We start from the raw sequence: 72,089 nt of genomic DNA, 5'->3' as shown, positions 1-72,089 counted from the left end.
ATATATAGCTAGGCCTATAGTTATATAATAGTACATGAGCTCTAAGATATCCTTCCATGACATGATGCTTGATAATTGATGTCCTCAACTTGCCAAAGGAGTAGGGGATTGTTAAGTCACCTAACTTATGGTGCCTGAGACCCTCTCATTGTTTTGCACTAGTAAATACTAAATAGGGTAACCTACCATGAGATTTGGGCTAATTAATCAAGTCTAAGACATTTCAAAACAGACCAACTTGGTCTTTGAAGAAAACATGGTCCTTAAAAGGACCAAATGCCATTACTGATACTCTCTCTCTCTCTCATCGAACCCTGGTCATTGATACACCCTAGAAAAACCTCCAAGAAAACCTAGTATAAAACCTCAAAGAATCCCAAAGTACTAGAAAAACCAACACAGCCCGAAAATACCGAACTCTCTCTAAATCCATAAAAACAGTACCAAAATCCCACTAAAGGCCCCCCTGAAAATACTACCAAAAAAAAAAATCACTAAAAAATCTCTCTTTCAAAAATTAGAAATCCCTTTGTAAACCCCAATCGAAATCTCTTGAAAAATATAATAGAAATCCCCAAAAATAGCAAAAATCCCAGTCAAACAAGACACAAAAAATCAACACAAAAAGCCCTCGAGATCCCATTGTAAACCTCATAAGAGAAACCAAGAAAAAAAAAACACGCCACAAGATTGACATCATCATCACTGCCCAAATCCAAAATGTAATGCCCATGCTGCAATCCACAACATTGCCGCAAAGAAAACGAGAGAGAGATCTAGATCAAAGCACCACCACCATGTGGGTTCCAATGAGAGAGAGAGAGAGAGTCCTTTGACGGCGCTAATGACATCAAATTTGTGATGTGAATCGGGGAGGCCCTTGCATGGTGGTGTTGTTGATGTTGATTTGAACACATGACAAAAATCAAACATGTGTCCAAATTGTTTCAACTCTAGTGCACTATACCACTAGAGCTAAGCTAAGTCCCTTACTTTCACTTTCTTGGTAATTTATTATTGTTTTAGAAGAAACTTTCTTGATACTCAGCATTTTGGCCTGTTTTCATCATCATCTCCCTAATTTCAATTTATTCAATTTCATCATTAATTTTCATTTCATGTTCAAAAGAAAAACTAAAAAATATATTTTTTAAATAATTTCTACAAAATAAAAAATATTTTTTATTATTGAAAAATCAAATTATTTCAAGCAATACAATCACTACCATGTCAAGAACCTATCTGCCAAAACTTCACCAAGAATCGGATCACGCAAAGCTTATTAACAGTAAATTTATTAAAGGTTTATTTTTGTGAGCATGTCAAGAACCTATATGCCAAAGATTCACCAAGAATAGGATCATGTAAAAATAAGCTACTTTCGATTTTTTCATTATTATTTTAACAAAAAATTCATTCAATATTGTGTGAGCATGTTAAGAACTTTATCTGTCAAAAACTCAACAAAAATCATCACTTTTTTTTTTTTTTTAAAGAATCAAAATCATATCACTTAAAGCAGAACTACTTTAGCATCTTTAGCGTTTCAATCTTATGAATACTAAATTCATTAATTTTTGCAAATTTCCAATCTCTATGTTCTTATAAAAAGGTATGTGTGCGAGTTCATGCATGCCTAGTGTTAATTGTAACCGCATATTCAAATAATTTATACAATACCCAATTTCTATGAAACAAACATTAACTCCAAACCAATAGAGAAGAATTTCCTCCAACCTACTACATGACAGTTTATAAAACTATCTATATGGATTATTTAAACAAATCTTCTAACTCAATAGTAATAAAAAGTCAAGTCAAATAAATCTATCTAGCTATATGGATTATTTAAACAAATCTCATAACTCAATAATAATAAAAAGTCAAGTAACTAAAGTGGCATAAATAATTTGTTATCACTTAAATAATATTTAGCTAGCATTTTATATAATATATATTTTTTTAAATCCATTCTTTTTAATTTTTAATATGATTTTTTTTTTTAGAAAATGCTAAAGTTATAACAAATTTTACTACAAATTGGTGCTGTAATGAATGTGATCAATGACATGAGGCTTGCAAAAATACTAGAAATATTATAAAATTTACAACATGAGAATTACAATGATATATCACCAATCACAAATATTCATTCAAAAATGCATTTTATAGTTTGTTGAAATTTACCTATCATATTCATTGTCATATCAAATTATAAAAGTTATGAAGACCATCACGCACCCTTGGTGCAATGATCACTCCACAAGTATAAGTTATTGTGGGGTGTGGGAGGCAATGACCGAGATTAAGTCTCTAGAAGAGAATTTCACACACATATACACTTAGATTAGATTAGAGTAAAATTTTTGTCTTGTATAAAAATAATTAAATAAATAAAAGTTATGTAGTGAAATTTATAGTATTTTTAATATTTTTCAATTTGAATTACTTGTGATTAGTAACACATTTATTTGTAAGACCTATTTACTTAAATTTGTCTTATCTCTATCTCTAACATTACTTAATTTTTTAAGCCTTCTTAATAGTGAAAAAAAATTGTAAACTAAAATGTTTTAATATCTCTCAAAAATATTTATATATAGAAAATAAATAAATAAATTTGCCCCCATTAACCGCATATTCAAATAATTTATACAATACCCAATTTCTATGAAACAAACATTAACTCCAAACCAATAGAGAAGAATTTCCTCCAACCTACTACATGACAGTTTATAAAACTATCTATATGGATTATTTAAACAAATCTTCTAACTCAATAGTAATAAAAAGTCAAGTCAAATAAATCTATCTAGCTATATGGATTATTTAAACAAATCTCATAACTCAATAATAATAAAAAGTCAAGTAACTAAAGTGGCATAAATAATTTGTTATCACTTAAATAATATTTAGCTAGCATTTTATATAATATATATTTTTTTAAATCCATTCTTTTTAATTTTTAATATGATTTTTTTTTTTAGAAAATGCTAAAGTTATAACAAATTTTACTACAAATTGGTGCTGTAATGAATGTGATCAATGACATGAGGCTTGCAAAAATACTAGAAATATTATAAAATTTACAACATGAGAATTACAATGATATATCACCAATCACAAATATTCATTCAAAAATGCATTTTATAGTTTGTTGAAATCTACCTATCATATTCATTGTCATATCAAATTATAAAAGTTATGAAGACCATCATGCACCCTTGGTGCAATGATCACTCTACAAGTATAAGTTATTGTGGGGTGTGGGAGGCAATGACCGAGATTAAGTCTCTAGAAGAGAATTTCACACACATATACACTTAGATTAGACTAGAGTAAAATTTTTGTCTTGTATAAAAATAATTAAATAAATAAAAGTTATGTAGTGAAATTTATAGTATTTTTAATATTTTTCAATTTGAATTACTTGTGATTAGTAACACATTTATTTGTAAGACCTATTTACTTAAATTTGTCTTATCTCTATCTCTAACATTACTTAATTTTTTAAGCCTTCTTAATAGTGAAAAAAAATTGTAAACTAAAATGTTTTAATATCTCTCAAAAATATTTATATATAGAAAATAAATAAATAAATTTGCCCCCAAATTTGGGGCCTTCTCTAGTATGGGGGCCCTAGGCAATGGCCCAATTGGCCTAAGCCTAGGGCCGGCCCTGTGAGTGATCCCTTCAATCATCACCTAATGAGTTGCAAGAAGACAACTCCAAGATAATTTGAGACTAAACCTTTTTCATTGCTATTCTCGTGCATCTCATAAAAAGCTAAAAACCTAATTTTGGGCCAAATAAAATCCACATGAGAGTAATACTCATAGTGGGCTCATGTCCAACCGACTGCAAAGAGTTGTTTTGCTTATGTGTCTATGGGGTCAAAGAATTTGGCAAACTGCGGCCCATTTTATACTAGGCTCAAGGCCCACGCCGATGAGGAAGAAATGTCCGAGGACGATCGAAGAAAGTCTCAAGTGCCAAGAAACATCACCGAGAACGATCCTATCCTCAGCCAACAGAGATCACAGAAGGGAAGAGTGGCATGCCATCAAAGGCAACCTCCCATATCATCCCAAGGAAAGGGACAAGTACTATGGGTCAGCTATGAAAACATGGTGGAGGAGCAATTCAAGGAGAAATTGTCACCTCCACATTAAATGCCCACAACTAACGTCCTGACTGTATTAATGAGAAAATAACCAATGAACAGTATTGTCTTGGTTGCTATAACTCACAAGAGGTTTGGAAAGGTGGCTGAAGGGACAAACACTCGAGTAGTGACCTGCATGATCAACAAATGGAGGGCCAGGATCAACTAGAAGGGGTTATATAATGAAAGAAATCCTCCAGAAAATGGGGGGGGGGGGGGACAGAAAAACAGAGAATACGTGAGCAATTTGTATCATCTTTGAAACTTTAAGAACCAAGCACTGAAAAAATAATGAGATCAACCAACTCCTCAGATGAGGGTCAAGGATAAAATTCCATATTTAGTTCGTGTCCTTGTTATTCAACCCATTCATGGCCATGTCTAGTTGTTGTAACCCTCACTAAGGCCTAATTCTTAAACCCATTCTCTATAAATTTATTGTATTGGGCTAGTTGGGCCTGAGTCCACTCATCCAATAGTAGAAGTGCTCAAACCTAGACCCTACACTATTGTTTCTCTTTTCAAGTTTTCAATTTTCATCATCAAATGATAAATCATAAATTTAAAAAAATAAAAATAAAATAACGGTTCATGGGTTTTGTGATTTTTTAAAAGTGTTTCTTAAAACAAAACACCACCCAAAATTCTTGTCTTCATTTCTTTCTTTCTTTCTTTCTTTGCTTGCAGTGTTTTTTTGAAATGGCAGAATAGTTGGTTCATTCACGTACACTTTGGGTGGGAGTGTTGTACAAGTAGTAAGAGAGCTTATTAGATGATCCGTTTATTACTTGCCTAAAATAATGTTGAAATTTTACTTATAAATAATGTTGTTGGTTAAGTGACAATGTCTTTCATAAAGTAATGGTGATTAAAAGTATCACCACGCACCCTTAATGTAGTGGTCACTTTACAAGTATAAGTGCTTGTGATGTGTGGGGAGCAAATGCCGGGATTCAAGTCTCCAAAAAAGAACTTCACAAACATATACACTTAGATTAGGTTAAAATAGAAATTATATCTTATATAATAAACAAAAAATGGTGATTAAAAGTGAATGATTTTTTTTCTTTGATAACACGATTAAAAGTGAATGATTAATATATTAGCATGTGAAATCGTGAATGGCAATGTTCCAACATATTGCAATATCGTGCTTTCAAAATAGACTACTTGAAGTATCCTTGATGTTAAACAGCTCTCGCAAATTTAAGTCCGACCAAGAACATCTGTGGGGGCAAAGAAGTTGGAAGTATGGTCATATAAACATACCATTGTATGTGGGAGTTAGGTTTTAAGAGGACAAATCAAGCACGGGAAGCAAAGTTTAGACAATACCACCGCATTTAATTGCCATTATAGATTGAATAGTGTGTGTGAGGGAGTGGTGCACAGATTAAAATGAAGAAAGAAGACTAACTTTTCGTGAAAAAACCCTTATAGAAGACTTGAGCAAAAGTACTGATTTTACTAAATCTTGATGAAACTGTACAATTAGATGTCATCTCTTCCTTTTACAAAGCTTTAAGAAAGAAGATGAACTCAAAAGAATAATGCCTTCAAACGTATTTTCTTGGTTTATGGACACATGCATAGCTATGATTGTATCCATACACCTCAACTCTTCATATCGCGAGCAGTAAGCACATTCATGTTATCCAAAGCAAAAAGAAAATTGATCTGGGGATTAGGAGGGGCATAATGATAATGAATAGCGAATGTATCAACTTGATGACTCCCCATCTTGGCAAGGACATCAGCTACTCTATTGCCTTCCCTGTAGTTATGTTGTACTATATACTCTTCAAAATGTTGAAGAAGATTCTTGCACTCCATCACAATGCTCTTCATCGATTTCTTTGACTTAGACATGTTGGTGATTAGGTTCACTGCTACTTTTGCGTCTAGTTCAACAACTATCTTCGCAACCCCAATATTCTTTGCCATAACTAATCCATGCCGTAAGGCTGATAACTCTGCCATGATACTGCTGGTAAAATCAAAGCCGCTAGAAAACCCAATAACCCAATTTCCAAAAGCATCTCGGATAATTCCTCCTCCTCCCGCAAGTCCTCGGTGTTGAATAGATGACCCATCAGTATTAAGTTTAAACCACCCCAATGGTGGTTTAAACCACTTCACCAAAACCATTTTTCTCACCTCTTCATGTTCTTCAGTTGATGGCTCAAACATTCCTTCAGAAACCATAACTTTGTAGAGAGAAGAAAATATTAGAGCTATGAAATAGAGGATACAAACTTTCCCCCTTTTGTTGAGAATGATAGGATATGAAGTTGTATGTTTGTTTTTATAAAATTTCCCTATTGCTTTCGGATTTCGAACCGACCTTAGTTTCCAAAACCGAGTCTTAGTAGGATTCCTGAAGAAAGTTTCCTAAACAATATTGTTTTAGTTTCGGAAATTTACGGAGTCGGTAGTTTTACTTTTATTTCATTTTTATTTTATGGGTCTTAAAATTATGGGAGAGCGGGCTTGGGTTATACTTTAACCTGAGGCCCATAAAACCCAGCGGAAAGACCCTAAATTCCAAAGAAATCAGATGGATTTCACATTCATCTAACGGTTCGAATTCGACAAAGAAATCGGACCGTTGGGGGAGGGACGGAACGGGCCCAGAGGGGCCGGGCCCCTCCTGATCCTAAGAAAAAAAAAAACAAATATAGGTATATTTTCGGGAAAATTCTGCTGCACACTATTGTGCACAACTTGTGCAAACTCGCCACGTTGGCGAGTTGTGCACAAAGTTGTGCAAAAATGTGTGGCACCAGAACCACTCATATTTTCGGCCCAAAAATAATATGTGTATGTTTGGGCCCTCTCTTTTCCAAGATCATCAATCCAGCCTAGCCCAAACCCAAACATATCAATTCTCAGCATAAAAAGTAAAAAAACTTAACTAATTTTTTTTTTTAAACAAAACAAAAAATTTAACAAAATGAAAATCAATCTTTGAAAGGGGAGGAGGAGGAGGACTTAGAAGAAGAATAGAAAGAAAAGAAACAGTCGAGGTCTTTGTACGTAAATCTTTAAAAAAAATTAACTCACCACTAGTAGTAGTTTCATCGCAGATCGACCAAGCCACCGCCTTTTTTCAATTCTCAGTTTTCCACCACATGTCTAATCATATCAGCTCCTCACCAATCAAAAAAAAAATTTTTTCACCTTTTGTTTTCCCTCTATTTTTCTTGTTTTTAATCTACCGTAAATCTCTATGCAAAATTTTAAGGTGAAAAGTATCTTTTAGTCTTTACATTTCAGGCGATTCCTATTTTAGTATCTACATTTTATTTTTATCACTTTTAGTCCCTATCTTAAAAAACGATTTCCATTTTGGTCCCTACCATTACATTAGAAACGAAGAAAGTTGACGTGACAAACGGCAGAAATAAATAATACTAAATTAATGTCCACGTGGCATAAATTAATAATAAAAAATGTTTTTTGGCAATAAAAAATTCCACATCAGCATTTAAATTAAAAAAAAAATTAATTTATTAATTTTAATTAAATAAAAAAATTAAAAACTAAAAATCATATGAATTGAGATCTAAGTGTGTCTTGAACAAGAACAACAAGAACACAAATCTAAATCTAAGAACACAAGTCCAGAAATTATATATATATATATATATATAAAAACTTACAGCAAATATCTGAGGAGAGATGGCTAGAGGAGAAGACGGAGGGAACTCCGAAGAGAATTCAGTGCCTGTTTCAACGTCGGAATCACCGACCTCCGCCGGATTCAATACCAATTAGATCCCTCGCATTTCCGAGAACTTCACAGACGATGACGACATCAACATCGGCGACAAGGCCATCGTGGATCCCGAAATCATCCGAGACAAGTTGGAAGAGGACGACAGAGAGGACCTTTTCCATGCCACTTTCTTGGAGTAAGTACTCTCTCGACTCACAATCCAATCTCGATATTTGCTTCCTTCGTTTTTTGAAAATTGTTGAAAAATGTGGGACTTGGTGAAATGAAATACAGTGATTATCGAAGAATGGATGAGCAGGACCAGTACGAGTTGGTGGGATTGGATGACTCGCTTGAGGACGAGAGAGATTTGGATCAGATCATGCAGGACCATAGGGCTACCGAGTTAGAGCTCAACGCTCGCGAGGTTTGCGTCACTGGACGCAAGCTTCCTGAGCTTCTCTAGAAATTAATTTATTAATTTTTTTTTAATTTCTGGGCTTGTGTTCTTAGATCTAGATTTGTGTTCTTGTTCAAAACACACTTAAATCTCAATTCATATGATTTTTAGTTTTTAATTATATTTTTAATTTTTTTATTTAGTTTAAATTAATAATTTTTTTTTTTTTAATTTAGATGCTAATGTGGCATTTTTTAATGCCAAAAAACATTTTTTATTATTAATTTATGCTACGTGGACATTAATTTAGTATTATTTATTTCTGCTGTTTGCGACGTCAACTTTCTCCGTTTCTAATATAACGGCAGAGACCAAAACAGGAATCGTTTTTCAAGATAGGGACTAAAAGCAGATAAATAAAATGTAGGGATTAAAATAGGAATTACCTGAAAATATAGTGACTAAAATGTGTTTTTCACCGAATTTTAAATAAGTGGAGTGGGTCTGGGTGATGTGTTGTGAAAAGGACTAATTTTTACTTCACTTTTCACCCCTCCACAAGTCACAAGCCACGTGGCTTGTGTTGTGTTTTTCTTTATATTTTCTTTAACTAGGTGCAAATTACAATATTAGTACCATTCATCTTTTTTTTTTTTTTTTGGCTGAGCGTATAATTCATCTTTTAACTCTTAAAAAAAAAGTACAACAATATATATGAAGTAAATTATACTATATATATCAGTACAATAGTAAAGCACCTAAAAAAAATGTATTATTATTATTATTATTAAATAATTAGTGGTAATTCCAAAATAATATAGTGGTATTAATTTGTATCAAAACATTTTCATTAATTTTCTTGACCAAATCGAAATGACTACTGATATGACATTGGCTCTCTTGATAATAATGCATTACGAAATAATAATTTTGTGTCTTTAACTTTGTTAATACTGAATAGATGTTTATTTAAATTTTCTTGATTTTTTTTTTCTTATACTTCCACCCTTTTACTTGAAATCCTAAATCCGTCCCTGCATTTGGGCATAGCCTTGGATCATATATAAGTACTCCTCAAAATTCAAAACCCTTACTAAAGAAACACATTCTCACATAGAGCAAATAAATAAATAAATAAATAAATAAATTTTAAAAAAACAAAAGTTTTATAGAAATTGAAAAAAGAGATAAACTTTCAATGAGAAGGGTTTATCTTACCTCTAGTATTTTTTCAACTGGATATCTCATTTTGTTTTAAATATACAATAGCAAGTGATAGTAGGTTTTACCTCTACCTTTTATTTAGTTAGTGGGTAATGTGGCGGTTTCTCTTTCAAATAAAAGGAGATTTCAGTTAAAAAAGTACAGGAGGTAAGTCAATCCCCAATGAGAAATAGAGAGAGAGAATTGTGGTAGAACAAGGTGGCAACCCCAAACGATGAAGGTCGAGAGACATCAAAATGCAATTGTCATCTCCAAGTGTTTATTTTGTCACTGCTGTCGAACTTCAGAGGAGTTTTTCATGAGCCACTAGAGACGGACCCACTAAGGGGCTAGGGTGCCATCTCCCCCACCCCCCACCCCCCCCAATTTTTTTGAAAAATTTAAATAGTATATAGGATGACTCATATTTTAGAGTTTGACTATGAAATTGTTATAGTTGACCCCCCTCAAATTTTTGGATTGATCCAAATAGTCCAAAAGAAACTAATCACCTAAGCTTTTCTTTAGGCCCATGGTCCTTCCATAATCCAAATAGAGCACAACAAAAAATCCCCAAATCACCAATATCATAATTCAATAATTCATAACCAAAAATATCTCATAGAAAAAAAATAATTCCCTTACAGGGGTACAACAATCTATATGACTTTTTTAATTGTTTATAAATTATGAGAAAGTGAATTACAATATTTAACCTTTTTTCAAAAGATAAAATGCGAAATTCTTTTAGAAGCCAATATTGATGATGTAACATTGCCAACTTTTAATATTAATATCCTAATTTTTTTAAATCCTCAAACAGTTTTGAAAAACTTCGTTAGTGTGATTTTCAGTTGCATCCAAAAGTATGAGATTATCGTATTGGTGAGTTGGTCAACAAGATAAAATCAACATATTAATTCCAATTACCCAAATTCTGGAAATCCGAAGTCCTCTTCTTCGAAAAATGTTAGAATATCATGTTGTAACTTTCAACTTTTTTTATTCATATTATTTCCTTCTTGACTTAAATATTTAGATAATAAAGTGCAATTTTTTGTCTACCATGATTTTTCTTTTTAATAAACCATGTCATTTGAAATTTTTTTGATTTATGCTTTGACCTCCTTAGGTTCAAATCCTGGTTCCATCCCGTGAGCCATGAGAAGTAGAGAGTTGCAGCTCTCTGACATTATCTGCTGAATCTAAGTGGGGGGATATAGATATTAGTTGGAGTTGGAGTGTGAGAGAGTGAGATTTTCAGATTTATTATGGAGGGACTGAACTTGGGAAACTGGTTTTGAATAAGGAAGGATATATATGTGTGTGCATGAGTGTGAATGAATGCGATGGACTCGTTTCGACTCTGAATTTTGCTAGCTGCTTTCAGGTTTGGACTTAGACTGGTGTTTACGTTAAGAAATGTTTTCTAATTCTAATATTTTAAAAATAAATAAAGAAATCACGAATGGTGGCTTACAAAAATAGTATAATGAAACAGAGGAAAAGACACTATTGGATTGGCTGGTTCGTTAGATTCGTCTTGTGATTCTTATAGATATTATCATACCTTATTCTTCTCTTTACGTTTATAAACTTTTTGTAAATGTAGAAACGTTTCTTTATTTTTATTCTTTTTAATAGTATTGCTCTCACAAATAAAATGATTGCACACACGTAACAACATTCTTCATAGCCAAATTTATTAGAAAAAAAAAATTTCCTCCAATTCAAATTAAAATAATTTCTCTCTCGTTCATTATGTAATAAATCTTCAAAAAAAAAAAAAATTTCAGAACATAAATTTTCATAATATGAAAATTTAAATCATTCAAACATATTAGTACTATGACTAAATGTACACATTAAAGTTTATTTATTTTAATTGTTAGCCAATGAGCTGGGCACTCTCTTCAGGCTCTTTAAAAGTACTATGATCTTCCACCGGGCTGATATAAGCTGAATACTGATGCTTCCATCATCAATGGCCATGCTGGTGCTGGTGGTCAACTCCGTGACTCGAATGGGACTTGGGTCCAAGGTTTCTCTAAACCATTAGGCACTGCCATGGTCCTAATGGCGGAACTTTGGGCTTTGAGGGAAGGGCTTCGCATGGCAAGACAACTTAATATATATTATCTTATAGGACAAAAGGGGCTTCTGCCCTTTTTGGGCAAATTAAATAGGAAAATGCCCTCATTCCCAAACTAAATAGGGAAATGCTCCTCTTTTGAAAATCGAGTTTCTAAAAATCGATTTAAGCCCTATAGCGGCGTTTTTAGGAAGCCTATAGTGACGTTTTAAAGATCTATAGTGACGTTTTTTAACTCGACTTCAATAAAATGGAGTTATAGGCAATGAAATTAACCTATAGTGGCTTTTTTACCTATAACTCGATTTCTTTAAAGTCGAGTTAAAAAAATGTCACTATAGGTCCTTAAAACGTCACTATAAGCTCTTTAAAAACGCCGCTATAGAACTTTAGAAAAAAAAAAATTTCTAACTCGATTTTTAGAAACTCGATTTTCAAAAGATGGGCATTTCCTTATTTAGTTTGGAAATGAGGGAATTTTCCTATTTAATTTGCCCAAAAAGGGCAGAAGCCCCTTTTGTCCTTATCTTATAGTTAATGTGGATTCCTCTGATGTTGTCAAGCTCTTTTCCTCCTTATCTTCCACTAATAGGCTAACCCAGCCATTGGTGGCTGAATGCAAGGACATTCTCCAAGCTTTCCATTAGGTCCAGCTCAGCCATTTCTTTAGGGAGGCCAACCATGCTGCTGACTTGCTTGCTAAAATAGGAAGTTCTCAACGGGAGGATTTTGTTTATTATGTTACTCATCCCTTTTCTTTGTTGGATGTATTAGCTTTTGAATGCGTTAGTGACAACACACCTAATGTATCTATATATACTGAAGCTACTGTATCTTTTGATACCCATTTACTTGCGGGTTAGTTTGCAATAGACTCTTGGTTTAATAAAAAAAAAAGTACTATGATTTTTTTGAAAGCAAAAGTACTTTGATTAAAAGTAGCATTTCAACAAAAAGTCTCATGCATCAGCCTCGGTACCTTACTTATAAAAATTAAGAAATGAACTTCATCAAAAAAAAAAAGAAAAAGGTCTCATAAATCAGCCTCAATACCTTACTTACAAAAATTAACAAATGAACTTCATCAACAAAAACAAAAACAATGAACAATAACTTAGTACCTCTATTGAGTTACTGTTCATCAACAAAACTAAAGGTCTGTTTTGTTAGTTGTTTTGGAAAATTAATAAAAACTTTTTTAATACCCAAAAATCTATTTTGTAAACACAACTCCCTAGAGATTTTTTACAAACGAGCATTTTAAACTCAAAATACAATTTTTCAATGGTTTATACAAACGCACCCTAAATAAATTCATTTTCAATTGTTTGAAAAAGTATTTTTAAATGAGCAATGGACCACCACCGACAAAACCAACAACATTTAGGCTTTTAGTGTCAGCTATTGTATCCACCACCTTAGGACTCGCTATTACAGGACCTTTGGTTTTTTAACAACCATTCAAGATCATTGTTGTTACTCCAATTTCTCAAGATCTAGGTTTTTGTTAGTTGGGTTGGGTTTGATGTTTGGTGTTGGATTTGGTTGGTTTGTGATGATGCCGAAAAATCGTTAGTAAGCCACATGGTCCTCACGTGCTCCTGACAAGAACCTGCACAATACAAAAGCTGAAGACCTTAAGAGGAGTACCAGTGTGGTATCAGCCAAATACCCTCCGACGGTCAAGTTAGAGAAATCTCTTGTTCACAACTCTAGTGTGCCAGAGCTGGGGTGAATTATGCGTACCTTGGTTTGTGAAGGTATTGGGGCTTTTATAGTAGTAGAGGGTTAACATCTCTTCCTTGGATTAGAAGTCTTTTCCTTATAGGAATCCTTATAAGCGTATATTACGGAATCCTTTCCTTGTAGGAGACTAACACTAAGCGTGGAGTACAAGACATTTCCTTATTTATTCATATGTGTCAATCAAGTTAGGATTATGTCAGACCCGTCGGCTTTTAGTGGTGTCAGCTTTCCATCCTCCCTTCTTTGACCTCGTCAGCTTAAAGCTGTAGACTTCCTACTACTTGATGGACATAAGCAAAGCCGACTAGTTCGTTTGGAACGTCATTCTATGCCTTCGTCTTAATGAGTATATATATTTACAATTTTATCCTTATCAAGTGCCCCCACTCCATATCCTCGTCAGCTAAAACTGACAGGTTATGGAGTTTTACTTTTATTGCTAATTTTCTGTTTGGCCAAGAGAGAGGGAAAATCATTTATGGGCGATTCCTCGAGTAGCCATCATTAAATGCTCGGACATGTGGTGTCCTGGTTGGCTCCGCTTCTGGACGAGGGTGTCACTTCATCTTCTGTGCATTTTCCCCTTTATATATACGCCACCTCTCCTCCTCATTTCTCCTATTTCATCCTTGCTGATTTCTTGAGAGAAGACTCGTCTCCTTGACTCCGTCAACTTACTCACTTCGTCGCTTGTGTTGTTACCATTCCTTTAGAAACCGTCACTCGTTCAAAAGACTTGTAAGTTTTCTCTCCTTTTCCTTATTCGTATGCATTTTATCTTAATTGACTAACTCCATAGCGAAGTCATCATCCTAGGTTCTTAGAATGACTCCGTCACATGTAGGTAGTAAGATGACAAGTGAGGCGTCAAGTGATCAGTCATCAGTCCGCGATGGAGTGGGTTACGACGAGGTATTCGGTTCAGGTCATGAGTCCGAGGGCTCTTCCTAGTCGTCAAAGAGGGAAATGTCAGCCCAATCTCCTGACGAGGAAGTTGGCAATTATAGAAAGGGAGGTGAGGAAGGAGTATTAAGTGAGAAGGGTGAAGAGGAAAGGGATAGTGACGGATAAGGAAATGAAGGTGACGAGGAATCTTGTGAGGAAGCTTCAGGAAGCCCTGGAGTTAACTGTCCCTTCATTCTTCCCAAGGAATGGGCCGTCAATAAATTTGTACCCAAGATGAGCGAAAGGGTTTTTAAGGAATTACGTACCCATTACCAAATCCCTGACCACATCCCCATCTGCCTCCCTAGAAAAAATGAAAAGTGCTATACAAGGAGGATGGCTGTCGTCGGTAAGTACAACGCTATGTTTGCTGCGGGGCTTAGACTACCACTGAAGGCTTTGCATCGTCAATTGGCTAATTTCCTGGGATTATCCGTCAGCCAGATCGCTCTGAATGCTTAAAGGATCTTTATAGGTGTTGAAATTCTATGGGGTCGTCTGAGCGGGGGGAACTGTCAGCTTTCTTTGGATAAGTTCTTTTATTGCTACAGATACTTTTTTGTTGAAGGGACAGATTGGGTGTGCCGTCAAGGGGAATGGGAGACAATGCCCCATGGTTATTTTGACAACACTTGGGCTTTGGTCAAGGATTCAGGTTGATCCTATCTGCTTTCTTTTTATATATTCTTTCTAAGCTCTTAACACCGTCTACTTTTCTTATTTTCAGCTAGCATTCGTCCTCATATTACAGAAAAGCAAAAAGAGTTTATTTGTCGGGTAACAGAAATCCTATTGGGCGAACGGAAGTGCTGGGATCTTATTACACTCGACATTATGTACGCTTATTGTGGGGGCCCTGAGCCAACATTAGAAGCTCGTAGAATAGACGAATACTCTCGCTAACGTAAGCATATTTTCTACCATCCCCGTCACTTTTGCCTTTTCCGTCGGCTTTTCTAATGCACATTTGTTGTCTTTGCAGAAATGAGGTAGCTAGGCAAAGGGTGAGGGTTGCTACTGCCCGTCAGAAGGAAGAAAAGAAGGCTAAGGGAGAGCTAATGTCTTTGTCAGCCTCCAAAGCCGTCACTAAGGGTTTATCCAAGAGGAAAGCTGATAGGAAGGATGACCGTTCTCTTAAAAAGGTGGCCATCACTCTTGGAGATGAACCCCCAAGTCACCCCCCAAATCAAGCTGCGGGGCAGGGAAAGGGGTGATGACTTCTTCTAGTCCCGTCATTCAAGGACTCCGTTGCCTGCTGACCCACAAAGACTATGCTGTCGAGGAAGTAGAATCTTTTATAAAACTGACGGATATAGATCCATGTGCTCAGTTGAGGACGGAGGACTTGGGGGCGTCAGCTATTTTTTATCTAACACGGGTAAGCTGTCTTCCCTGGCTAGCTTTTATCTTAACTTTTTCTTGTTTATTGACTGACGACCATGTCCTTCTCAGGCCTTGGTACATGTAAAAGCACTCCAGGACCAGTGTGTGGCCAAGGAGGGTGTCGTTACTTGGGTTAGGAAGCATAACGCTAACTTGTTGGACCAGCATGGGTAGTATAAAGAGGTCGTCCGTCTTCTGAATGTCGACTTAAAGGAGACGAGGGAGAAGTTAGAAGAGGCAGGTCATCAGAAGGAGAATCTAGAGGAAGAGCTATCGACGCTACGCAAGCAGGTGGAGAAGGCTGGGACTAACGCAGTTTAGAATTTCAAGGCATCACAGTCATTCATCGATTCTTGTGCTGAGTTTTACGGCACTAGGTTTGATGATTGTCTCAAGCAAGTGGCATCAACCTTCCTAGAGTTGGACCTATCAGAGATTACTCTGGATGATCCATTGCCGATGACTCCTGCTGGTGACATCGTCATTGAGGAAGGCGACAAGCCCACCGACTCAGACCTTCTTATCAAAGGCGATGGCATCGTTTTAGCTCATCCTGCTGCAAATCCTCATGTTCCTGCTTCCAACTCGTCCGTTGAGCTTTTAGATTTAGAAGATCATCCTGCTCAGGATAAAGACGCCGGGATCTCCAAGGATGCTCCTGCTGCTTAACTCTAGCCCCATTTTTGCAACTTACATATTTTATTTTATTTGCAAACAATGTTTTTAAGTGCCCCTTTGTTTTGGGGCTTTTATTTGTAAGTGATTTACTTTTATTTGCGACACTTGGTATCCATCGCTTTTAGCATGTATGCATTGTTCTTTGTTTATATGCTTCTTCTTTTTTGTGCTTGTATGCTATAAATCAGTGACAAACCTGTCTGGTTTTTACGATGGGCTCCTTCTTCCTAGAGGCATTTACTTTGTAGACTTAATGGCTATTTCCTGGCCGTTTACTGAGTCCGTCAGCTTAGCCATGGATCAAGACTTAATAGTATTGATTCATCCATTTTTGTGCATGATTATGGACCCGTCTCCTTAGTTATAGGTCAGTCTACTATCTTGTAGACTTTATAATCACAATTTTGTTCCTCTGGGAAGAACTTGCCCATTTTAAGGACTGATAAATCCGTCTATTTTATAATCTCGTCAACTTTCATAGGCGTTTGACTTGTTGACTTGGGAAACTCGTCCAATGTTGGATAATGGTATTTTCATAAGGCCGTCAACTTTTAATGACGCCTTAAGCAAATGGTAATTTAGCAAAGCCATCAGCTGCAATAGCCATTTTTCTATAAATGGTAATTTAGTGTAGCCGTTAGCTCCAATGACCATTTTTTCATAAATGGTAATTTAGTGAAGTCGTCAGCTCCAATAACCATTTTTCCATAAATGATAATTTATCTTCTTTTTCTTTTTCTTTTTCTTCTTCTTCTTTCTTCTTCCCCTTTTTTTTTTTTTTTTTTTTTTCTTGATACTCTTTTTGTTTTGCTTTTCTGTATTTTTAGAAGACACTTTCTTGATACTTGGAGCATATGTTGGCCTGTTTTCATCTTCGTCTCAATAATTTCAGTTTATTTTTCGCTCAAAATTTTTTTCAGTTTATTCTGTTTCATCATTAATTTTCAATTCATGATCAAATCATCGATCAGTGTGTCCTTTTGTCCATTAGAGTACCGTTAAGTTCCCAAAATGAAAGCAATATATATTTTTTTCAGCTTTCAAATTCAAAAGAAAAGCTAAAAAAAAAATTTTTAAATTTTTTTTTTACAATATAAGAAATATTTTTTTATTGAAAAATCAAATTATTTCAAGCAGTACAATTACTACCATGTCACGAACCTATCTGCATAATTTAGTTTTCTTCTTTATTATTTCAATCTTATTAACAATAAATTTATTCTAGGTTTATTTTTTATGAGCATATCAAGAACCTATACGCCAATAATTCACCAAGAATCGGATCATGTAAAAATAAGCTACTTTCGATTTTTTGTTACCATTTTAACCAAAAAAAACTCATTCTATATTGTGTGACCATGTCAAGAACTTATCTATCAAAACTCGACAAAAATCATATCACTTTTTTAAAATTTTTTAATCAAAATCATATCACTTAAAGCTGAACTACCATACCTTCATCTTTATCAGTATTTCAATCTTATGAATAATAAATTCATTATTTAATTCAAATTTTCAATGTATGTTCTTAATAAAAAAGTATGTGTGTGCGTGCGTGTGTGCACACCAAGTGTTAATCATAACTGCATATTTGAATAATTAATACAAGGACCAATTAAAATAAAGAAAGTTCTATTTTTCTAAATCTTGATAAAACTGTACAATTGGATATCATCTTTTCCTTCTATAAAGCTTTAAGGAAGAAGATGAATTCTACTAGTATCATGGTACATCAAAAGAATAATGTCTTCAAACGTATTTTCTTGGTTTATGGACACGTGCATAGCTATGATTGTATCCATAAACTTCAACTCTTCATATCGAAAAGCAAAAAGAATAGCAGATGATAATGAATAGCAGATGTATCAACTTGATGACTCCCCATCTTGGCAAGGATATCAACAACTCTATTGTCTTCCCTGCAGGTATGTTGTACCATATACTCTTCAAACTCTTGAAGAAGATTCTTGCACTCCATCACAATACTCTTCATTGATTTCTTCGTCTTATACATGTAGGTGATGAGGTTCACTGCTACTTGTGCGTCTAGTTTAACAACTATCTTCGCAACTCTAATATTCTTTGCCATAACCAATCCATGCCGTAAGGCTGACAACTCCGCTATGATACTGCTTGTAAAATCAAACCTACTAGAAAACCCAATAACCCAATTCCCAAAAGCATCTCGGATAAGTCCTCCTCCTCCAGGAAGCCCTCGGTGTTGAATAGATGACCCATATGTATTAAGCTTAAACCACCCCATCGATGGTTTCACCAAAACCTTTTTTCTCACGTCTTCATGTTCTTCAGCTGATAGCTCAAACATTCTTTCCAAAACCACAACTTTGTAGAGATGAAAATACCAGAATTATGAAGTAGAGGACACGAACTTTGTATGTTTGTATTTAGGGTGAATTGCAAATTACACACCTGAAGTTTGGTGTTATTTGGATTTTACACTCAATATTTTAAAATTTTAATTTTACACCCTAAAGCTTGGTTCTATTAGCAATTTACACCCCAAGTGTCACTTAATGGCAAAAACGAACCGTGGGGAGTAAATTGCTAATGAAACCAAACTTCAGGGTATAAAATCAAATTTTTGAAACGTTGGAGTGTAAAATTCAAACAACCCTAAACTTCAAGAGTGTAATTTGTAATTTACCATTGTATTTATAAAATTTCGCTGTTGCTTTCCTAAACTAACCTAGTTTCCGATACCAATCCTTAGTAGGAGTATGATTTTTGAAGAAAGTTTCCTAAACAATATAGTTTATTTGTTTCGAAATTATATGGAGTCGGTAGGTTTTCTCCTTTTTGCTTTTTCTCTAGAAGGATTTGACATGTTTTAAAATTTAAATAAAAAATAAAAATAACATCTCCTAATAAATCGTTAACCACTTATCCTGGACGCAACTCCTAGTAAGTTCTAAATTTCATCATTCTTTCTAACCCTTATTCAAAAAAAAAACCTGATTTTTTTCTCCAAAAAAAAAAATCCTGATTTTACTTAATTGACGCCTAGTAAGTTCTAAATTTCATTATTCTTTCTAACCTTTATTAAAAAAAATCCCGATTTTACTTAATTGCTATATATATATATATATTCCTTATAAATTAACAATAGTTTGGTAAATGCAAAAAATTTCTCTAAATTTTACCAAAATTCATTTCAACTCTTTAACTTTGTTTTTGTTTTTTTATCAGTCCTCTAATTTTCTAAAGTGTTCAATTTAGTCATCAATTAAACATGCATCTATCTATGTTGTTAACACCCCAAAATGATGCGATTTTGGTGTTTTTTTTAATATTTAACTTTTTTTTCTATTTTTTTATTAAAAATAGTTCAGAAATTTTAAAAAATTAAAATTAAAATTAAAAAAAAAAAAAAAAAAACCGTCGTACACAACTGAGACTAAATCTGAAAAAGAAGAAAAAAATCACCCAATTCCCCCTTAGTTGCTACAAGCTCATTGATTTTTAGATTTGTTCAACAATTGTTCTTAGATCCAAACCAAACCAAACCACCACACTCACCTCCATTTCCCTTCCCAAACCAAAATCCCCACCCAGTAGCAGCATGAAGCTACTACACCTAGCCAAAAAAAAAATCATGGCAACATTTTTTTAAAGAGACATGGCAACCTCTACATGTGGAAGATTAGTTGGTTCAGAGGCAAATATTAAAAAGCATAGATTAGACCTAAAATCTTTCATGATTTGTGGGATAATGTTTGCAGGTCTTTTGAAATTAGTTATTAGTTATTCTTGTATGATCACAGGAAAAGTTGTCAGGTTTATTTTCTACGTGTTCTTCAATTTCTTTCCCTTTTATTTTTTAATGGATGAGTACCCTTAGGACAATTGTTAATTATTTTAGGAAAATTCTGATACAAATTTTATAGAAAATATAAAAAGCTGTAAAAGAAATTAATTATATTTTTATTTTCTCATAAAAAGGTTCCAAAAATATTTCCCACAGAAAAAGATTTTTTTATTAGTTTACTTCTTTTTTTTTAATTTAGAAACTTTTTTTTTTTATAATTTAGAAACTTGAAGAATACAAAACTACATAGTTTTAAGTACATCATGGAAACTCACAAAACTTAGAGGAAGCGTTTTGTATTTTTGCCAAAATAGTTTTACTTTATTTTTATTTTAATGGGTCTTATTACTTTTAAAATTATGGGAGAGCGGGGTTGGGTTACTTTAACCCACGGCCCATTAAAAAACCCAAAAAGTACTAACCCAGCGGAAAGCCCCTAATGCTAACGGCTATAAAATTCCAAAACTTGAAGCCTGGGGTACTAAATAAGAGCCGTTGGATTTCACATCCATCTAACGGTTCAAATTCGATAAAGAAGTCGACCGTTGGGACTTGGCCTCGGTTCATATAAGTATTCCTCAAAATTCAAACCCTTCAAAGAGAAACACATTCACACAGAGCAAAAAAAAAACAAAACCAAATCCAAAAGTTTTATAGAAATTGAAAAAGATAGAGACTTTCAGAGAGAAATAGAGTGAGAGAGAGAGAATTGTGGTGGAACGAGGTGGCGACCCCAGACGGTGAAGGAGGAGAGACACGCAATAGTCGTCTCCAAGTGTTTTTTTCGTCGCTGTTGTCTAGCTTTGGAGGAGTTTTTCGCTATAATAATTCTCAAGAACAAGAGCAAGATATGGCTTCTAGAGCTCTTGTTCCTCTGCAACAACAACTCAAAGGTACTATATCCTTTTTAGTAAGATTTTTTTATTAGTTTACTTTTTTTTTTTTAATTTAGAAACTTTTTTTTTTTATAATTTAGAAACTTGAAGAATACAAAACTATATAGTTTTAAGTACATCTAATGGAAACTCACAAAACTTAGAGGAAGTGTTTTGCATTTTTGCCAAAATAGTTTTATTTTATTTTTATTTTAATGGGTCTTATTACTTTTAAAGTTATGGGAGAGCGGGCTTGGGTTACTTTAACCCATGGCCCATTAAAAAACCCAAAAGGTACTAACCCAGCGGAAAACCCCTAATGCTAACGGCTATAAAATTCCAAAACTTGAAGCCTGGGGTACTAAATAAGAGCCGTTGGATTTCACATCCATCTAACGGTTCAAATTCGATAAAGAAGTCGACCGTTGGGGCTTGGCCTCGGTTCATATAAGTATTCCTCAAAATTCAAACCCTTCAAAGAGAAACACATTCACACACAGCAAAAAAAACAAAACCAAATCCAAAAGTTTTATAGAAATTGAAAAAGAGAAACTTTCAGAGAGAAATAGAGTGAGAGAGAGAATTGTGGTGGAACGAGGTGGCGACCCCAGACGGTGAAGGAGGAGAGACACGCAATAGTCGTCTCCAAGTGTTTTTTTCGTCGCTGTTGTCTAGCTTTGGAGGAGTTTTTCGCTATAATAATTCTCAAGAACAAGAGCAAGATATGGCTTCTAGAGCTCTTGTTCCTCTGCAACATCAACAACTCAAAGGTACTATATCCTTTTTAGATTTCTAACCCAGTTCTGTTTTTTTGCTTTTCCTGATCTGTTAGCCACTATTGGGTTGAATCTGCATCTGGGTTTTCTTTTAACATATGTTCTTTTTTGGGATATGGAACAACTACGTTTTGAATCTGCGACTGGGTTTTCTTTTAAGGTTTTTGGTTGTGGGTTTCTTCATTATCTTCTTGAGTTATGTTGAATGATTTTGTGGAGAGCCATGTAGTGATAATTTCTTTGATTCTTTCTGAGTTCTTTTGAATTTTTCTTTTGCTCCTAACGTTTTAGGTTGAGAGATTTGATTAAAAGATACATCTTTGGAAAACAAGAAAGAATTAGATCCAAAACAGAAAGGATCATCTATATGATCTATCTGAATAAATGTTTGGTTTGTGGTAATTTACAATTTTGTGGGGATCTTTTGTTTTGTGCAAATTAGTGATTTTTCTTGACGGCTAATTGGGTTTTGCAAAATATAAGGTTTTCAATTTAAGATTTAACATAGTTGCTTGTAAATGTTCGGATATTTGTTGATGAGAAGCTCTCCTTGTTAATTGTTATCATTATAAATTGTATTTGGATCTCTTTGCTCAATTTGTATTTGGGCTATTTCAGGTTCTTATGTTTTTGCCCCCATAGCCTGGTATTTGTGTTCTAGCTTTTTCTTTTGAAAAGCCTTTTGATTTTGAGATTACTGGTATTTTCAGGTGAAGGAATGCAGAAGAATGTACCTGCAGAAGGAAGGACTAGGCGGGTTCTCCAAGATATTGGTAATATGGTTGCTGAGAGAGCTGTAGAAGTGAAGCTTCAAGCTCAGCCCATTGCAAGGTCTCTCTCTCTCTCTCTCTCTCTCTCTCTCTCTCTCTCACACACACACACACACATCACCTTGCTCACGTGCTTATATGTGTAATTCTTGTCTTGCAGGGCTTTTTGTACAGAACTAATTGCAAATGCACAAGCAGCAGCAGAGAAGAACAAGGTAGCATACCATTTATTTGAAACATATATGTTTTCAGTCAAGTCTTGAATACCAAATTAATAGATGTACTGAATTTGTGTGAAGTTGCAGAAACCAATTAAAGATGCTTTAGGTGCAGTAGCTGGATATGGGGTCGTTGTGAAGAAAGGCGGTGTAGCAACAAAGGTGGCGGCAGCTCAAAAGATTGTCAAGAAGCCTAATCCTGAGGAGGTGATTGTGATTAGCTCAGATGAAGAGGATGAGGGTAAATGTGCTGGTAGAAGAAAATCAAAGGATGGGCCTTCAAGGAAGAATGTGAAGACCCTCACTGCAATACTCACTGCTCGAAGCAAGGTAATTTTTGTATTTTAGGACCCCCATTGTGGTTTCTAATTGTTGATCATGTTCTGTTTCATTGTTTGTACTAAACTTGATTAACCTCACAGGCTGCTTGTGGAATCACCAAAAAGCCCAAGGATCTGATAGAAAACATCGATGCTGCTGATGTTGACAATGAATTGGCGGTGGCTGAATATGTGGATGAAATGTACAAGTTCTACAAAGAGACTGAGGTACTGTCTTTATACCTTCTGGCTCTCTCTCTCTCTCTCTCTCTCTCTCTCTGTGTCTAATGTTAGAATTTTCTGATGCAGGATTTGAGTCAAGTGCATGACTACATGATTAAGCAGACAGACATAAATGCTAAGATGAGATCAATCCTTGTAGACTGGTTGATAGAGGTTCATCGCAAATTTGAACTCACGCCAGAGACCTTGTATCTCACAATAAATATTGTGGATCGATTCCTTTCAATAATGGCGGTATCTAGGAGGGAACTTCAGTTGGTTGGAATCAGCTCAATGCTAATTGCAAGCAAGTATGAAGAGATTTGGGCACCAGAGGTAGGGATCAGTACATGCTCAATGATTTTGTTTTTAATGAAATGTTCTTTTGCCTAATCTTGGGTTTTCAAAATGTGCAGGTCAATGACTTTGTTTGCATTTCAGACAATGCCTATCTTAGGGAACAGATATTGGTCATGGAGAAAACAATCTTGGAAAAGCTGGAATGGTTAATGACAGTCCCAACTCCTTATGTTTTCCTTGTTCGATATATCAAGGCCTCTGTGCCATCTGATAAGGAGGTACACAAATTTTGTTGTGATCTTGAGAAATTTCATGTCTAACATTCTAATTGTAAGAGATAATCAGGACTATTATGTGATTATTATGATGTGTAGATGGAGAATATGGTGTTTTTCTTAGCTGAACTTGGTCTACTGCACTATCCTACTATAACTTCATACTGCCCTTCAAAGATTGCTGCTTCTGCTGTTTATGCTGCACGATGTACCCTTGACAACAGCCCTTTCTGGAATGAAACTCTAGAGCACTACACAGGCTATTCTGAATGCCAGCTAAAGTAAGACTAGATACTTATTGTTTTGTTAGTCAAAAGTACATAAGCTGATGAACATTAAGTTTATTATATGCATCTCTTTCCATGTACCACAATTGATGATGTTTACTTTGCAATGTAACAGGGATTGCGCAGAGCTCTTGGTAAGCTTACATTCTGTGGCTGCAGAAGGTAAGCTCAAGGCAGTGCATAGGAAATTCACAAGTTCAGATAGGGGTGCTGTTGCTCTTCTCACCCCAGCCAAAAGCCTGTCAAGCAAATCATCTTGAAGAACTTGAATTCAACTTAGATGATGGCATTAGTTACCAGTATGTCATGCCACTGTTGTTAATTGGCTGGCAATTGTCAATAGGGAGATCATTTTGCTGTTATGATCCGTCATTTAGCTTCTATTTGTTATTCTTTCTTCTTCACTTGTAGTTTGTAAAAACAAGTGTGGGACGCTTTTGTGTAATGATGATTACTAAAAGTACTTGTGGCCATCCTTCATTGTGATTAGTTTTACCAGGTGTTCTTTGCCTCTTCTATGTTTGGTTACTGAATGTCATGTAACCAATAACTTTTGGTGGGATGCATTTTCCTATCATAGTTGAGATGGTGTAAAGGCAATTTCCATTGTGTCAAATTGTGAGTCTTATTACTGACAACATGCTATCTTAACGGTTGTAAAAAAAAAAAAAGTAACAAAATTTTTTGTATGAGAATGTTCTTCTTGCATGGTTCAAATTCTTGTATGAAAGGTTTAAACAATGAAGAAATTTTTTTGCAGCCATGGCTTTTCTTATTCAAATTCAAAGAACTTTTCTGGTCCCCCCAAAATCACATCTTTTTACTAGGAGAAAAAAAAGTGGCTATAAAGAGCAGTGGCTAAGCATTGTGCCATGTTATTTCAGGATAGAGACCCCAAAAGAGATTCCCCCACGCACTACGTTTAAGACATATATTCCTAATCCAAACCGGCCTCCACCACCCAGTCCCAAAATTCTGTCAAAGTCACTCATGTGGACACACACAAAGGATGGGAAGAGAATCAAGAGATGCTATGTCTCCCACTTTCAAGGCGAAGTAACATTATAATAGTATGATGGGAAAAGAAAAATGATAATAAACAAATAAAGAAGAAGAAGAGATAAATTAATAATTGTCCCAAAAGCTTAAAATTGTTAGGAAGTGTTAAATTTATTCACTTAACCATTATTAGAAACCATTATTCTAATATAAAGTGATAAATTGCAAATGAATAGGATCTTCCCCATTCGGCCAAAAAAAGAAAAAGAAATTAGTCAACTTCACCGGAGCCTTCATGACGGGTGCTGTTGTTGGCAATTCCTTCTTCATTGACCTTAACCTTAGTCCCACAGCAGCCCTTCTTGTCATGCACCTCGGCCTCAACCTTTTTCCCGCAGCAGTCCCCATCCTTCTTTCCAAGCTCCAATCTCCTCTCTAGGAACTCTGAATTCTCCTTCCAGACCTCTCCATTAGCAAGAACCTCCTTCTTCCATATAGGAACCGTTGCCTTTAACTCATCAATCACATACTTACAAGCATCCAATGCATCAATTCGGTGAACAGATGAGATTGCAATGAAGACACTTGTTTCTCCCACTGGAACCGGCCCCAGCCGGTGAGCAACAGCAATGGAGTGGAGATTCCAGGATGATCTAGCAGATGAACAAATGGATTTAAGGTATCGGATTGCCATTGGTGTATATGCCTCATATCTTAGCTCCAAGACTACTTTTCCTTCAAAGGTGTCGCGTGTTGTGCCGGAAAATGTTGCTATTGCACCAGCTTGTGGGGCGCTTACATAGTTTATGTACTTGGCAAGGTCAATTGGATTATGCTCTTCCAAGATTTCCACTAAAGTTTTTTCCTCAGCAGCCATCATTTGAGGGACAGTTGGACTTATTCTGAGCTCTGAAGGATTAAGTAACTTATATTTCTTCACGTATATTTCCTAAGAGTAATACAAACGTGTGGTTCAATGGTCCAGATTCCAGAAGGATGGCAATATCAGCCACACTGTTTGCATAAGGAAACAAGGGGGAAAAATTGGTGTATGAATTTGGAATGTCAATATCATGACCCAAGCAACAAAACTTCAAAGAAAAAAAGGTTTAATGACATCATATTTGGAGAACTTTTTTTTTTATTATTATTTAAAATATATATATATATATACACACACACACACACACACACACATAAGCTAGCTTTGACTTCAAGGAGAGGACGAAGGGGAAGGACAGATTCGAAAGATGACCTCTTCATGAGGTGTAGTTCAATAGGAATAAGATTTTATTGTTTCTTCTTATGATAAGAAATATGGCACCAAGTAAAAAAGTAGTATGACAAAAGTTTAGCGTCCACATCAGAGATTCTTTGTTGAAAGTTAGAATAGGCAGTTTTCATCTTAACAGGCACATAATTAAGCCTTTCGGACCTTCTTCATAGTTCATAGAATTTATTCAAACTGGCATCCAGGCATAATCAGATCAAGTTGTAAATGGGAGAAAAAACTCTTACATGAAAATCCCTCATAAACTGAATTTGGCGTTCTGCATAAAATAAAAATACAGACCATATATATAGTTTGGATTTGGAAGAAACGCATTCTCTCTCACAACCTTTTTCGGTAACAAAATGAAACACTCACTTATAAAGGAACACGCCACCTAATATATGGAAGGGAAAATTCATGTATTAGTTCAAGAAGTTCAATTGAGGTAAAAAAAATGAAAACCTTGCATAGAGGTCAATAAGAAAAGTTCTGGCTTTAATAATCACTCTTGTTCAATGAGAAAGCATAATTTTGTCTTTAAACTGAAATCTCTCTGATGGTCAAGATGTAAAATTCAGAAAATGAAATTTGTTAAAAGTAAATTTTAGCATGCCGTGATTTTAGAACAGTCACAAAAGCCAACAGCATGCCATGATTTTAAAACAGTCGCTAAAGCCAACATGTCAATGTAGGCAATAAAGCCACTGAGACCATAGATGATTAAACTTCACAAGTGAATAGCAGAGATGTTACGTGAGTTTCTTAGCAATTTAACGAGGCACAAGACTAGATGGGGCTCCAATCAAAACTTTTCCTAATACAGAATTGAAGACAATGCTCACCTATAAGCAACAGTAATCACACTTTTGAAGACACCCATCAATTTGACATATACAACAGTTACATAGACATTTGATAAATGGCTTAAACCCAAAGTATTATATGTGTGTGTGTGTGTGTATTTCTTAACCAATAAAATAAGGTATGAAAATGCCCTAGAGTTCTTCAGCCAGTCACCAGTGCTTTGTCTATGTCATCTTTTGCAACTGAAACATTCAAAAACCCTACCAAGGCGTATTTTCAATATTACCTAAGAGTACAAGCAGACTGATGCAGGACAATGAACTCTAAGAGGGGGACTTGTGTTTGAGAAACAAAAATAAGAATAACACAAAGGACTAAGACCTATGAACCAACTAAGGTTTGCTTTAAATCAGCACAAAGCTTTGGAAAAGAAAAATTGAAACCAAGACTCACCAGTTCACCACCTTGAGTTGCTTGGAATCAACAAGTGTAGGAAAAGGATAGGAACCTATCAATCAGCACCTAGGCTTCCTTGGAATCATCACCAAAAACTCAGAAAATTCCAACTCAAATTTAATAAATCCCTGATCAACTATCTAATCCTGATTGTTCAGTCCATGGCCTTTTGATAGGCTCTCCAAATTACATCAACATGGAAGGAAAATAAACTAATGCCAAGAGTACATAGTAATACTTATTGCCCTGCCGTGTTGATCAATGTATAAAAAAAATATGTCCAGTTATAAAATATATATACCTAAAAATAAATTTTAATTAATTAATTAATTGTCGTATCCTATTCATGTCGTATTCTAGATTTTCAAGAAATGCTGTGTCGCCGTACTACATATCGTGTCCATATCTCCATGCAACATAGCATAGTATATGGAAATACAAATAAAATAAAATCTCTTTAACAGCATCAATCACAATTAATTAGGTCCAACAAAATCAATCAAATGGGTCTAATTTAGTGTCCACTCTAACTCTCCTGCAGTGGGAGACACTCAATTCCTATCAGTGTAGCTCATGTTGATATTAGATGGGTGGGAAACCTTGGGAGTGAGTGGGGCTTTTTTTTTCCCCACACAGGCCAAGTTAGGCTGAACTGTTTGTTTGTTTTTGTTTTGTTTTTTTTTTTTTTTTTTGATGACCTCTTCATGAGGTGTAGTTCAATAGGAATAAGATTTTATTGTTTCTTCTTATGATAAGAAATATGGCACCAAGTAAAAAAGTAGTATGACAAAAGTTTAGCGTCCACATCAGAGATTCTTTGTTGAAAGTTAGAATAGGCAGTTTTCATCTTAACAGGCACATAATTAAGCCTTTCGGACCTTCTTCATAGTTCATAGAATTTATTCAAACTGGCATCCAGGCATAATCAGATCAAGTTGTAAATGGGAGAAAAAACTCTTACATGAAAATCCCTCATAAACTGAATTTGGCGTTCTGCTTAAAATAAAAATACAGACCATATATATAGTTTGGATTTGGAAGAAACGCATTCTCTCTCACAACCTTTTTCGGTAACAAAATGAAACACTCACTTATAAAGGAACACGCCACCTAATATATGGAAGGGAAAATTCATGTATTAGTTCAAGAAGTTCAATTGAGGTAAAAAAAATGAAAACCTTGCATTGAGGTCAATAAGAAAAGTTCTGGCTTTAATAATCACTCTTGTTCAATGAGAAAGCATAATTTTGTCTTTAAACTGAAATCTCTCTGATGGTCAAGATGTAAAATTCAGAAAATGAAATATGTTAAAAGTAAATTTTAGCATGCCGTGATTTTAGAACAGTCACAAAAGCCAACAGCATGCCATGATTTTAAAACAGTCGCTAAAGCCAACATGTCAATGTAGGCAATAAAGCCACTGAGACCATAGATGATTAAACTTCACAAGTGAATAGCAGAGATGTTACGTGAGTTTCTTAGCAATTTAACGAGGCACAAGACTAGATGGGGCCCCAATCAAAACTTTTCCTTATACAGAATTGAAGACAATGTTCACCTATAAGCAACAGTAATCACACTTTTGAAGACACCCATCAATTTGACATATACAACAGTTACATAGACATTTGATAAATGGTTTAAACCCAAAGTATTATATGTGTGTGTGTATGTGTATTTCTTAACCAATAAAATAAGGTATGAAAATGCCATAGGGTTCTTCAGCCAGTCACCAGTGCTTTGTCTATGTCATCTTTTGCAACTGAAACATTCGAAAACCCTACCAAGGCATATTTTCAATATTACCTAAGAGTACAAGCACAGACTGATGCAGGACAATGAACGAGGGGGACTTGTGTTTGAGAAACAAAAATAAGAATAACACAAAGGACTAAGACCTATGAACCAACTAAGGTTTGCTTTAAATCAGCACAAAGCTTTGGAAAAGAAAAATAGAACCCAAGACTCACCAGTTCACCACCTTGAGTTGCTTGGAATCAACCAGTGTAGGAAAAGGATAGGAACCTATCAATCAGCACCTAGGCTTCCTTGGAATCATCACCAAAAACTCAGAAAATTCCAACTCAAATTTAATAAATCCCTGATCAACTATCTAATCCTGATTGTTCAGTCCATGGCCTTTTGATAGGCTCTCCAAATTACATCAACATGGAAAGAAAATAAACTAATGCCAAGAGTACATAGTAATACTTATTGCCCTGCCGTGCTGATCAATGTATAAAAAAAATATGTCCAGTTATAAAATATATATACCTAAAAATAAATTTTAATTAATTAATTAATTGTCGTATCCTATCCGTGTCGTAATCTAGTTTTTCAAGAAATGCTGTGTCGCCGTACTACATATCATGTCCATATCTCCATGCAACATAGCATAGTATATGGAAATACAAATAAAATAAAATCTCTTTAACAGCATCAATCACAATTAATTAGGTCCAACAAAAGCAATCAAATGGGTCTAATTTAGTGTCCACTCGAACTCTCCTGCAGTGGGAGACACTCAATTCCTATCAGTGTAGCTCATGTTGATATTAGATGGGTGGGAAACCTTGGGAGTGAGTGGGGCTTCTTTTTTTCCCCACATGGACCAAGTTAGGCTGAACCGTTTGTTTGTTTTTTTTTTTTTTTTGATGGGTCAGGTTGAGTAATGGGTGAACTGGGATTGGAGTTTTTCCCCCCTTCTAAAAGGTCAGGTTGAAGGGACTGGGGATCGTTAATGGGTTTGGTTTTAATCTCTAGAAAATGGATTTTAAGGGCTTGGTGGTGGTGGTGGTGGCGGCAGCTAGTCAGCCTCTTCAGTGGGCTTTGACAATGCCCAAAGATGTTTGGGATGTGTGGCTTTGTGGTCAAAGTCAACAGCGGTGCAATGGGTCAATGACAGAGCTTCAATTTGGTATTTCAGCCGACATGTTCACAAGATTGTGATTACATGAATCAGTAAATCTTCGCATACCCAGATCGTATCTGATTGGGGCTGCCTGTTAATGTGAGTTGTCGAATCAAGAAACCAAGTTTAAGCTTGGTTGCTGCTGATGGTTTGGGTGGTGCCCAAGAGTCTGAGTCATGAGCTTACACTGGTTGGGTCTTCCTGGGACAAGTGGGTTGTTAGTGCTGACAGATATAGGATGATAAGTCTTTTATGGTTTTGTCCGGCTACGAGGGTTTATTTGGGAAAGAATAACACATTGTTGAATAAGACATTTGAGGTTCAAAATCTCGCCTACACCAAAAAAAAAAAAAAAAAAAGTTGTTATTTTGGTCTAAAGATGATGATAAAAAGCAATCATCATAGCGCAGCCACAAGTTGATTTCTATCTTATCTATCAGGGGGAAAAAAAACCAAATCGTTGAAAGGCAACAATTGCGGCTTAAGGAAGTTTCGGTGGTTGGGGTGAGAGTGATATCTTTGGCTTCCACGGTAGTGGTTTTATTGTTGATGTGGTTGCTATTTGGAGATGAAAGGGTGACCAGGGTGGTGGGATTTGAGTAGGTTGGGGTGATTTTGGGTTTATCGGCATGGGTCAACTGATATTATTGTTATGAGTGATGGTGTCTTGGATGTTGGTGTCAAAGGAGGAGATATCTCATATATCGGATATGTATCCTCCATTTCACGTACAATGTGTGAGTCTGTGGCACCCACACACAATAAGGAGGTTGCATATATCCAAGACATGAGATAATTATTGGTGTCGAAGACAGGCAACTGATGGATCAATGTTTGTTTGCTCTAATACCAAAATTGATGTAGAACAAAAAACTCTAAAAGGGGACTTGTGCTTGAGAAACAAAAAGAAGAACAAAACAAAAGGATAGGATCTAAAAATCAATTTCTAGGAGGAATGAGCTCTAGCTAAAGTGACACCTCCTTCCCTTGCAAGTGCTAAGTGGAGGATGGATGAGGTTGTGGATTCAACATCCACTGGAGGTTGAGATTGTGGATTCAAAATCCACCAAATAGGTATGTAACTTAGCAGTAATAATAAAAGCAACTTTTTTTTGGTAAATTACACACACCCAATGGTGGAGCCAGAATTTTAGTTTATAGGGGCAAAATTAAAATAGAATATAGAAAACTAATTATCAACTAATATTATAATTAATTAATCAAAAATTTAATGGCTGTAAGAAGTATAATATAAATGTGAACTATAATTGAAATCAGGACTAAATTTTTCCAAATTTAGAACAATATTTGGAAAATCCTTTTCAATACAAGTTCATTTAGGATTAAATTGGGACTTAATATAATTTAATTATGGACATGTTTCGTGACAATATCAAATAGCTATAGGTATATATTATGAATTTCATATGATTAAAAAAAATATATGTATATATATTGTATTAACTTAAATGATTGATTTAAATATAAGAATTTTAAAATGTAACTCGGTATGTAAAGAGCAAATTGAAATTTAATAACTTTTAAAAAGGAAAATATAATCTATAAATCCAAATACAACTCAATGACATTACTTTATTATGGAAATAATTTTAAGAGAGATCAAGCATTGAAATATAACTTCAATGTATATCACGTTTCCTTTTATAGGTGGACAATATGGAGGATTTTTTTTTTCCCTTAGAGAAGTCAGTCAAACAGTTTCTTAGGGGAAGGGACAAGAAGCTTACAAAGAAAACACGGTAAATAATTTTTTGGGAAGGGTCAGGTAGGGTCAGGCCCAGAACATCATTCTCCACCTAGACTTATAAGAGGAGGTACCAGTTGAGCTAGAGCTCCTTGGAGAGGCCATTCAAAAAATAATATTACAAAAGAAGATTTCAACTAGATGAAGGATTCTCTTAACCTAGACCACAAATCATAAGATTGTAAGCCATTGAGTCAATAAAAGTGAATTAGTAAGTATTCCACAATTCATTTAGGCTCTGGTTGTTTTGTTGTAAAACATTTTTTATGTAAAAATGTTTTCAATTGAAAATGTTTTCTTTTCTGGTTTTCAGTTGCATTCCTAAAAATGCTCTGAAAAATATTTCCAGGTGTTTGGTATGACATTTATTTCCTAATTTGGGAGTGTGCCTATTGAGGACTTTCGAGGGATTTGCAAAACCAACATAAGTACTGCATAAATATGGTGCTAATTTGTGTACTCAAATGCTAATAAAAAAAAAAATCAGCTAAGAATACATTAGGGATGTCTAAAGACCAAATCAACCCGCGACATAGTGATTTCTTTTAATTTTTTTGTTTGCAACATGTGGGATCCTCAAGAAGAAAAAAATATTGAGAACCTGAAAGATAATTAAGGCAACTATAAGGATGAAGAGGGAAGAGGAACAAAAAAAGAGAGGGAGGGGGAGGGGGGGGGGGTGTTGAGGAACAAAAAAGGTACAATGACTAGTAAAAACATTTTTAAAAAAGAAGAAGATATTAGCAACGAAAACTCCAAGATGTATGCAATATTCATGTAATAAACGTGATTCCAGGACCATGGGCATGGATATCTGCAACATGCCTTTTATCAAACACATACCATACAGCTTGTCCAATGATGAGGACAAGGAAGAGCTCAAGGAAAAAGAAGATTAAATATACAAAGATTCAAGAATTGTGGTCTAGTTTTGATGTCGGACCTTCTTTGCACCTTTGATAGGTCATTTTAGTTATTAGCATTGAGTCTTTTAGGTTGAGAAGCTGCTGATTAAGGTCTATTAGAATAAGGGAAATTTGGTAATTTCTAGAAATCTGGAAAGGGCTAGAAAGGCCTGTCCTTGCCCGTACCAAAGGCCCATTAGTCTTATTTTATGTTTACGTATTATTAAGTCTTTTATTTAATTATTATTAGTATTTCTATTCATTCTAGGAATAGGTTATTTAGAGTCCAAGTCCTACTAGGAAAATGATAACTATAGCCCCTATATAGAGGCTCTTTTGTAATCATGTTATTTCAGAATATTTTGATTAAATAACATTCAGCAACTTATTTTAAGCTTGCCAAGGAACCCTGTGTGATTGCCTAGTGTTTTATTTATGTTATTTTCTGTTATCCCCTGTTTAAGCCCCGAGAAGCCGTCAACATTTATTCTTTTTTAACCTAAACTCTTAAACAATAATCCTTATTAGTGCTAAACTTTCTTAATGGTCCTGCATCATCCAACTAAGGACAAGAGAAGCATAGTTTTGCTTCAGAAGAAGTTCTGTCAGATGTCACTTAAAATTTTTTGCAGTTTTAGGATATCAATGATGTACACACAATCAAACAGATTCTATTTCAGCTAATGATGAAAAGATCACATACCTTTAGCAATGAAGCCTAATATCACAAAACTTGGGGATCCATCGAAGCACACGCCTATACCAACAGAAATACTCAAGTTAATTAACTATACAAAGAAGGCAAAGCATAAGTAGTACAAAACCAATTCAAAACATATAAGCACTAGAGACTTGATAAAAAGAAGGCAGTTGCGCAAACCCAATGAACAATATATGCTCACAATTATTGTCAATTGAAGGTACTTATATGTTCTTTAGGCTAACACAAAATAAGGGCAAGAAGAAATGGTAACACCCCAAAAAATGAACTACATAAAAGGTAATGGCCCCAACCACCCAAACACACCAAATCCTACCTTCCATGGATCATACTGATAATTTTCTAAATATATAAATATTAAAAAATTATTGAATTATGAGCAGACTTTCTGCACTTTCATTAGGCATAAACATAATGCAGCTTAAAGTGCACCAGTTTAATAAAATATCCTGAATGGAAATAATCATGGAAGAACAAAATGCAAATGCAAGCAGCCAATATTTGGAATATGGAGCGAGAAAACAAAAACCAAAACAATTAGGAATTGCAGGGTAAGTTTAACAACTATAGAACATAAAGGCACAGTATATAGTTTAAAAATTACTTGCAACTAGATGGGAACTACTATAAAAATAGCAAACAACACCTTTTTCTTCTTTTTTCAGGGGCTAAAATGAACAAGACCAAGTAGAATATGGGCACAAATAGAGATCCTTGTATCAATTAATGATACAGGTTTGCCATTTGATCATGATTTACTAACTAGTAAATAATGAGTACAACTGGGCACCACAAAACTTGAAGTAAGATCCGCCAACCAATTTTCAGGCCTGACACCAAGTAATGAGTTGAAACCTAATTTCTTTCATGTTGATTGTTTCAACTAAAAATTATTAAGTCCTATACACAACTGGGTAAACATATCTCAATTGCTTTGCCAGTTGGCCCCAGCTATAGAATGATGCATTATTAATGTATTAGAGAAAGTACCTCTAGAGAGGCTAATAGGTCGGTATGAAAAAAAAAAAAAAAAGAGAACCCACACCTGTAATCAAATTATGAGAGACTATTGAGATGGTTCAGCTACAAGTCAGAGCATACTAATCCACCTAAAAGTAACCTCACTAATTATGATAAATTATAAATTTACAACATATGTATGAAATGCATATTAGTGAACTGTACTACAAAACTCAACCGTGGTCAGATGAATTCAGGTATGTGATAAATCACACTGATAGCTTTCTACAGATATCAGGGGGCAAATTGGATATTTCACCATCTACTTGCACTGTGCATTAACAATACTACCACATAACAAAGTTCAGTTTACTGTTCCATGCTAAAAACAAATGCACTGCTCTCTGTTTATTTAGCACCAGTCCACAAGCACATTATAACAGGCAGCCAATATTGATAGTGAAAACTAGAAAATAAAGTATTTTACAAGAGTTCACAGCCTTAAGACTAACTCTGCTCATGTAAACTCCACTAATATCCAAGCAGAATTGATCATAAAAACAATTATCTCACTGAATAGTAGTAAGTATTTCAGTGAGATATGACAAGGCCGAAAGTGCCAAAAGAACAAAAATAAAAAAAAACTCACACACACATATGGCAATGAAATTTTTGAAGTTCTAAAAAAATGAGTTGTATCTTTTAATGTTCAATGACCATGTTGCCAGAATCTGCAATTTGTTTGCTTAGCAATAAAGGAAAAATGAGGAAAACATTCTTTTTAAAATAACAAAAGAAATAGACAAAGACTCAATCATACATACCTAAAGCAATAAACAGCAGAAGGTGCAAACTGAAATACATGAACAAATAAATCAAAATTAATTGCATCTAAAAACCATTATAATACAGAACAGTACTTGACCCCATTAAAGTATCTAACTCCATATAAAGATATCACTATCAGAAATTCACTATCCATCACTCAATCAAGGAAAACAGATCATAAAAAGTAAAACTAAAAATTTCTTCCACTGGACCCCACTTTAATAGGCTCAACATCATAGCCATTTCTTGCATCAGCAAATACTTCAGCCTCCAACTCTGGTTCATCAAGTGAAAGACATGCAGTCTCAAGCATGCCAGCACCCTCAAACGATTCAAAAGCATCTCCTCCCACATCCCACATTTTGTTCTCTCCTTGCATGTATTGTGGACTTCTTCTTGACAAGAGACGAAGATTGGTATGCACAAATAGTAAATCTTCAGCAAATTTTGCATCTATATTGTTCCTCTTGATCGAATTTATGAACGAATATGTACTCCAATTCCTCTCACAGCAAGATAAGGAACAAGGTTGTCCAAGTAGTTTTATGGCTAAACTTTGTAGTTTGGGCACTGAAGACCCATGGACAATCCACCAAATCTTTGGATCCATGATTCCTCTATCATGCGAGGAATCATGATCTCCAAACTTATCATACTTAGCTGCAAACTTTGCAAACTCAGTATTGACCTTTGTTCGCTCCTCAATATCTGGAAAATATCTTTTCATACATTTGTTCCTTTCACGAGAAATTTCTGCATCCCTATGGGGTGCAACACGGTTAGGAGCCTCATCAAGCCACATTCTGCTATAGTACCTAGAAAACAAGAAATGATAGCTCCTTGTAAGAAATCAATATAATACACTTATCCTTAGAGTATTGATCTAATTATGATTATAAAACCTAACAAACATTAAGCATATTGGAGCTCAGAATTCACCTGGGGTTCAATGAATGTGCCAAGCAATGAAGAGGTGTGTGACTTTTGTCCCACCCATCAACTAGTATTTTGTGCACTGCAGAATAAAAGGTTGAATCCTCATCTTCCTGTGTCCCTTCATGTTGATATATAGCCACATTTACTCTTTCAATTGTCGAGTCCCACATATCATATACACAATGAAGAGAAGGCTTCTCTGCAATAGCAACCCTTAGCATTTGATATATGGGATCAATAAATGAAAGTATGTAATCAATCTTTTCCCACCATAAGTGATCTAGTACTTTTTCCTTCACAAATTGTGCCTTTTGAACACTATCAACTTCCAAACAAGCCCATCTATCACTATTAACCATGTTCTCAAGGTCGCTTTTAATGAGTTTAAACCTTTTGAGCAAGACAATCATTGTGGCAAAGCGTGTATCTGCTATTGCAAGCATCTTCAAATTAGCAAACAGTTCAAAGATGACTGTTCTCATTGAGTGATGCATAATGAAATTTTTTACTACCATAGCATCTGCAATAATTGTTGTAATCCACCTACATTCATCATATGTAACATCTTTAGCCTCAGTGTCTTTTGCTTCACATAAATTTTTTATAACAAGATTGATGCTTTCAACCACGCACGGCGTCCAAAAAATATGTGGATATTGGGCCTCAACAAGCATTCCAGCAGCCCTACAAACAGGGGCATTGTTTGTTATCACTTGAACCACATTTTGGGGTCCAACCTCAGCAATGGTCTCCATAATCAAAACAGCAAGAAAATTTTCATCCTCATTTTTACCTTCACAGTGAATGGCTCTCAAAAAAATTGGCCAATCTTCAGTTACTGCCATTAAACTTACAAATGGTTGCTCTTGTTCGTCAGTCCATCCACCAATTACGATACTTACACCCTTCTCCTTCCATGTGTTTTTGATGGGTTCCAACAACCTCTCAATATTTGCTTTCTCTTTTTGAAGAAGTGTTGTCTTCAACATATTGATATCAGGGGGACAATAATTACTGATTAGATTTTCAGCAGCAAAAGAATATGCGCTTACGTAGTATGGATTTCGAGCAAATTGAAACGGCAAGCCCTCTGAATAGAACATCTTGGAAATCATAGCATCTAAGTGTTCCTTAGCCTCAAGAGTCGACGATTTCCCTACAATTGCACATTCTACGGCCTTTCTTTTCTTTGGCTCTAAACTCTCCTGCCTAGATGAACCAATGGCAGATGCCCCAATGCCAGAACATGCACTAGAAGACCATGAGGTTGCATTAAAAGGAGGAGGCGGCGGCGGTGGTGGCGGCGGCGGTGGCGGCGGTGGCAGTAGCAAAGGAACCAGTTCAAGGGGATTTTTTCTAACCTTCAGTTCGGCTTGATCCACTACCACTCTTTGCATTTCTTGAATATCTTGAGGTGTCACTTTGGAGCATCCTCGAATTCCTTGACCCGGTATTTTTAGCAAGTGAGACTTAACTCTAGTATACGACCCTTTAAAAATCAACTGACAATAACTGCATTGGAATTTACAATTCCCTCCCCCTACACCTATCTTGTCTATTTTTGTTACATACTTCCAAAGCGGGGAAATATCATCCTCAGCCGTGGGAGTGCTACTACCAGCAACACAAGTCATGTTCCTAAAACAATAGGTACAAGTTAATCCATTGACAACCAACTACACCATAAACATCAGACACAAACATTCACAAGCAACAATTAGAAACACAAATACTCCTCTATACCAAATTGTTAGTCCTCTATTCTATTTCAGGATGCCCAAAATGTAGTCTTCTTCGAAAAGCTAATAAATAAATTTCCTGACTACCCTTTTTACTTCATTCAAAAAGTGAATACCTCTCTTCCACTATAAATTAAAGAGGGTAAGTTTTCGAAAAGCATATCTTTTCATTAAAAAGGCATTGCATTAAACAATGTCCCCTTTAAAAATTTGAACTTTCTAAACTTGACCAACAATAGGGAGCAATCCTTAAGAGCTCCCGTCATACTTGGTAAAGCGGCTAAAAACACATGATAATTGGCAAATTTAGAGCTCCATAGAGCTATATTCACATCGTTTCAATCGTTCCAGAATGCATTAAGCATTGCTTCCGAATTCTAAATCTACTGCATAGAATTTTGGGTCCTCCACCACCAACAACAACAACAACAACAGCAACAACAAGTTCTAAATTGACTAATTTTCATACCATGAATCATGCTCCTGAATTGACAACTCTAAGAACAAATTTTATCAACTCAATTCAGAATTTCTAGTGGTATTGAGAGAGAAAGAATGCGTTTTTCTCGGATGGGTATCACAAACTTTAAGAAAAGAAATATTACAACATAGTATTAAGATACAGAGACTCAAATCGAAATTGAACGATGTACACAATAGAGAGTAGCTAAAAATTTGTAGAAAGAAAAATGAAAGAGAAGTCAGAAATAACATAAATCACCTTTAAAGGGTTTTGTCTTCTTCTTTTCAAGTGCTTGAGTGAGTCCAGCAGAAATGTTAAGGGTTTCGTTTTCCACTCATAAACCTCGCTACTTCAAGCGCCTATTTTTTTTTTCTTTTTCTTTTTTAACGCCTTCTATAATTCTATTAGTATTATATGGGAGTTTATGAAATAGACCCAGTTTTATTTTCTATTATTTTATAAAAGGCACTCGTATTTTACTTTAATTACAATAAAGTGCATACCCTTTTTCCAATGTTCCACTGTCAGGTGGAGTTGACTTCCGAGGGTATCTTTGGGAACGGATATAGATTAGCATTTAAGGACATATTTTGGGAGGCAGAGAAGAGAGCGGGGAAAGTTCCCTCCAATTATAAAAAGGTAGCATAACAATCGGATTAAGGGTGTCTCGTCCCGCCGCAAGAAGGGTGGCCTAGTGGTAAGGTTCCCGTGCACATGCATAATGATTCCTCATTCGAACCCTAGCAAATATTGGAGATAGAAGGTAGGAGTACTCATGCGTCGCACCCTGTCCTGCTAGCTCTCTTAGGGTGTTAGGGTGAGATCTGTGACACCCCAGTCACAATAACTATAACTCAATTCAACATTCTCTAGCAGAAGGTGTCTCTTTAGTCATGCCCAAGAAGATGAGTCACGCATGGTCGTCCTGCCCCCCCGCCCCCCTGAAGGGTGAGTATTTTTTTTTTTTTTTTTTCACAGAGTAGGGCTCTTTATGATGAAGAGAACTCGTGTAAAGCTGTAGAGTAAGGTGGGTTTGATTCATTTGAGGCGAGTTGTAGGTATTTAACCATCCTTGTTGAATTGGCAAAATTAGGTATTTAGTCGCTTATGTTGAATTGGCAAAATAATGTAAGATTTTAACTCGTATAATGTTTTGGTGCAAATTTGAAAAATATTTGGGGGGTTTGCGGAACAATATTAAATTCAAAACTCTTAATAGCGAAATCAACATAAATTGAGTACTCCTAGTACCGACATATGCTTATGTTGCTAGCAATTCCAGAATCCATATTGATGAGCTGAAAGGGACAACACTTTTGTACGTGATAGAGGCATAACAATGGAAATAATGAAAAAGAAAAAGTTATGTAGTTGGACAGTGTACTTTATACATTTTAATTTGGACCATGGATGCAAACCAACTTTCGATACACAATAGTGAAAGGATTTTTTTTGTTAAATATTTGTCCTTATCACCAAACCATAGTTAGAATTTAGTCAAGAAATCTTCTCAAAATTTAGAATATTTTGTTATTGTTATTAATGGAAGAACTAAAATATTGATTTTTTTCAAATATCAAGGGAAGAAAGTATTATTTTGTTTGTTGTGGAATATCATCCCCCAACCTCAAGGAATATTTGTGTAATTTATCATCTCTTTTATACCAATCCATTTCACTATTTTTGAATTCTTACTATTTCCTATCCCGCACTTGGAAACCACGAGTATAGTAAGTTTATTAAATTTCTGATAATTATTATTTTTTTCTTGTTTTATCAAATAATTTTTCTTTGTCCTTCTCAAAAATATATATATATATATATATATATATACATTTCTTTGTCATTTTGTTATCATTAGATGGCAAGTCACAACAATTAACAAGAGGATCGCTTTCTGAAAATGTAAGATGAGACACTTTTGTCTCTTGTGGATGCTTTGAAGAGAGAAATAGCTGCACTCTCATTCAGAGGTGTTGGCTCAATTTTAATTCAATCCAAGTCTATATGTTCTTAAGAGCCCCAGTATATGACTAATTGGCAAAAGCTTGAGGAAACCTTCATTCTCATTACTTTTTGAATTTTAGACACCAATTTTCTTTTTACAGGTTCTATGTATACCTCCCTTGTATCTTTCCCCCATTTTTCAGTAAAACTTTGCAACCTTAAAACGCCTAAACATTCCCATCCCCATCCTGGTGCATTCAACAGGTGCAACCACCTACATAGTTTATTTGACTATTATAGTGCACATAGATTGAAGTGTTGAATGAGGCATCATCAAAGAGAAATGTAAAATAAATATATTGAACTGTCATATTAATCTATAAACAACAAAGTTGCAAATTGTTCCATTCGATTTCCTTATCCACTGCACAACTAAATGTCTAATAAAAATGAGCTGCAGTATCTTCAATGAAAAATGCTGCAAATATAACTCCAATAGCAATCATCAATCATGAACCAGTCATCAAATATATCAATCATTCAAAACCTCCAGTGATGTTTTACAGATTTACAATGAGCTGCAACCATTCCTCCAAATGTAAGCGGGAAATTCTGTTAACACTCGGGACAAAAAGGCAAATAAAAAATTGCCTTGATGTTGGGAAACAAAATGGTAAAAAGAATCGAGGTAAAAAAAAATGTGGAACACCATATCACAATTATACAAAGCCATCTCTACCATTACAAACTTATAATACATGATATGTGGGAAACTCAAATTAATTACATTTAGCAAAAGTGAGATCAATGGAGGTCCATTAGGTTCCTAAAGGAGCTCTGTCGTCTGGGCCAGCTAGCATGATCTGCCAATTTAAGTGTTTGGAATCAATAACACAAGCAAGAAAAAAAGAATAGAGATGACTTAATTGCTAGTTTTAATATAGGCCATTGAGAACACATACATTGCAGTCGAAAGCAAACCTCCTAGCCAGCATAATGGCTGCATTTCTCTCTCTCTCTGATTCAAAAGCTACTACAAAAGAAAGCCCTTTTTTTGCTTGCCAAAACAGTGCCTGTGCTGCGGCATTCCCACCTCCTCTAACTCCACAGAGCTGAAGCAGGAAAACAGTGTCAGAAATAACCAACAAAATTTGTGACACATTGAAACAAAAGAAAAGATGTTTGAGTTCTTCAGCACAATAAAAAATTTCCATTTGAAATGAATGAGAATCTAGTCTACAATAGATTGTGTGTGCGTTTGGGATGAGCAGAATTTTTCAGCTTATCTACACTTTCAGCTTATTTTTGCTACTATTCATGAGTCTCAGTGCACTTTTTTATACTATTCATGGGTCCCACTGTACTATTCAGCTAACTTTTACGTTTATCTACAATATTTTTAGCAAAAAGTTTTTAGTTTTAGCTAAATAAGTTGTTCTCAAATGGACATGCATATCATTATTGCCAAGAATACAAGACCACTCAAATAATGATCTCAAGAACACCAATTTCAGCTCGACAACCAAGGTCCCCACTTCCTTAAAAAGTCCAATTGCTCCTCTCCTTCAATACTACTCACAACAAGCATATGGGAACTATATTCCAAGTAAAAAAACTACAGATTTATCAAACCAGTTCCCCCACCCAAACAGAAGATCCACAACTCTTTCAGGCACTACCCACTGAACTCTAAACATAGAGAATACAAAGGACCACCACTCATGAGCTTTGTAATTATACTTTCCTAGACATCCTTCAATTTTGTGCAATACACTCGTAAGAGAAGGAAAAATCCAAATTTTCTATTTTATTTGAGCCCTCAAATACATCTTTCCTTTTTTGATAAATCAAATGCTTCACATGGTATGCTTAAACAATATCTAGAGAATGAGTGACAGGAAATGCATGTCACATCACTCTTGGTCCTTTCATTAACAGAGAAAACAAATTTGAAATCTGCTATACCTGCATTGAAGTGGAGTAGTACTCTTTAGCGATTGTTGTCTTTCCTTTACAAAGCTTTATCCTCATCCTTCCCACATGAAGCACATGAATTGATTCTGATGGGTGATTTACACCATTCATCTGGGTAACAACCACCTGCAAAGTGTGATAAACAATGTCAAAACAGACAGCAGATCTACAGGTTCTAAAAATAGACTCAATCTTTTCCACAATATCCAGATATATAGAAAATCTAAACCTCAAAAGATTTAGACATGAAACAATGACTTTTTTTTTTTTGGATAGGTACATGAAAACAATGACATTATTCATGTTATATAACCGTGCAAGATGTAAACACTTTCAATAAATCTAAATGGTCCTGTGGTGTTGGTAAGTTGCACACCAATCTTGTACATTGTAACTCAGATCCAGATAACTCAAGGTGCAGCACACTACCTCCTTCTATGAAGGGTTCTGATAGGTACACCATAGAGTGATAAGCAGTTCAATAAATACATAATCAAATAAGGTAAATAAATCTATCAAATAGAGCTATGTAACAGTGAGGTAACATCATAGCGTTGCTTTTTCATATATACTCCATCCATTCCTCTTTGTTAGTCCTCTATTTTATTCCCAAAATATGGTCTTCATTATAGTAAAGGCAACATGAATAGTTGCTTGGAGGAAAGAAAAATTATGAATAAAAAGTGCAAAGATGCACCTCTCGAATAAACTTGGCTCATAAAGTGTAGAGGCCAGAGGAGAACACCATTTAACTTATGAAGCCTGCAGATATTTCATTATAAAGCCTGCAGATATTTATGTGACCTTGTACATCGTTTTTGTTTTTTTAATAAAGATTTTCAGGCTTTAAAAAAGTGTATAATCAGACAGATAAACACCATATCTTTAGGGCCTTGATCTAGATATGTATTCAAACCATGCAGGAATTGACAAGCTCTGAGCATGATGTAATCAATGAGTGGTGAGCTCTGTGAACTATATGCTTCAAATAGAAGATGTAAGCATGAGTTGTGAGAGGGTGAACTCTAGGTTTGTTGGGATCGTATTCAATTGGGCTTCTTTGTATGGGTGTAGACCTTCGAACTTATGTGATTTCATAGTCATTGTGTCCTTCATTTGAAGGGATACTTTTGAGTAGCTGGTATACTCCATATTATCCCCTTTGTAATTATTTGTTTCAAATTTCAGTAACATTGACTCTAGTTATAAAAATAAATAAATAAAAATTCAATCTTTGGGATCTACTCATGATATTTGAAAGAATAAAAGTTGACCAACCGCACACTCTATAAATAGAATGGTAGACAGAGTATCATCAAGATCACCATGAAAATGATACACGCTACCCAAAATAAAAGAACTTTAAAAGTTTTGACAATAAATATCAATGTGTTGACATTGAAGCTGACATATAATTAGCTATGTACAGAAAAATAAATTTGAAAGGAACTAGGACAACATACATTGAATTCAATGTCATGCTTTCGCACAAGTGCCTCCACATGGCTTCCCAAACCAGCAGCTGCACAAGAAAATACAATATAATTACACAAATTTAGATTTGACAAACAACTGCTAATCCCAAAAGCTTAAGCTGGTAAGAAAGGGTTAATTTAATCATTTAGTCATTATTCTAACATTATACCTAACCAAGTTGAGCCCAACATGTGAAATTTGTAACTTTTTCAAATGCAAGACAAATAGAGACAAGGTTGGAAGTTGGAACTGAGGACTACCAGCTCTTATTCCATGGTAAACTACCACTATTCCCAAAAACTTAAACTAATACAAAAAATAATAATTTAATCATTATTATAAAATTAAAATAAAATTTTTGAGTAAAGGAAGAGATTGAAACCTCACAAATTGATAATCAAACTCAAGAAAAAAAAAATATATATATATATATATATATATATATGGAGAGTCAAGATCAGTACAAGACCTGGATCAATGGGACCTGCGGTTGTCAATGTGATTTGTTGTCCTTCCCAAACAATATCGGCTTGCAAAATTCTCCCAACATCAAAAGGTTCAGGAGCATAAACTGATTTGGTAGCTCCTGAGGAATGAGGGAAAGTTAAGTCAGAAACATACAAAGATTGGACAAAAGAAGTACTCAATTTTGCAACTCTATGCATCTGATTTGATACCTTAGAACAATGTAGGCAACACAATTACCATCATTAACAAATTTTCCATTTTAAAAACAACAGCTGATTTGGGTACAAAAGGGCAAGTGATTATTATGTGAAACCTACGATAACTGACCACAAATATATAGAAAGTAAATCTAAGAATATGACGTGTTAACCGAACCAATAGATAAAATAATGAAACAAGTACATACAAAAAGAACTTGCAAATATTGGCTTATTAATGAGGGATGGTCATAGGCCAGCTGTAAGGCCCGTATATATATATATATATATATATAGTTGGGTTTAGTTAACAATTGGTGTAACTTTTGTCAATATTACACCGCTTAGAGCATCTCCAGCAAATTCATCAAATTTTTGTATTGTTTGGAGAATGAACAGTGACTTTACCTTTTTATCTACCCACTTTTTTAAATACACTTTCCAACAAATTCTCTATCCCATTCTCTATCTCATTTAAATATTATTTCTTCATTCATTATTTATTCTTTTTTTAAGAACTACACATCTTTCAACATTTTTTTATTCAACACCTGATTATTATAATAGAAAAAAACATTTGAAGAATGAACAGTAGCCCATCAGATTTGATGAGCTACTGTTCATGAGCCAAAAAAAATTTAGAGTTTAGAAAATCTATTGGAGACCATTTTTTTGGTCACATTCTCTATTATAGAGAATATTTTGCCTTTAGCTATACCATTGGAGATGCTCTTAATAGCTTTCTATTGGATATGTTTTTTAAAAACCCACTGTTGGATCACATTGTCTCCTTATACCCAACATCATAGAATTTTTTTTTTTTGGGGGGGGGGGGGGGGAATCTCATCTACAAAATGTAAGTTTTAATTTTTTTTAAATTTAAAAACTATAAGTAGTAAATAACAATCAACACATAAGTTGGCATGCTTGTTAAGAAAATAGAAATATGTAATCTAACAGTGCGATTTTCATAATATTAATCTAATAAAAAGTTATTAAGTGGTGTACCATTAAGAAAAAACTTATATCAAGTGTAACTTGATCCTAATTCATATATATATAGCTAATACGTAGTGATTGGAATCAAACACAAAGCAATAGTCAGCAGCCAAAATAGGTCTATAGATAGACAGATAAGATGTTTTGTTTCAAGCTGCAGAGAAACCAAAAAAAAAAAAATGAAATCTTGCCCTCTCGAGGGATAGTTCAATGATCCCAACAGTAACTTGTTGGTCAAGCTTGGATGTCCCTACTCCCAACAACAGTGAAGATTGTGGAACTATCGCTCAAGAAGTAAACAAACCTCTTCGGGTGAAGCTTATGGCTGAATTTCAAGAAGCTCTCACAAATAGAATTTGAGTACCATAGAGAAAGGTCATTTTTACTAGTTTCAAGTCAGTGGATGACGTTCAGCTTTGGAAGGTAAGCAGAGGGTGTCAGGCTATCATAAGAAAATACTGCTATGTCTTTATATATTGAGAATGAACACTACACAGAGAATGGAACCTTCATTTAAGGTGCCCAAGGCTTGGGATAAGGCAGAACAAGTCAACATCTAAATAAGTATTAGATCTACACAGCTGAGCAGGCCAATCATGAACATTACAGGTGTGACAGCAAGCCTTCCATCCCATTTGTTTTAACAACTTTCCTAAGGTCTCCTCAGTCCTCACCAAGAGCAACTGGACAATATATCTAATTGAGTAGTGGATAGGCTACTTTCTAGCCAAGAAACGATACCCTAAGCAATGCAAGAGGATCACAGTATTGACCAAACTTACTCCTATCCATCCTGGGGCACCATAGCATGTTTGGAATAAGAGAGGACATAATGGACGTGACCACTCCCCTGGTTGCAAGATAGACAAAGGAAAAAAGTACAGGAATTTTCATGATATTTATTGATTCACAAAACAATTTTGCTTCTGAAGTGGTTCAAGCTTTACTAATAGATAGAGGTGGCAAGGATGGCAAATTGGGTAGGAACTGATGTGTTCTCCTTGATGCCAACCCCAGCATTCTCGTGGTCCATTGAGTCCCAAGAAGGTAAGAACTCCTAACTGTCCTCCCTATCTAGTACCACCAAGGCCGAGCTCTATAGTGGCTGTTCTCGTTCCTCCCGTTGATTGAGCTGAGCAGGCAAGATTAATGGAATGGGCACTTCCACAACCAGGATGAAGCTGCTAATATATGGAGAGAGAGTACAAAGGGAACAGGCCAATGGGGCAGTGCTGGTTTGCATTTAAAGGTCCCATTGAATTTCTGGTTTTTTTTTTTTTCCCATTTAAATCAAAAATACATTTTATATTCTTTGGGGACCATGTGCCCAACACCTTCCACGACTATATTACATTCTCTGATTCTCTATGTAATTATTCCAATCTTAAATTCTGAATAACAAGGCAAGGATTTAGCCATTAAATTTGTCTGAAAAAGGAAAAAGCATTTAGAGAGAGAGAGAGAGAGAGAGAGAGAGCATAATCTCTTACACGGAGATGGTTGCATTTAGAGAATAGCACAAGAGTGCAATTGCTATAGTAATCTATTCTCAAAAGTCCATAAAATGCAAAGCAGCAAAATATTACTGCATATATACCTGATATAAGCTCCTTTTTGCCACCTTCTGATGATACACGATACCACTGAATCGAACATTTAGAAAGTTCTGGAGCATTGTCAGAGCAAGGTTGAATCCGCAAGTATGAACCTAAAGCTTCATGCCCATCTAATTCAAATGACTGGGAACCGTTCTCCACGACCCTCTTGCTCTTTGCCAGCTGAACAGATACGAGGGATGGAAATTAAAGAGCATAAAAAATTAGGAACAAATGCTACATTTCCATGCAAAATACAATTATTTATATAGCACACCACATAAAGCAAAGCAAAGGTTACACCAGAAAGCCACATACACATTCACCACAAAGATTAAATATAAATAGTAACAAAAACAATTCACCAGCAAATCCCTACAAACAACTATAATATTCTATCATTTCTTGCCGTGTGAAACCCAATGACACATCAAATACTAATAAATTGTCGCCTGTGTCAGAATTATAAAATCCCAATGTCAGTAACTTTTTTCCATTTTTGGGAATTAATGCCTGATTGCATGCCCTTGTTGCAAAGGCAAATAGTAAAACCTTAAAAAATAGGAAAAGTACTAAAAACACCTAGGCCAGAGATTTCACTATCATGCCCTTTTGGTGTTTTGAAGAATTTATAGAGAGAGTAGGGAAAAAAAACAATCATGAAGAAACTCCACTACATGAATCATGACATCACGAAGGAAGTCTAGCATCAATAAAATGATAGATACAGATGCATATAAATGATCGTGTGTTGTTCAAATATAATACCACCCTGAAGGGATATTTAAAAGGGACTGGTGCACACCCTATACAAATATGTCACCCTCGTCTTTTTTTTCTTCTCTTTTTTTTTTGATAGGTAAGAAAACTTGTATTAAGAGAAGACTACTTCATTAGAAAAATGAAGCAGCCAGGAAAAAAATATGTACAAACAAGTATGTCACCCTTGTCTTCAAAACAGGACTAAAAGCATTTAAAATAATATAAAATTCTGGCATGCCTATTTACCGTATATGCTTCCCCATGTGTGAGAAAAGGAGAGACAGAGAGAGGGAAAAAAATGTCATTTGCTCAGATTGAGCATAAATGGTTAATGAGCACAAGAGCATGAGAAACAGGAATCATATATGCCACCACAATCTTCCATAAGGCTAAATGAATGTTCCTATTAACAAAAATTGCAACTCCTTATGCAAAAACATAGATTTTTTTTTTTATTGGTAATTTATGCACACACCCAGTGGGTCTCAAACCCACAACCACACCCTCCATCCCATTATAATAATAATAAAAGCTTAAAAGGATAAATGGATTGCTTCAAGCTTTTAACTTAAGAACCCAATTAACTGCAGACTACCGTATGTTCATGCTAAAAGATCAACTAGCTTTAAAACTTGTTGCTTCCAGAGATGCATGCACTTGGCTCCCTCAAAAAATTCAAACAACATCCCAAAACAAATTATTCAAAACCCCTATAGAATAGATATGCTAAACAATACAACACTCTAATAAATTTTTGATAAGTAACAGAACACTCTAAATACAGACATAATAAATAGAAAACTTAAAGCAATAAAAAAATTGATGGAGGAAAACTATAAAGGAAAAACCGTGACTACTTCACACATGGATAATGCAGAAAAATAATATGCCACCAATAGATTAGGCATATATTAACACGTTATTGAGCCAAGAATACATGCGAAGCCCATGAAAGTTATACAAAATCCTGCAAACATGGTGTAAAATAATAAACAAACCTCTTTCTGAAGCCTCAGAGAATGCTTTGACTTCTCTAGAAGCTGTGTCCTCAGTGCTCGAAGCTCAAGTTCCATGTCCATAACCTACAGATTAATGTTGATTCACTCGTTAATAATAAAAAAATAGCATCCAATCAGTACATTTTAAATCAAAACAGAAGTATGAAAGTAAAATAGAAATAAAAGTAATCTAATTCACCACATGGCTTGAAATGTGACCACTTATATTTACAATGCAACAAATTAAACATACTCAGGAGAGTTCAACTTTAATGGATATCTATAATAATTCATTGACAGAGTTATACATAAGAACAATCTGTCGTCTGATAGTTGAACAGCTGGTCTTTGTCTGGAACATTATATCTGACACACCAGATATAAGACCAGCTACTCAACTATCAGATGACAAATTTGCTGGAAAATCTATGACCAGACTCTTGGCAGGGTTGATGTCTAATACGGTTCTAATGACAACAGGAAATGAATTTCATGCAGATCTCCCAAAAACTAAAGCTCTTAGCAATGAGTTCAACTTAATTGCTAGTACAAAGCACATGGAGGGAATAATTCAAAAGGGAATTCTTGAGTTTATAATAAGAAACAGATTTAAGACCAAAGGCTAACAAATACCTTGCTTGGCTGATGCAGCATGATAATTCGTCTAGCCTCTTGAACCTCCTTCATCAGTTCTTCCACATCCTAAAAGAACCAAATAAAAGATATTTGCTTAAAAAGTACAGAATAGAGAATAAAGATAAGTGTTTTTGTATTAAAGATGCACTGATTATTACACATACAATAATCAAACACTAGAAACCAGCATCAAGACATAAACCACGATACAACTGTCTTCCTAAATCCTCTGACAAATCAATTTAATCACCCATCCAGATCCAAACATAAAAAAGTATTGCAATAGCTTACGCAACAAAGAACACATGCATATACACTGTAAAACTGCATCCAAACATTTTCAAATTAAAAAAAGGCTTGAATACTGCATCATTACTGCCATGATCAAGTGCTCTTAAAAATACAGTAATAACACAAACCTACCAAAGAAAAAAAAAAGTAATAACACATACCTGCTTCCCAGAGGCCCTAGACGTTCGTTCATGTTCCTGAAGGGCCTCTTCCACTCTCTGAACTGCTGCTCTGGCATTTTCTATTTCAGCACGAGCAAAAGCTCTTTCCTCATCAACAAGTTTCTTAGCATCTTCTGATGCCTACAAATGAGTGAAAAGGTAGAGGACTATAAACATTTCTCTTCAGATGAAATATAAATGTAGAAGAGCAAACATTCCAAGTAACACAAAACCAGCGCAAATTACAAAATAATTTATGTAAGAAAGATAGAGCAGGAGTTTGGAAGTGTATCAAGGAGCTCAAGGCTAGACTGAAGTCACCAAACAGGATTAAATAGTTCAAAAGAGGGTGGGGGAGTTCTAAAGAAAGCCTTGTGAGGTGTATATGTTAAAAGCAATAATGAAACAGAAATGGTTTGTGTTTGTGAGATAGTAATTTTTGAAAAAAGCACAATAACATCAATTATACAATTGTTTAATTTGTACATAATTGAATATTAAGCGAAACCAACAAAGTGCAAATATAATTTTATTTGGGCATTTTACAAAATTTGAATTGGAATATGATACTATTCCATCATCTTCTCATGTTGTACTAAATTATGAAATAAATATTCAAGGTTCTGTTCCAGTATAATCACCAACCAGATAAATAGGAATCGCTATTCCATTACAGCTTCTTACATTTTACAGCTTTTTTTATTGTTTACATCTGATGGGTGCTTCCTTTACTTCCCAGGATAGGGTAATACAGATCAAAGTTGCCGAGATTTAAAGAAAACAAAAATATAAAAAACACATTTCTATCACATTTTAAAATATTTGAACCCAACAATTAGATCACTAGAGGCCATACAAGGATGATATTGGAGAAGGTGCTGGTATCAAAAGTGATATATCTACTCCACTTCTTTCATCAATATCGTTTTACTAGAAATCAGCACCATTGTTTTCTGCCAAATCAAAACCACTGCTCTCCATTTTTTTTTCTCTCGTTGTTCCTTGATTCTTTAACATGTTCACCAAAAATTTTTTAGTGTTTCCATGTATTTCAGCATCTGTGAGTGTGTGTGTGTGTGTGTTTGTGTGTGTGTGTGTGTTTGTGTAAACAGCAGACTATGAATTTTCACTGTCCTAGGTATTTTGGTTAGATCCATTGTCAGTTTCCTAGAATTATAGACTTATAAAAAATAAAAATAATGTTTCCTAGAAATCTAGAACATGTAGCACACTGACAGACTTGGGAGTTACTGTCACCAACCAATATAAGAAAGGAAGGCAGCAATCTTATAATGTCAGTCATGTTTCTTCACGCCCCAACCATGATTATAGCATCCCATCATCAGGTGTCCAACTCAAACTCAAATGAACCTCAAGACAAACACAAAGCTCCAGCAAATGGGTACAACATCCTCCAATACCATAGCAATAACTGATTGTGAACTGAAAAAACAAATCAGCCAAAACTAGGGACCACGCCTCATGAAACAAAAGTCACTACTCACTAGTTTGAATCTCCCCTCACCTCCCCTTGAAGCCAAAAATTACTTATCTACCCAAAATAAAATAAAACACCTAATCAGCCAAGACTTCTATTAAAAATAACACTATAAACTCTAAGATTTGGAGGAAATACCATTTAGGAATTGGATGGCTCAGTTCCAAAAAAACTTCCAGAGGATTTGATATGTGATAGTAGCCATCAAAACAACATCAAAACTAGTTCATTATAGTTTTACATGAATAACAAACTCACAACCTACTTAACAAACAGAAAATTAACTCCACACAAGCATTAAACTTATAATTTATTAGATTTATTTAAGTCATTAAGATGTATCTGACTAATATTAGTGATTAAAAGAATTTGCTTATAAAAATACAAAACACAGACAAATGTCAAATTACCCAACTTCTACAAAGGAATTCAGATCACCTGCTTAAGAAAATTTGCTAGCTTCTTAACTTCAGCCTTTTCTTGTATTAACTCCCCTTCCCTTTGAGTCAGCTGTACTGCTAAAGCTTCCACCTGCAGGAAGTGAAAATAGTTTGGTAGTCATTATTTGCTTCACTTATAAAGAGAGGAGATTCCAATTGATCTAAAGACCATTGGCTAAACAATGAGGGAAACCAACCCCAACCCCTCAAACACCATATTTGAACCTTAGACCTCCTTTTATAAGTAACACCAAGCTACAAGGCCACTGGTTGGAATATAAATACTTATAGTTTGTCTACAGAGATGCAAGAAACAACAATGGTTTTTAAGGGTTGAAGGCAAAAGGAAAAAAATTTATGGCTCCTTCCTCTTTTTGCAGTTTCTTATATAAAATTACTTTTGAAATCAGGAACTCAAAGAATCATGAATGATATGTGGCAAAGGAATGCTGAAAGGAACAAATTCAATAAAAAGAGAACAATATAGAAAACTAACCATACAAATAGCTTCCTCTACATCATCCTTGTTTCTACCCGCCACACGCCCTTTCAAGGACTCCAGTGCATCTCTAAGCTTCTTCAAAAGAACATGTTTTTCCAACGAAGCTGCCTCTCTTAGTCTAGCCTGAAGTCCACAAATGACTGCTTATTATTTGGTTATCAATATCATCCACTCATTCTTCATTAATTGAATTAAGAAAAACAAACTCTCCTTTCAACAGAGTTTAATACCCACTAATTGACATATCAGAAATGGGTTTATTAACTTTCCAAAACTTTAATAGAAGATATCATAAGTTTCAAGAAACAATTTCCATAACTTTCCTTAGTCTCCTAAGTGACCAGAAGCTCCAAAAATAAAAAATAAAAAATAAACATTGAAAATTAAGTGAATGAAACAAAATTCTACAGCAATGAACAAGTCTGGTACAATCGAAGCCGTTTGTAATTTCTGAAATTAGCAGAAACAATCAAATTTTAGAAAAAACTTAACCTCTTCGGACAACTTAGCAGCAGCAGCCAACCCCTTCTCAAATTTACTGGCAAGGTCTCGAACTGAGAGGCGTTTCTGCTGTTCCAACAGTTGTGCAGTCTCCCGGGCAACAACCTCCTTCATGGATAGCACCTTGGGGTCATCCGTGGCATCCACTATCTGATTGTTAGCTCCGATTTTGTAATTTGGAAACCGACTGGAATTAAACATCACGTCAGCAGATACTGCCGGAACCGCCTCTTTTTGCATGGTGTCACCAAAATCACGAGTCACCCTCGTCATTATTTCAGACCACCTACTCTGCAAATCACCAAAAGCTAAGTTTAATGCAAACGAATTATACCACAAAACAAGTCTAAAAAAAAGGCCTGTCAACCTCATCACAATAGTAAATTAGAGTCTGCCAACCATATTGCTTCAATTACATAATCAATTTCTAAAATTCATCTGCTTGGTCAGTATGAAAAACCCAGGAAATGGAAGAAATGAATCATTTTAAAATTTTAAAATATATAAAAACTGCAAAAAGGAAAAACCTTTATATATCACAGCTTAGTTGAGGAGTTTAATCATTTCTTAAAAAACTCATCATTTTCATATCCTTCTCATTTTTTCCATCGTCTTCTAGGCAACCAAACAGTCAGTAACAGCAAATACCAGAACCCAAACAAACAAACAGAACCCAGAAAACCCAAATTCAATACCTTTTTCCTAATTTCACCACTGAAATCAAAACAAAGCAATTTTTTTTTTCAAGACACTCACACTGATCATTGCTAACTCAAACAATTACATAAAAAAAAATAAAAATTTTATTAAAAAAACATACTATTCACATAGCCATGATAAACTAGATTAAAATACACACAAAAGAAAAGAAAAAAATAAGACCAAATGCAATTACCCAATACAGCTTAGAAGTAAAAACAAGGGCTAAGGCAGCAGAAACAAAACCCTAGTTCATAGAATTCCCTTTTTTTTCCATCAACTTTTATAAAAAAGAGAAACAGAGAAAAAGTTAACAATGAAGACAAAAAGGGAGACTTGGACTTACAGATTATCACAAAAACATTTAACTATGTAAGGCTATAATAGATTCTTGGATCAGATGCAAGCCTAGTAGCTTCAACTTGATTATCCAATAACCTTTGCCTGTGACAATGAGAGAGATAGATAGAGAGAGAGAGAGAGAGAGAGAGTTTTGTGAGAGAATATGCAAAGAAATATGGTGGTGTTGCTTTTCAAAAAGCAAGGAAGATAGAGGAGAGAGAAGGTAAAGCCGTCCTCTAATGTTACGGTTTTAGTAGTAACAGTAAAAAAAAAAAAATTTGGTTGCGGTTTTTTTGTATTGGAGCTAGTTTGAGTTGAAAAACTTTTTAGAATTGGATACTGTGTTGTGTCATGACTCATGCTTGTGCTTTAAACTTAAACCTCTTTGGCGGTCCCCACGTGTTGTTCTGTCCTTTCCTGTGTTTGCGTTTATGTTGCTTTTTTTTTTCTTTTTCTAGATTTTTGTTTTAATAATTCTAGTACTACAACTTATGTCACAATTTTTACGACAACTTGTTCGCGTGCTAAGCCATAATCAGTGGAGTTGTACACCCATCACTTTTATTCAACCACTTACAACTTGCCATGTGAGCAAGTTACGGTAAAAGTTATGCTTCTAATATTATTCATTTTGTTTTGGATTGACTAGATTGCCCTCGATCTGTGGTTGACTAAAACTTTTGGGTTCTTAATTTTATTCTAGTATTTGGTGGAAATTATGGTTGACCAGAGTCGTTATTACAACAGCTGGAAGTTTGACACGGACGGGTGCTGAAGGAAAGGAAACGGTTTGATTTTTGATTTTTTCAATTTTCTTTGTTTGTTAATAAAAGAATTATTGTGTTTGATTTTTTTTTTTTTTTTAATGCGAAGGTTATGGATTTTATCTTATTTTATGTTTGGGCCGACTAACTAAACATTATTTTGAGACAGCAAATTAGATTTGAGCTGTTTTTTTATATTTGGTCTACTTAAAGATTTGAACCAAAACTGGACTTTGAAACTTGTATATTGAAAAATTAAGAAGACACGTTTCTCTTTTTCTTTTTTCTTTTTTTTGGAAGACTTTTATCTTAATGATTCATTTTATAACAAATGGGAAAAGAAATTCCAACTTAATTTCAACTTAAGTTCTCCAAATTAGGAAGATCCAATAGTACTATTAAATTACGAAACTCTTATAATACAATTTATTGGGGAGAGGGGGGGGAACAAGCACAATTTCTTAGTTATAGTACATATATTAAGTTCTAAATTGTGTTTAAATACATTGTTGTATTATCAATACAATACAAATAATTTTCATTAAAAAAAATACAATACAAATAATAATTTTTTAAAAGGACAGTTCAATTCTATTTTCGAGAAAAAGTAACTTTTTAATTTATTGGTGCGTTTTAATATTAATTAACAAATAAATTGAAATGTTTCTATACAATTTATTTATATTGAATTTTGTGGTAATTGGAATTTCAGATATAATGGAGAGTTATTGTATTATAAATAACTCTAATCTTTAATCCTAGAAGCCCTTATCATTATAATAATAAATATAAAATTTATGAAAATAAATAAGGTGATAATGCCCATTTATTTTGAGTAATTTCTATGAACCTATGTATAGACGTATGTGCACCATTCATATATGTTGATAACATGTACATTAAAAGTGATTTACAATTATATATATTTTAAGAGTGGTTGGACAAAGAAGGATGTTCTTCTAATGGAATTTTTGCTCTATGAAGTGGTGCATATTCAGTGATTATTTATTTTAGTGATTAAAAAATAAGGTAAAGTTTATATAATTTGTTGTGAGCTTGTTACATGATTGTGAATAATCAAATTGTTTTACTATATTTTTCATCATAAAAAATTGTTTTATTACTTATAGACCGTAGATACAACAAATATTTCAAGAGTTTTGTAATTCAATTAATTGAAACTTCTCATTGCTTCTAATAGAGAAATCCAAAGTTAAAATCTCACTTACCAGTTATTGAATTACTAACCGGTTGAATAAATAACTTTAAATCCCTCTCCCCTACTTGTTTAAGAACAAAAAAAAAAAAAAAAAAAAAAAAAAAAAAAAAAAAAAAAAAAAAAAATTTTGTTAATAAAAGAATTATTGTGTTTGATTTTTTTTTTTTTTTTTTTTAATGCGAAGGTTATGGATTTTATCTTATTTTATGTTTGGGCCGACTAACTAAACATTATTTTGAGACAGCAAATTAGATTTGAGCTGTTTTTTTAAGTCTACTTAAAGATTTGAACCAAAACTGGACTTTGAAACTTGTATATTGAAAAATTAAGAAGACACGTTTCTCTTTTTCTTTTTTCTTTTTTTTGGAAGACTTTTATCTTAATGATTCATTTTATAACAAATGGGAAAAGAAATTCCAACTTAATTCCAACTTAAGTTCTCCAAATTAGGAAGATCCAATAGTACTATTAAATTACGAAACTCTTATAATACAATTTATTGGGGAGAGGGGAGAGGGGGGAATAATACAATTTATTGGGGAGAGGGGAGAGGGGGGAACAAGCACAATTTCTTAGTTATAGTACATATATTAAGTTCTAAATTGTGTTTAAATACATTGTTGTATTATCAATACAATACAAATAATTTTCATTAAAAAAAAATACAATACAAATAATAATTTTTTAAAAGGACAGTTCAATTCTATTTTCGAGAATAAGTAACTTTTTAATTTATTGGTGCGTTTTAATATTAATTAACAAATAAATTGAAATGTTTCTATACAATTTATTTATATTGAATTTTGTGGTAATTGGAATTTCAGATATAATGGAGAGTTATTGTATTATAAATAACTCTAATCTTTAATCCTAGAAACCCCTATCATTATAATAATAAATATAAAATTTATGAAAATAAATAAGGTGATAATGCCCATTTATTTTGAGTAATTTCTATGAACCTATGTATAGACCTATGTGCACCATTCATATATGTTGATAACATGAACATTAAAAGTGATTTACAATTATATATATTTTAAGAGTGGTTGGACAAAGAAGGATGTTCTTCTAATGGAATTTTTGCTCTATGAAGTGGTGCATATTCAGTGATTATTTATTTTAGTGATTAAAAAATAAGGTAAAGTTTATATAATTTGTTGTGAGCTTGTTACATGATTGTGAATAATCAAATTGTTTTACTATATTTTTCATCAAAAAAAATTGTTTTATTACTTATAGACCGTAGATACAACAAATATTTCAAGAGTTTTGTTATTCAATTAATTGGAACTTCTCATTGTTTCTAATAGAGAAATCCAAAGTTAAAATCTCACTTACCGGTTATTGAATTACTAACCGGTCGAATAAATAACTTTAAATCCCTCTCCCCTACTTGTTTAAGAACAAAAAAAAACAAAAAAAAAAAACAAAACACTCAAAGTAGCCATAGCTACAAGCATTTATAATAGTCTAATACTTTCTAGAAACATACTAGTAAGTTATTGTAAAAGATTGTATTAGTGTTTAATCTAAAATTTAAAATAAAATAAAATAAAAAAGTTTATACACATTAGTCTTTTGAGGAAATTAGTCAACAAACCCCCCAAGACTCAAAATAGCAATAACTAAAAGCATCTATGATTGTCTAATGCGTTCACGAAGCATACGAGTAACTGAATATTCTTTGAATTTGTCTATTGTGGTTACTTTTTCTAGTTTTCTTGAAATAACGATAACACTTTTTCAATTTTTTGTTTTTTTAAGTTTATAAGTTTCTTCTTTCTCACCAAAAAAAATTATAAGTTTCTAATGCATGTTATATATAGGTTAATTTTTGTCCACACTTTCACCAATATATACATTTTGTCACGTACTCATTGATGTATACATTCATTTAAAATCATGTTTTCAAAATACAATTCAATTAATATTATGGAATTATGATATAAATTTTCAACTTTTAACTAGTATGGCCAGAAAAGAGAGTTTTACGTTAATCTTGAGAAGTTCATTTGATAAGAAGACTTGGATTGCAATGTAATTAGATATGCCAAATCATTAGGACTATGACTGAAAATTTTCAACTTTCTTAATTGAGCTTTGCTAGTTGCCATGCATATATATATATATATATATATATTATGGCCCTATTTGTCATACACTGAATCATATTTAACAAATGTTGTTCAAACTATTAAGCATAATAGGATGGACTATGTGGGAAGGGGAGCCATGACGCCAGCCCCAATACTAAAATATTTGTAGTTAGACAATCAACCAAGAAAAAATATTTTCTCAAAAAAAAAAACCACAAAAAATACAAAAGAATTTTTCACCAAAATGTTTTGAATTAGTTTAAGTTGACTTAGATTTCACTGCGTCAATAATATCTAGGGTGAGTTTAGTTGAGTTTTTTGATATTGTGCTTTTTGAAAAAGTAAGTGCTATTTGGAATTGAGTTTTTTCAAAAAGCATAATGTTTAGTAAAAACTGTTAAAAAAATGTTTTTTTGAAAAAACTGAGAGGGTGTTTGGTCATTTATTTTAAATACTAGTGTTTAGTGTTTAAACACTGAACACTAGTGTCCAAAAACAAAAACACGCGTTTGGTCATTCATCCCTGTTCAGGGTGGTTTGAAAAACATTGTTCAAAAACCCATTTTCAAAATGATGGTTTTGAAATCACCTTTGGCCTATTTTTAAACAACAAACACTAGTGTTCAGTGGCAATTGGGTAATTATCTTGAACACTATATGGGCCCACCTGGTCAGACATCTCTTGAGTATTGTCTCCTCTCTTCCTCTCATCTCTTCATGTCGAATCCATCTACACCTGGTACCAAGATCTCGAGAAATGATAGGGTCCTCTAATGGACCACGTCCCTTGTCCACTATTCCACTTAAAAACTTTAACTTGTTTAAAATTGCTGAGTCAGTAATTAATTTCTATTTAAAAAAATTTCTAACTAATAATTTTAAACATGTGGAAGTTTTTTAGTAGAATGATGGACCAAATCACTTGTCCACCATATGCATCTTATAATTTTTCCAATATCTCATCTCACCCATACAGTCAAAGCAACCCAGTGACATTAATCTCACCCACCTTCATAACTCCCCCCATCGACCTAGCGCCATTAAATCCTCATCGACTTATTGACAAGCAAAGTGAAAGTGAGATTCAAACCTGGATCTTTGAGTGATGGGTCGGCAACGACAAAAGCTGGATTAGTTGCTGGGTCTTGGAGTGCTGACAGTGGAGATGAGATCTGAGGAACGTGAAGCCCAACTGTGGATCTTCTGAGGCGTCGATGGAGATAAGGACTGTGCATGGGTTTGGTTTTTTGCTCTCAGGGAAAAGAAGGGATAAAGAAAGAAAGAAAGAGAGGAGCAACGGGAATATGACGTATTCTCTCTCCTAATTTAAAAAATGTTTTATTTTGTACTTTGGTCAGCTTTTTTTTTAAATCCAACACACACATACCAAAAACATATTTATGTTTTTTGAACATTGAAACATTCTATTTAAACCATGATACCAAACACTTTTTTTTTTTTTTTAATAAACACTAAAAACATGTTTTTCAACAACACTTTTTAAATCTCAATTTTCACATTTTTTTAAATAACAATTTTTGAACTCTATGACCAAACAAGCCCTCAAGTGTTTAGTTAGCCATCATTTTCTTTATAGTTTATTCTTCTTTCTTTTCTCTATTTCCATTCATAGACACACACAAACACACCCTTAATCTTTGGAAGTTAATAGATGGATATTATTTTCTTTTCATATATTTTTTTTAAATTTTTTTTATACAAGATATAATTCTACTATAACCTAATTTAAGTGTATATTTGTGTGAAACTCCCTCCTAAAGACTTGAACTTTGGCCTTTGCCCTCCACACTCCATAGGCATACTTATACTTGTGGAGTGACCATCACACTAAAGGCGCGCGATGGTTTCTTTTCAAAATTAAAGAACTTATTTGGGGGTAAAGACATTTAAGAGAGTTCTCTCTATCTCTATGTCAGAGAGAAAGAGAGAGAGAGGCAAAGATGTCACTGGCATGTCTGACAAGGTGTTAGGAAGCGATAACGACGTTTCAAGCAGGCACGAGGTAGGTAGGTTTAGATAATTCCATCGAGCTATGAGGTGTGGTGAGTTCAGCAAAGAGTTTGATCACCAACAACATTGATTTTCTAATGGTAATATGTCATACATGTTCAATTATTAGGCTTTTTTGTGCGTTTTACCTCGGGTAAAATTAAGTTTTTAAGGAAGAAAAAAAAAAACTGTAAACAATTTAGGAAAAGAGCGTTGTACCTCTTCAATGGTAATATTTATGTTTTAACTAACGACATTGTTACTTTTGATTTTTATTTAAATTAATAATAGATGGGGAAGGCCATCCTTAAAAAATGGAAAAGACTTAACAACTCTCCTAAGGCCTAACTAATTTAATCGGCAACAGGTGTGGTGTAGTAATCATAACTTATTTATTCAAAATTTGAAATTTATTATACTATTATTATTTTAAAAAAGGTAATGATAATGATGGCTCATTAATCATTCTGTTAACTGACATCACATTCACATCACTCACCCCAGCCCTTCCTCCTTCCCCCATACAATCTCTTCGCACGTGTGAGAGTGAGAGTGTTGAAGACAAAAGAATTGAAGTCTTAAACGGCAGCAGTAAAACGACAGAGAACAAGGAAGGCTGAAGTGTGAAACGACAAAGGAAGAGCTGAAACGGGGCGTTCTGATTAATGAAGCCACACTTCAATGGTAATATTTATGTTTTAACTAACGACATTGTTACTTTTGATTTTTATTTAAATTAATAATAGATGGGGAAGGCCATCCTTAAAAAATGGAAAAGACTTAACAACTCTCCTAAGGCCTAACTAATTTAATCGGCAACAGGTGTGGTGTAGTAATCATAACTTATTTATTCAAAATTTGAAATTTATTATACTATTATTATTTTAAAAAAGGTAATGATAATGATGGCTCATTAATCATTCTGTTAACTGACATCACATTCACATCACTCACCCCAGCCCTTCCTCCTTCCCCCATACAATCTCTTCGCACGTGTGAGAGTCTGAGATTTCCACACACGCACACACACATCCTCTCTGTCACATTGTACTGTAAATTCATAAGTTAAGTCACAGTCACAGTCACAGTATCAATTCGAGACGTCAAGTCTCGTGTACGTTATAAATTTATTAGTGTCATGATAAAAAACGTAATTATTAAAATTTGAAAATAGATTAAGAATTTACTAGCCTCATCATACATGAAGCATGTTGGATGAGGTTTTTTATTTATTTATTTTTTAAAAAGAAAAATTATTGAATAAATAAATTTGAAAATTAATAGGTGGGTGATTTTATTTTTTAGACAATGTTTTAGTGGGAGTTAGAATTGTATTTTTACCGGACCATCTTTTAATTTTGTCTCTATTTAAACATAAAAATGTAGTGATATTTTTGAACTAAAAAATAAAGAATCCAAACATGGAAGCCCCTTAAATAATAATATAGATATAAATACTGTTTATTTCGCTAAAATTAAAAATTTATTACTAAAAATATTGTAAATAAAATAAAAGTAATAATAAATTAAAATAGTATAGTGAAGTTTATAAATAGTACTTGTGGGAGGGAAAAAGACTCAATCTAACATAGGGGGCCTAAAGCCCCATGTAAGGATTACTGTGCATCCGAAGAGAATGAGAGGTAAAGGCAAGGCCCATCTGGAAGAGGGACCCCCAGAGAGAAAAGTGATTACAATCCGAAGAGGTCGCCTTCTGTTCGAAGAGGTTATACTTTTCTGATGCGAATAGTATGGATCAATTGAACGTATAAAAGGTCAAGATGATCTTCCGAGGACTCCTCCTGATCAAGATAAACTCTAAGTATACTTGGAGACAATAAGGATGAAGAAATATCTTAAGAGAAAGCTGCTATCACAGTATTTAATGCTCTGCAGCAACTTTTCTGACCGCATTTATGTGGAGAAGACCCCTGAACAGTGTATCCTCACCTACCGTCACTTACACAGAGTTAAAGGAGATGCTTGACATGAAATATACTCAAGTAGATTCACGGATGAGGTATAAGTGGACGATGAAGATGAGGAGAAAGGAGGTTATATAAAGGAAAGAAACTCCTGAAAAAAAGAGGAAAGGAAAAAGGAGGAGAGAAGAAAAGAGAAAGAGCTTGATTATAACCCTAAGATCTGTATTCACCACATAATCAATAATATACCTCTTCGGACACCCATTCTTTACGTGTAAATTCATGTTGATTTGTACTTGAGGGTTGTGATTAATTGTTGTCGATTCCATAATCAACCTAGCTCTTTCACCCACTCTCTACAAATTTATTGTTTTGGGCTTGGACCATAAATCCTAACCTTACAAGTGGCGCCGTTTGTGGGAAGAGCTTGAGTGTAAGGGGAAGCAGCAGCAGTTGGTCATGGCCGAACCAGGGCAACAACCGGCAGAATCTGGGGCGTCCCAGCATATAGACCATTTTCTCAATTTGGAGCGGAGACAAGATCGTGAAGGCAATATGCAAACTACGCACACTGAGCGAACTCAACCTCGTGGCGGAAGTCATGTGTCTCATGCAGAGAAGAATAGCATGCAGATAGAGATTGAAAGGTTAAGAAGGGAGTTGCGCCATGCGAAAAGAAAACGTACTGCCTCGCATTCTGAGGACAACTCGGGTGACAAACAAGACATCACTTATGAACAAAGGTCTCGAACTCCAATCAGTGAATCTTTTTCATATGAGGATGAACACCCTCGCAAGAAGCAACCTCAAAGGCCATCACATGGAAGGGTGGGAAATGATGCCATGAGCAAGGCTTTGAATCAAATTTCTAGGTCACCTTTCACGCGCAGGATTGAAGGAGCAAAGCTTCCTCGGCGTTTTAACCAGCCAACCTTCACTATTTACAACGGTAAAACGGACTCTGTGGAACATGTAAGCCATTTTAACCAAAGGATGACTGTCTACTCCAGAGATGAAGTTCTGATGTGCAAGGTATTCCCTTCTAGTCTTGGACCTGTGGTAATGAGGTGATTTGACAACCTGAAAGCAGACTTCATCAATTCCAACCAAGAGCTCACTCAAGCTTTTGGTTCACGTTTCGTCACATGCCGAAGGGTGGCCAGGCCCTTGTCTTCTCTGCTATCCTTGAGCATGCATGAAGGTGAGTCCCTTAAGGCGTATTCGGATAAATATTGGGAGATGTTTAATGATATGGAGGGCAACTTTGATGCAATAACCCTAGACACGTTTAAGCTGGGTCTCCCCACTGATCATGGTTTAAGGACATCCGGCAAGCTTGTCACTAACATGCGTCAACTTATGGACCGTATTGAAAAATATAAAAGGGTTGAAGAAGATCAGCAGCAAGGGAAGGGTAAGGATAAGGTTATCCCCCAGGACAGGAAGGACTTCAGGTCGGATCGTAACAACAACAATAAGCCAAAGGGAGATTTCGCTGGGCAGTCGGGGTCAACAAATGCTCAAGCAGTCAATACAGTGTTCAAGGAGCCAGTTCATCAAGTTTTGGAAAAGATCAAGAATGAATCATTCTTTAGGTGGCCGAGTAAAATGGTAGGGAACCATGAGAGACGCAATCACAATCTCTATTGTCAATACCACCAAGACCATGGGCATACCACTGAAGACTGCAGAAGTTTGTGGGATCATTTGGACCAGTTGATCCGTGAAAGCAGGTTGAGGCACCTTTTGCACCACTCTAGTGGCCGAGGAGGTCAAGTGAATTTTGAGTCCGAGAAGAGAGATTCTATGAAACCTCCATTAGGTACTATTAACGTCATTTTCGCAGCGCCAGGAAGAACAGGGTCCTGGCCGTCCAAAGTTATGTCAGTGGCTCGACTACCAACAGGGGATATTGGCCGAGATTTGAGGAGCTCTAGACAGGCTGTCCCGCCCGTTTTAGGCTTTTCGAACGAAGATAAAGCTGGAACCATTCAACCTCACGACAATGCTTTGGTAGTCACACTCAGGATTGGGGGATATGAAGTGAAGAGGGTGATGGTGGACCAAGGTAGCGTGGTGGAGATTATGTATCCTAACCTCTACAAGGGGCTGAACCTCAAGCTTGATGACTTAACTCCATACTGTTCTCCCTTGGTTCACTTTGAGGGGAGGATGGTCACCCCGAAAGGACAGATACGGCTGCCCGTATAGACTGGCTCAGAATTAGTTGAAGTGGACTTCATTGTTGTAGATGTTTATTCCCCTTATACGGCAATTGTAGCCAGACCTTGGTTACACACACTAGGGGCTGTTTCTTCCACTCTGCATCAAAAAGTTAAATATCCATCCGAAGGGCGCGTTTCTGAAAACCGCGGAGATGAATCCTCGGCTAGGCAATGTTTGGTGGCTGCCATACGGCACGAGCCTGAGACTGAATCCTCAGCCAGGGCGAAGGGAGACTTATAGCAGTTAAGAGGTCAGTTGCCACCCGTCGAAGATCCTGATGAAGGCGCTAAATGCGAGGACTTAGTGCATGTTTTAATTGGGGGCAATCCTGAAAGATACTTTCAAATCGGGTCTCAGATACCTCAACCAGAGAAGAAAGAGCTAATTGATTTCCTTAAAAGAAATATTGACGTATTCGCCTGGAGTACTTACAAAGCTCCAAGAGTGGATCCAGAGTTCATTTGCCATCATTTGAGGGTTAACCCACTGAGTGTACCCAAGAAGCAGCCTCCTCGACAGCCATCCAAAGAGCATGCGGATGCAGTCAAAGAAAAAGTGATGAAGCTCAAACAAGCTGGGGCTATTAAAGAAGTTTTTTATCCCGAGTGGTTGGCAAATACTGTGGTGGTAAAGAAGAAGAGCAGAAAGTGGCGAGTCTGTGTGGACTTCACGGACTTGAATAAGGCTTGTCCTAAGGATCCTTTCCCTATGCCGAAAATTGATCAATTAGTAGATCCTATTGTTGGCCATCCTCGGATGAGTTTCTTAGATGCTTTCCAAGGTTACCATCAGATACCGTTAGCCCCAGCTGACCAAGAGAAAACCGCTTTTGTTACCCCCATTGGTAATTACCATTATAAAGTGATGTCATTTGGTCTGAAAAATGCAGATTCTACTTATCAGCGGATGATGACCAAGATGTTCGAATTACAACTAGGCAAAAGTGTTGAGGTCTATATAGACAATATGGTGGTAAAAAGCAAAGTTATTTCTGAGCATATGAAAGACCTAGATAACGTTTTTGAAACCCTGAGGAGACACAAGTTGTGCTTGAACGCCTCGAAATGCTCATTTGCTGTGGGATCAGGCAAATTTTTGGGTTACATGGTAACGCACAGGGGAATTGAGGTCAATCCCGATCAGATAAAGGCTATTCAAAATTTGCAGTCTCCTCGAAATCCGAAAGAGGTTCAAAAGTTAACAGGGATGGCAGCTGCTTTAAATCGATTCATCTCTAGGTTCGCGGATAAGTGCAAACCCTTTTTCTCGCTGATCAACAAGTGGAAGGGATTTGAATGGACTAAGGAATGTGCCTCAGCTTTCCAACAACTTAAAGACTACTTGGCTCGGCCACCGATTATGTCTAGCCCTGAGCCAGATGAGATCTTATTTGCCTATATCGCAGTGGTTCCCTATGCTGTAAGTCTAGTGTTGGTAAAAGTGGATCAATGTATACAAAGGCCAGTTTACTGTGTGAGTAAGTCTTTACATGAGGCCGAGATCAGATACTTGCCACTGGAAAAAGCTATTTTGGCAGTAGTACTTGAAACATGAAAGTTGCCCCATTATTTCCAAGCACACACTGTCGTTGTGCTCACGCAACTCCCGCTTAAGACTGTACTTCGAAGTGCCGACTACACGGGGAGGATAGTTAAGTGAGGCACTATCTTAGGAGCTTTTGATATCAAGTATATGCCTCGCACTTCAGTCAAAGGGTAGATCCTTGCGGATTTAGTGGCCGAGTTCACGGAACCCAGCTTGGAAGAAATAACAACAGAGAGAGACATGGATGGAAAATCGGTTGGCATGATTTCTCAACAAGATCCTGCCCGTTAGGAAGTATATGTGGACGGCGCTGCGAACCAGAAAGGTTCTGGAGTAGGATTAGTCTTGATATCTCTAGAGAGGATCATCATTGAAAAATTATTAAGGTTGGATTTCGGTGTAACCAATAACGAGGCAGAGTATGAAGCCCTATTGATGGGAATGTTTATGGTCCGAAGAATGGAAGGAAAGGCAGTGGAGTTGTTCTCGAACTCAAGATTAGTTGTGGGCCAAGTACAGGGGGAGTTTGAAGCGAAGGATGAAAGAATGCAAGGATACTTGAATCGAGTCAAACGTCTGCAGTTGAAATTCGAATTTTTCAGTTCGCTACATGTTCCTAGAAGTAGCAACGCACATGCAGATTCTTTGGCCACACTAGCCACCTCTTCGGAGCAAAATTTACCGAGAGTTATCCTCGTTGAGGATTTCCATGAGCCCACCGGGACAGGAGGGGATGCAATCCGAGTTTACCAGATCCGAGACAGTCTCTGCTGGATGGACCCTATAATCAAATTCTTGAAAGATGACATTTTGCAGGAAGAATGGGGGGAGGCTAACAAAATTCGAAGGAAGGCAACCAGATTTTGGCTGTCCGAGGACCGAAAATTATACAAACGATCCTATTCGGGACCATACCTGTTGTGTATTCATCCAAAGACGGTTGAGTCGCTACTAGAAGAGTTGCATGAAGGAATTTGTGGGAGTTACACGGGACGTAGGTGTCACGCCCCAAACCCGATATCCGGATTTGTGACCATGACCGGCATGCTAATATCAAGTTTAAACTTGATATTAACAAGAACCAACTTAACTTTTAACAAAAGCTTTTAGAAAAGCGTTTACAAGGGCTTCCCTCTTTCCTATCATCTTTGTTTCTTTACTTAAATGGTATACTTTTTCACTTGACATTCAGAGCATCTATACTGAACTCAAAGAATAACATAATCCACCAGGTTTTTCAACTTTCATACTTTCACATAATACATCTCTTAATGCTTAAAGGTATACACTTTCATTAGATCCTAAAATACACAATGCTATAAAACTAACATCAAATTCCTAATTTAGGATCTATACATATAAAACTAAAACCAGCTCCTTCCAAAACTTGACTAAGGCTCCCTCTGCTCCAAATTAAAAACCTGCTAACTGAAAGAGTGGAAAGGGTGAGCTACACAGCTCAGTAAAGGTAAGATATATGAGAATTCAATAAGGATGCATGTAAATCAATTTATTTCATTTTATCAACGTTCGGATAGGAGAACATCATTTCATGCATAGTATTTTATACTATTTATAATAATAGCTTATAAGCTTTTCGTAGGAAAATAGTTGTTCTCCCTTTCCTTATCAGAATAATTTTATCGAAACCTTTCAGATTGGATTTCTTTCATTTCTTACAAAGTCACCATATATATTTTCATTACAAAATAATCATTTTAACTTAAATAAAATAATCGGTAACTTTGTCTTAAACTGGAAGCATCTTATAGGATAATAAAACTTTCCTTCATAAACTTCTTCTCTAAAAATATTATAACTTTTGTAATCGTAAAACTTAACGTTTCATAAGAAAAACAGATATCTGATGACTTCTTAACATGAACTTGTACTTTCTTTAGAAACTTTATCTTTATAACATAACAGAACTTCAGAAACTTTTATCTTTAATGAACAGCTTTCTTTTCTTCAGAAACTTCTTATTTTCACGAGAGCTTTTACTTTTCACAATGCATTTAAACAAAATACTTCTCTCATGATTAATAACATAACATAGCTGTTCATAAATAACTTGTTGGTTAGTCCATATCTGATAAGTCTGTACTTATTTGGGAGGCTTCTAGCACCACGGTGCTAGGCATCCAGCATTCCCCACAATGCCAGGTATTCCCGGGATCATATCATAATACATATCTTCCAACCATGGGGGTAGGTTGGCTTCCCCCACAAGTTGGCCGTAACCAACAAGGGGCGGGTACAGCAGAGCCAGTCCCACTTAATGGCCAATCATATAACATTTTCCATGGAAAGTCAGTAATTAACCCCTACTGACAGAGTTCAGATTACCAGAGAACATAACCCGAAAACATTTCATACTTTACATCATACTGACATTTCTTATTTTGCATAATATTTCATTATAATAGCATTTACATTCTTTTCTTTAAGCATCATGTTCGTGGAATTAGTAATAGCATTAATATGCTTAAATCATATACATAGGGTTTCAGAAGCCCACGAACATATCTTTGTCTGATAATGCTTACATGCCATATCTCTAATCAAAAACATTTTAATGCATAACATACTTTAAAATAACCTCATGACTTACCAAATGCCCATATAACTTATCCCTTACCTGATAGCAGAGGAACCGAGAGCCTAAAGTCAAAGGAGCTTAGACCTGGCGGCTGGTAACACCTAAACCGAAATCAAAGCTTATTACTATCAATTACTCCTTAACATAAACTTACACATTCATCTCAAAGTCTATCTCTTAANNNTTCAACAAAACAGCTTCGTAAATACAACCGTCGAATGGTTTAGAACCCCTCCTTTGAGTACTAAACCTTGAACCAAGTTGTACAAAATTACTCTATGATCCAGACATATCATATGATGAGCATAATAAATTATAGCTCAAATCATTCACCCTAACTTTAGAGTCAAATCCTCAAAGTTAGGCATACCCCTTACTGTTCATGGTTTTATTCCAGCAGCATATACTTCAATTATAAAATACAAACGGACCATCAAATCACATCTAAACCTCATAAAATTTTACAGAGAAACTCCTCTGTATGTCCAGTATATACCATAAAAATTTCATAGTCAAAGCATAAAAGCATAATTTACTAAAAATCATACAATCCAGCATACTCAAATCTGTCCTGACAGAATTTCTTGCAACTTCAAAATTAAATCATTATTTTTCTACTCATCCAAATACTGTGAGACCAATTCCATAACAACTGTATATGTCTTAGCTTTCATAGAAAATAACCCTAGAATCCAAATTCACTATATATAATTTAATACATAATTTATAATGCACGAACACGGAATCTGTCAGAGAGGCAGTTTTGAAACATTTTCTTATATATTCACAAACAATTATCAAAGGATGTTATTTTCATATGGGGATTTTTATGCACTCATTAGACATGTTAGAAAATACTTATATATAGTCATTTTACCATGTAGAGCAAAATTACATACAACCAAAAATCCCAGCAATAACATCAAAAGTTCTGATCCTAACTTTTTCTTAATTCCTTAGTCATACACAATCCTTAATTAGTAAAACCCTAAGCTACATTCAACAATTCACCAACACTATTTCAAAGCTTCTTAAAACAGCATTTATATATATATATAAACTTACAAGTTCATGATTCTCTAATTTCACAAATCACAAATACCATTACTAAAATTCTTTAACAAAATCATGAATTCTAAGATGAGAGGAGCTAGCCCTTACCAAGTTTGTTGTTCATGAGGGGAATTAGAGGTAAGAGAGCTTGAGAGAGTTTTCTTTCTTTTTGGTGTTGGAGCCGTGGGCATGAGAAGGAGAGAGCTTTTTGATTATTCTGTTGGCTTGGAGAGAGTCAAGTAAGAGATAATATGGAGACTCATCTTTCTTTGGTGTGTGTGAACCGGTGGACTTGAGAGAAGACTTAAGAGTTTCTAGCTCTTTCCTTAAGAGAAAAGAGAGTAAAGTGATGTGAGAATTTTCTAATTTAATTGGACCGTGGGAATGGAGAAGGAGAGCTTCTTGAGTCTTCCTTCTTTGAGAAAGTCAAGGAAAAGATAAAGGTGTAGCCAATAGGAAGAAAACAAAGAAGCTAAGCAAGAAGACCAAGAAAGTTCATGCAGCCAAGAAGTCAAGCAAAATATCTTGGGTGATTCACGTATTTTGCTAAGGAAAGAAAGGATGACTCACCTTTTCAACCTTTCATTTTCTTTGCATTCACACTTACACTTTTTTACAAAGAATAATATCACTTTGCATATATATATATATATATATATATCCTTACTTTAATACACTTAATTAAACACCAACAACTATGTATCTAATAACTTAAACAACTTAATATAATTTTGTACATACTTAATATATATACATAATACAATTAGCCACTAATTATTTATAATCTTTACAATTCTTAATTAATGGCATTATAAAATAATATGTTTATTAAATACTCTTATATTAATCATTGAAATAAAGTGGCTTAAAATAATAATTAATCACTTGAACACAGGTTAACTATAAAATTGGGTCGGGGTGTTACAGTAGGTCTTTGGCTCACCGAGCCATTACTCAAGGGTATTGGTGGCCGAACATGCAAAAAGAAGCCCATGATTATGCAAAGAAATGCGATCAATGTCAATGATTTGCGCCGAACATACATCAACCGGATGGAGTCCTCAACCCACTATCTAGTCCGTGGCCGTTTGCACAGTGGGGTTTGGATATAGTGGGTCCATTTCCAAATGCTGCATGAAACAGGAAGTACCTTCTGGTCGGCACAGACTATTTCACCAAATGGGTTGAAGCTGAATCTCTGGCTAATATCCGAGACGTAGATGTGTAAAGATTTGTGTGGAAGAATATCATTACTCGTTTTGGAGTTCCTCATACTCTCATCTTGGACAACGGCTTACAATTCGACAGTAATGCGTTTCGGAGTTATTACAGTGAACTGGGAATCAGGAATAGATACTCTACCCCTGCCTACCCACAGGGGAATGGGCAAGCTGAAACAGTTAACAAAGTCATAGTTAATGGATTGAAGAAGAGGTTGGACGATGCGAAGGGCAAGTGGGTTGAAGAGTTGCCACACGTGCTTTGGGCTTACAGAACTACGCCTTGCAGATCTACTGGAGAAACCCCTTTTTCAATGACTTACAGCGCTGAAGCTGTCATTCCTTTGGAGATGGGGTTCCCAACTCTAAAAACTAGCTCGTTCAGTCTGACCAACAATGATAGACTTCTAGAAGCAGGCTTGGATTTGATCGAAGAAATGAGAGAAAATGCAATGGTTCGACTGGCACATTACCAGCAGAAACTCAGACAGGGCTATGATGCCAACGTAAAGTTAAGGCCCCTAGAACCCGGGATTTGGTACTCAAGAAAGTCGTTGGCACTGTGAAAAACCCAACCTGGGGGAAATTAGGACCAAATTGGGAAGGGCCATATCGTATTACTTCAAGGGCTGGCATTGGGGTGTATTTCCTGGAGAACTTGGATAGTCATGTAATACCACGCCCCTAGAATGTAAATAACCTCAAAAGGTACTATTATTAATCGAATTATTTCTTTGGTCACTTTGATAACTTGTCATTCTTAATTGTCCTCTAAGTGTTTAAACTTAAATCCAATCATGCCTGTAGTCCTCGGACAAGATGATTTGGGTTAGTTAACACCCCCTGTTCTTTAAGTGTTTAAACTTAAATCCAATCATGCCTGTAGTCCTCGGACCAGATGATTTGGGTTAGTTAACACTCCCTGTTCTCTAAGTGTTTAAACTTAAATCCAATCATGCCTATAGTTCTCGGACCAGATGATTT

General features: G+C 35.1%; 3 protein-coding genes and 1 long non-coding RNA gene across 12 annotated transcripts; 1 reads left to right on the top strand and 3 right to left on the bottom strand.

Annotated features, from left to right (window-relative positions):
• Nucleotides 1-20,742: 20,742 nt before the first annotated feature.
• LOC111987300 (G2/mitotic-specific cyclin S13-7) lies at nucleotides 20,743-24,910 on the top strand. 3 transcript variants are annotated; one of them, XM_024019002.2, is made up of 9 exons: nucleotides 20,743-21,049; nucleotides 22,518-22,638; nucleotides 22,738-22,792; nucleotides 22,877-23,125; nucleotides 23,218-23,343; nucleotides 23,425-23,673; nucleotides 23,754-23,915; nucleotides 24,012-24,193; nucleotides 24,315-24,910. In XM_024019002.2, exons 1-9 carry the CDS (start codon nucleotides 21,007-21,009, stop codon nucleotides 24,457-24,459), a joined length of 1,332 nt encoding a protein of 443 aa, XP_023874770.1. In that variant the 5' UTR covers nucleotides 20,743-21,006; the 3' UTR covers nucleotides 24,460-24,910. The 3 variants fall into 3 exon arrangements, with proteins under 3 accessions (XP_023874770.1, XP_065615780.1, XP_065615779.1); XM_065759708.1 differs by lacking the exon at nucleotides 20,743-21,049 and adding an exon at nucleotides 21,504-21,801 and having other exon boundaries at nucleotides 22,883-23,125; XM_065759707.1 differs by lacking the exon at nucleotides 20,743-21,049 and adding an exon at nucleotides 21,504-21,801.
• Nucleotides 24,911-25,303: 393 nt separating this feature from the next.
• On the bottom strand, nucleotides 25,304-39,370 carry LOC111987290 (molybdopterin synthase catalytic subunit). 5 transcript variants are annotated; one of them, XM_024018986.2, is made up of 3 exons: nucleotides 39,218-39,370; nucleotides 34,016-34,069; nucleotides 25,304-26,212 (listed from the first exon to the last, which is right to left on the bottom strand). In XM_024018986.2, the coding sequence occupies exon 3, from the start codon at nucleotides 26,076-26,078 to the stop codon at nucleotides 25,470-25,472; it is 609 nt and encodes a 202-aa protein (XP_023874754.2). In that variant the 5' UTR covers nucleotides 26,079-26,212; nucleotides 34,016-34,069; nucleotides 39,218-39,370; the 3' UTR covers nucleotides 25,304-25,469. The 5 variants fall into 5 exon arrangements, with proteins under 5 accessions (XP_023874754.2, XP_065615777.1, XP_065615775.1 ...); XM_065759705.1 differs by having other exon boundaries at nucleotides 25,304-26,147; XM_065759703.1 differs by lacking the exon at nucleotides 39,218-39,370 and adding an exon at nucleotides 34,680-35,073.
• Nucleotides 39,371-41,406: 2,036 nt separating this feature from the next.
• Nucleotides 41,407-54,669, bottom strand: LOC111987295 (stomatal closure-related actin-binding protein 1). Of its 3 annotated transcripts, none has more exons than XM_065759701.1 (13): nucleotides 54,450-54,669; nucleotides 53,396-53,690; nucleotides 52,898-53,026; nucleotides 52,400-52,492; nucleotides 50,464-50,604; nucleotides 50,009-50,077; nucleotides 49,376-49,459; nucleotides 47,618-47,798; nucleotides 44,826-44,942; nucleotides 44,344-44,402; nucleotides 42,872-43,006; nucleotides 41,869-42,018; nucleotides 41,407-41,769 (listed from the first exon to the last, which is right to left on the bottom strand). In XM_065759701.1, exons 2-13 carry the CDS (start codon nucleotides 53,675-53,677, stop codon nucleotides 41,725-41,727), a joined length of 1,485 nt encoding a protein of 494 aa, XP_065615773.1. In that variant the 5' UTR covers nucleotides 53,678-53,690; nucleotides 54,450-54,669; the 3' UTR covers nucleotides 41,407-41,724. The 3 variants fall into 3 exon arrangements, with proteins under 3 accessions (XP_065615773.1, XP_065615771.1, XP_065615772.1); XM_065759699.1 differs by having other exon boundaries at nucleotides 53,396-53,695; nucleotides 54,450-54,668; XM_065759700.1 differs by lacking the exon at nucleotides 54,450-54,669 and adding an exon at nucleotides 54,300-54,424 and having other exon boundaries at nucleotides 53,396-53,695.
• A 12,780-nt stretch (nucleotides 54,670-67,449) lies between these two features.
• Nucleotides 67,450-70,346, bottom strand: LOC112003271 (uncharacterized). Its single transcript, XR_010623503.1, has 3 exons — nucleotides 69,994-70,346; nucleotides 68,872-68,933; nucleotides 67,450-67,661 (listed from the first exon to the last, which is right to left on the bottom strand). It is a non-coding gene; the product is annotated as an uncharacterized LOC112003271 (long non-coding RNA).
• Between the last annotated feature and the right edge of the window lie 1,743 nt (nucleotides 70,347-72,089).

The sequence above is a fragment of the Quercus suber genome, unplaced genomic scaffold (assembly GCF_002906115.3).
Source record: "Quercus suber isolate HL8 unplaced genomic scaffold, Cork oak 2.0 scaffold_339, whole genome shotgun sequence".
Lineage (NCBI taxonomy): Eukaryota > Viridiplantae > Streptophyta > Magnoliopsida > Fagales > Fagaceae > Quercus > Quercus suber.
The sequence above is the reverse complement of the archived record's forward strand: the minus strand, read 5'-3'. Positions and strand labels throughout refer to the sequence as shown.

Bases quoted from the DNA above. Each gene is read 5' to 3' on its own strand.
- LOC111987300 (XM_065759707.1), top strand. From the start codon at position 21,756: ATGGCTTCTAGAGCTCTTGTTCCTCTGCAACATCAACAACTCAAAG. The intron at 21,802-22,517 runs GTACTATATCCT...TGGTATTTTCAG, and splicing joins GCAACATCAACAACTCAAAG to GTGAAGGAATGCAGAAGAAT. The intron at 23,344-23,424 runs GTACTGTCTTTA...TTTCTGATGCAG, and splicing joins AGTTCTACAAAGAGACTGAG to GATTTGAGTCAAGTGCATGA.
- LOC111987290 (XM_065759702.1), bottom strand. From the start codon at position 38,391: ATGACTTGTGTTGCTGGTAGTAGCACTCCCACGGCTGAGGATGATATT. The intron at 36,637-36,760 runs GTGAATTCTGAG...CTTGTTTTCTAG, and splicing joins GCACATTCATTGAACCCCAG to GTACTATAGCAGAATGTGGC.
- LOC111987295 (XM_065759701.1), bottom strand. From the start codon at position 53,677: ATGACGAGGGTGACTCGTGATTTTGGTGACACCATGCAAAAAGAGGCG. The intron at 52,493-52,897 runs GTTAGTTTTCTA...CACTTCCTGCAG, and splicing joins TAGAGGAAGCTATTTGTATG to GTGGAAGCTTTAGCAGTACA. The intron at 47,799-49,375 runs GTTTGTTTATTA...GTATCTGTTCAG, and splicing joins CTCTGAGGCTTCAGAAAGAG to CTGGCAAAGAGCAAGAGGGT.